General features: G+C 38.2%; 2 protein-coding genes across 4 annotated transcripts in view; both read left to right on the top strand.

The window, feature by feature from the left end:
* Positions 1-22,504: 22,504 nt before the first annotated feature.
* klhdc8a (kelch domain containing 8A) lies at positions 22,505-46,458 on the top strand. The gene is made up of 6 exons (XM_051913380.1): positions 22,505-22,843; positions 34,658-35,083; positions 36,533-36,697; positions 36,947-37,165; positions 42,404-42,505; positions 42,593-46,458. The coding sequence occupies exons 2-6, from the start codon at positions 34,708-34,710 to the stop codon at positions 42,793-42,795; spliced, it is 1,065 nt and encodes a 354-aa protein (XP_051769340.1). The 5' UTR covers positions 22,505-22,843; positions 34,658-34,707; the 3' UTR covers positions 42,796-46,458.
* Positions 46,459-65,012: 18,554 nt separating this feature from the next.
* Positions 65,013-72,089, top strand: part of slc41a1 (solute carrier family 41 member 1) — a 35,463-nt gene continuing 28,386 nt past the window's right edge. For 2 of the 3 annotated variants that reach the window (XM_051912119.1, XM_051912121.1), the window contains exons 1-3: positions 65,013-65,195; positions 66,830-66,995; positions 67,072-67,544. In XM_051912119.1, the coding sequence (XP_051768079.1) occupies positions 67,080-67,544 (465 nt within the window). In that variant the 5' untranslated portion in view covers positions 65,013-65,195; positions 66,830-66,995; positions 67,072-67,079. Of the gene's footprint in view, positions 65,209-66,829; positions 66,996-67,071; positions 67,545-72,089 lie in introns of all 3 variants that reach the window. The other variant, XM_051912120.1, reaches the window with a different exon arrangement.

Raw genomic sequence — 72,089 nt, 5'->3', positions numbered from 1 at the left:
ATAAACAGCTTGGGCTCCCCGCATCACCCAGGCTTTTTATTTCACTGGCTTTTTAATGAGAGTAAAATTGCATCCATTGCCGAATGTGCCTCTGTAATTTCAAGTGCATTAAAAAGGGGGGAAACACTCTTCGAATCTGTTCTGCAATGTTCTCTGCACGTAGGAATTATTTGATTATGAAAAGTTGCTCAAATGTTTACAGAATAAAATTAGATTTTGGATGGGCTGCTGACTCAGAAAGTTGTCTTTGATCAGCGAGGAGATGTTTACTGTTGGTTCAGCTGGTGTGCATCAAAGTCGAACTGCACTGGGATCAACGCGTACCTTGTAGCTATAATCAAATTATGGTCAACAAAACAGGGAATCTACATGCTATAATGTAGTTTAGTTTGCGTAAACGCAAATTAAATGAGTGGACCTCAGGTTTGTACAACCATTGGTATCTATATTTCAAATTGATTTGATAGTGACAATTATTGTAAGAATAATTGTACAAATTATTTAACCAAAAATCTACTCATGCTTCATGAATGAGGCTCAATTTTGCATTGCTTTTGAATATAAATTTGAGCATGTACATTTTTACATTGGGGTTCCAATGGAATGCAGTGTATAAGTATGCAAATGCATGAAATACCCACGTGCAATAAAAAGCAATATCAAGATTATCCCACAATGCAATGTGCTCAAATTGACCACTGAGGCAAAGAAACGGAAATAATATCAAATGTGATTTTTAGTATCTCTTTCATCACTCATTTTTTACCAAAAAGGTAAGACATTTTTACACAAAATTGAATTTTAAAATGCAAAATAATTTCAAAATTGATAAGACGCCACTTACGTGCAACATGAAGAGGTAATGTGTAGCATATTACTGTGTGAAACAGATATGAAAATGGATATGAAAATGTTGATATGTTTGGTCTTGGCGGCACAGATCTGCTACGCTGCTGCTGTTTGTTATTGCTGCTGCTGCAGAGCAAGTATGGGACTTGCTACTGCAAATACATACACAACACACTGCTGCTGTACAATATAGCATACTTGAATTACCCATAGCAGATCTATACAGGTGGAGCTGGGGAAGGTGGAGGGTTTCTGAAAGAGCGCTGCAACTGCTACAGCAAATGCTGACCAAGTATTTGAAGGTAGAGCAGTAAGTTCATTGGCTACTGATACTGATGCCCTATAGAGAATGATGTGATTGCAAGCAGATTGAGTTAAGGACCAACAGCCTGTGCCATCCAGAGTTTCATGACAGAACTTTGTATGCCTAAAAAAAAAAGAAGAAAATTGTTTTACTCACTGTTTTAAAAAAAAAAAAGGTTGTGTACAGTAAGTAGTAAGCTAGTATTCCATTCTGAACTTTTGTATGTTTGTACAGGCAGGTGTATTCTGAGAAGACATGTTGCCCAATCCCAAAACCATCTTAATCAAAGAATGTTTTCTTGGATGGAACTGCGTCCTGCTTGTCAGCTTGTCACTGTAGCTGCATAGCTTTTTATTACTCCATCGTTTGACGTCCTCCATGCAGAAGCAGAGTTAGCTGTTCAAAAGCTTGTTTGGGTGCTTTATTAAAAACAAATCTCTCCCTATTGACAGACCCCAGCAATAAAGCTCTACACGGCTTAGCAGAGTAACGCTACAGCATCCAGAAGCGAAGTGAGAGAGCAAACAGTAAACAAAAGTGACTGTTTGCTTGTGTATATTACAGAAATGCACTTCAGATAAAGGGTTAGATCACCTATGGGATGGGCATCTGTTATCATCGAACAAAAAGGGCTTTGGAATAAAATAAAACTGACATTTTCAAAACAAAGTCCTCTGCAAGAACTGAAAGATGTGCACTAATAGGATGGAAAGGCAATGCTTGTGTTTGTTGAATTAGTCATGTTTATTTTCAAAAGATTTTAAGATTTGTTCCATCTACTGTACACAGTTTAAAGTCAAAATGAAATAAAAAATGTGGGCTACCTAATTTATTTCTTAGTACACATGAAGAAATTGTCCACAATGTTATTCCAAAGAATAACACTGCAATCTCACATTCAGGTCTGTTTATAATGTGAACGCCTACATTTCACAATCCAAGTCAGTATTCTCTTGCATATCTTGTTTCAATCATAAATATGTCATATTACAGAAGTAAAATGGGTTGTGAATGCTGTTCATTGCAATATGAACCAATATTCAAGTTCCCAACTTTAGTTTTGCCCAATATATAGTGTTTTGTAAATACGTTTCTCAAAGATCTTGCATTTTGTGTGTGTCTTGATGTTTAGTGTAAAATCTGCAAGCAAACCAGTTATGAATAAGTGTCCTGGATACAAAATTTCTTTCAAACATTAAACAAGACTGTTCTGATGACTCAATTGTTTTCTCTCAAGCATGTTTAGCCTTAAAAAGATCGTCAAGTCTTTGTTGCAGTGTTCTATATATTGTGTAATATGCAAATTTTATACAGCCGTGCAAGTTCTTACCGCCCGTAACATCCTTAAATCAGTGGTTCATGTACTCAGATGGCAGCCAAGCGCTCAGTTACATTTTAGTTTGTAATCAAGCTGGTTTCATCCAAATAGAAACACTTATCTGAGCATCAAGATTCAGCAGCCCCAGCCCATCAGCCCTCACCACAAATGAGTTTAATCAGTGTTCTAATTATGTCATTTGGTACATTTAACTCAGTGTGAAACTTTGGGCTTTATTGTGTAACAATCTATTGTTCCTCTCTGTGATTTAAAAGTGGCGAGCTAATGTCATGCTTAGTACAAGATTCCTTTGTTTGGCATGCCTTCAAACGAGAGATCTGTCTCATTTTGTGTTATCTTAAGACACTTTCAAAAGCATCTTTGTGAGCTGAAATATGGGTATGAAGTGAGCAGTGAAACAGTGCCACCTTTTGACTAATGGCAGCATCACGGTCCTTCTTGAGGGTTTGAATGTCCAATTCCAGCTGTTCCATCTCAAAGAAAGCACTTGGCTTCAGGTCAGAATGGAACCACTGCCAGATACGAGATGAACAGCAGCCCCCCCGTCCCAATGGAAGACCGACTTTAGTTGCATGAAGATGTGTTTTATTACAATATTGACTGGCCTGGTTCTCATATGAATAAATAATAACCCAAGATGTTAAAAACCTCACAGAAGTGTTTGGTTAATTTTCTAAGCCAGATAATCCTCCTAGCCTTTCAGAACAGCCAATAATCAGGTGTTATGCAAAGGTTTATTTGCACATATATTATATTTTCATGTTTTACTTTCCTCAAGATAGACCATATATAAATGGGAAAATGATAGGTACTTACGTTTTTCATCCCAAAATGATTCCTCAGGCACTTTTCAGAGGGTTTGACAGTCCCTATACATGTAGTAATGATTTGGTACCATTGTATATTTTAAATTATCATACCAAATTATTGTTATGTTTATGGACCATGGTATTCCTAATGTACTTTTCCAATTTCCAAAAACCAACCCATTCCCTTGGTGCCATGTCCAAAAACCATGGTAATACTATGGTGATTTTTGATGAACTTATGACACTGAATACCAAAACGCTTCTTTTCTAATATCTTGTATAGTGCAAAAGAGCAGTGCAATTTGATGCTACAAAATTAGATTTTTCACATTATAATTGACTACTGCAAATGTAAATCAATGATTTGTTGAGTGATGTTGTAATTTTTCCGTCCACACTGAAAGCAGAAATGCTCATTATGACCAAATGATGTCTCATCATCCATACTGATGCTGTATATCAGACTGCTCAAACGGTATATGAAACCAGCACTACTTTTACACCAAAGACTCGATTTCTTTTGTTTCAAACGCAACTGCTGCCATCTTGTATTCCCAGTTAATATTGATTAGTGAAAATTACCTCAGAGGACTTTAGCGATGAAAAGGAAAATAGTGGCAGATCTTTCCTTCAATATTGTGACATAGGCCTACATCTGAGTGTAACAGATTATTGGAAAAGAAAATGGCAGGAACTTGGTTCTATGCCTCATTTGTTGACTGAATTTCAAAATGTGGCTGTTGCACGCAGAAATGGAGGCAGATTCCCCATTGAATCCCCCCTGCAATAAAGCTGTCTTCAAAATAAATACATAAATAAAGTAAAAAAGATAAACACAAGTGTGTAAGGAAATATTGTTTCAAAATTGTGATTAAAATCGAAATCATAATATTGATCAAAAATCGTGATAGTAGTCTATCGCGCAGCCATTGTGTTTGGTTTTCGAGGCTAATTGTCACTACACATGAACTTGGGATAGCAGTTATATAGAGTTTTACTTTATACAAATGAGCAAAGATAAAATTATGTAGGTCTATATGTAAATATCTTTTATATATTAAAAAAAAAGTATCAACGTCACTAGTCGGTGGTTAAAGGGTAAGTTCACCCAAAAATGAAAATAATGTCATTTATTACTCACCCTCATGCCGTTCCACACCCGTAAGACCTTCGTTCATCTTTGGAACACACATTAAGATATTTTTGTTGAAATCCGATGGCTCAGTGTGGTCTGCATAACCAGCAATGACATTTCCTCTCTCAAGATCCATTAATGTACTAAAAACATATTTAAATCAGTTCATGTGAGTACAGTGGTTCAATATTAATATTATAAAGCGAAGAGAATATTTTTGGTGCACCAAAAAAACAAAATAACGACTTACATAGTGATGGCTAATTTCAAAACAATGCTTTATGAAGCTTCAGAGCGTTATGAACCGTCAGCGTATCGAATCATTCGGATTGCGTGTCAAACCGCCAAAGTGCTGAAATCACGTGACTTTGGCGCTCCGAACCGCTGATTCAACACAAAAGATTCATAACGCTTCGAAGCGTCATGAAGCAGTGTTTTTAAATTGGCCATCACTATATAAGTCGTTTTTCTCGTCGCTTTATAATATTAATATTGAACCACTGTACTCACATGAACTGATTTAAATATGTTTTTAGCACATTAATGAATCTTGAGAGAGGAAATGTCATTGCTGGCGATGCAGGCCTCACTGAGCCATCGGATTTCAACAAAAATATCTTCATTTGCGTTCCAAAGATTAACGAAGGTCTTACGGGTGTGGAACGGCATGAGGGTGAGTAATAAATGACATTATTTTCATTTTTGTGTGAACTAACCCTTTAATAACCATCGTGAATTGTCCGTAATAGAAGCATTTTGGTCGAGTCACACGCTTGAAGAGTAACTTGGTTAATTGACCCTTCGCCGGGAGTTTGATTGACAAGCGATCTAACCAATCATAACGCCGAATCCGCCATTTTGTCCGACAAAGCAGTTAGGAGTTACAAGATTAACCTCGGTGGACTTGAACTTGAAAAATGGTGTGTACTGACGTCTTTCGGCATTTGAAACAACATTCCTTCTCATGTTCATTCATGTTTATTTGATGCTATGAATTAACTAGTAGGAAGAGATGCTCGGTTCACGAGTCGCATGAGCTGAGGCACTACAGCAATCTGTAACGATACATTAAAGAGCCACAAAACGTTTTTTATTGTTCAAATTTCTTAAAAAATTACACAATTTGAAAGCTGGGACTTTGTTTAATATCATAAGTAACCTGCTCTGTCTTGTCTGTCGACTGTCAGTGTCCTCTTTCTTTCACAATGCATTTTTCACTCTGTGTGGCGTGACAGAGCCATGGCTTGTCGGACAAAGCAATAGTAATTAAGGGGGGCGGGTCTTTGCGAAGGGTCAATTATAATGGGAGTGTTCTAGTTTTGTCACGTCACATTGTGCCACACACTTCCCGCGTCGACACGCAGTGTTTCGCTTGAGGGGAGATCGGAAGGTCTCTAGAGCCCCCCTGCATCTCCTCAACCTGGCTGCATTCAACCTGTTCCTCTCACCTCTTTCTGTAGCCTTTGGCATCACTCAAACACTGCTGAATAACTAACTCACTCTTCAACTTTATTCATGAGGCGTTTCATCTCTTCTCTTCATGTGTCAGTTTCTTCACAGCTGTCTGGACAGGTTTTATGGAAGTCCAGGGTCCCACAGACAGCTCTGGCTGAAATATTTCTCACTGTGTGTTGTTGGGAGCATTGTAATGAATGGTGCCATTCAAAATCAAAATGCCATAAAGGAAAGAGATGAGAGCTGGAGAGATTGAAATGGCCCAGGTGACCAACTCCAGACAGCACTGCCCTTGCAAAACTTTACAATGGTAAACATTGTTTCTGCTAAAAAAAACACATCACAAAAAGTCCTGTGGTGGCATGATGTATTAGATTTTGATACCTTGATACTTTGATGAATACCATATTTCTAAAGTATGGCCATGCTCATGTAGCCTACATGAATACAACAAAAACTTGGTGCTACCATGGTATTCCTAAAAGTACTTTGGAATACCATGTATCTGTACCACTGTACTGCGTTTTATGGTGTGTAATTTGACACACTTTACCTGTTTTTATTGTTCTCAGGTAAGGTAAATAAGTCAAATCTGACCTAAGCACTTTAAAATACTTGCAACTGGACAGAAGACTTCTTCGTGGTCAGTTCTGGCTCAACATCATAAATCAATGACCTGGGAGGCAGACCAGTTATAAAAATAGAAGTCAATTTATTGATTACAATTAGTTTCTCTAGTAGTATAAGTCTTCTACAAATGCTCTATATGAGTTAAAGTACAAATATCAAGAAGTTTTTCAATCAAGGCATCTTGATCGAATGCTCTTCAGGTGGTCACAAAGCAGCATCTGATGTCACTGTTATCATCACGGATATTTAAAGATAAATTAGTGACCTCCCCAAATGAAGTTACCCAGACTGTGAACGCCCCCTTTAAAAAGGCCTGTTTTATGTCTTCAAATATATAAGCAAATATTATGGACAGGGATCAGCACACTTTCTGAAACATTTGTCAGACATAGTAGAATGTTTCTTACCAGATTCGAAGCAATCGCCAAACAGACAGAACAGTCCCTGAAGACAAAAAGACACTGACTGGTTCTCTAGGCGCCCCTTATATACTTCCGGGTCGCGCTATGATGACGTCATAGGCTGTCGCCGGCTAATAGGATTGGTAGGATTTGACAATTGCTTTCAGACATCGATTCACGTGATGGCGTTCCCCATAGCGTATTCAAACGCAGTGTCTCGTTCCCTGTTCTCAGGGAACCATGGTTACATATGTAACCTGAGACGTTAACTGGCATACACACACACACATTGAGACAGCCAATACTACAGTTTTTCTTCTACATTCCTTCAACTGGTGGACCACTACAGTAAGAAAATTACCACCACACACATAGGTAAAATGGGAAATTGAAAATCATAATAAATCATATATAATAAACCAATATATAATAGCCTAATCAGCGCTCAAGCCCACGCATAAAACTTGCCACAGCGCACCGGCAAACGTAATTATTATGAATGTGTAGTGAAAAAACAGCAAGGAGACTTTCTAAACATTTTAATAATTTATTGATAATGTTTTCTGTTTTCGGCTGCAAAGATGAAGTCGACGATGTTGATTCGTCATTTCCGCAGTAGTGGATGCGCTCTCCACACAAGCGCGCTCTCCACACAAACAGATATGCGCCTAATAATAGCGCACATTTATCTAGGACTAGGCTAACATTAGCGGACTTGTAAAGTTCCTACTACTTACATGTTTCAAGTGATAAACCATATTTGAGGTCGATGAATGGTAGGCGAATGTTTGGATTTCCTGCCGTTAACGATCTCTCCCTCACGAACTGCGTGACTTCGCCGTCTTGATCTATCCATTGCCTTGAATCAATTTTGGGATTTTTTTTTTTTTTTTTTTTTGCAGTATATCTTGTTCACATTGTTCTTTTAACCTTTGTATTTTTCCGTTTTTTGTGCTCCACTATCGTAATTTCTTACGTAATTTCTTCAATAGCAGTGACGTAAATGAAAATGATTGACATGATTTCATCAGCAGCTGATTGGACAGATTTGGCCCAAATGTCACATCTATCCAATCACCTGCTTTTTTTTTTTTTTTTTTTGTATGTTTCTTATGGGCCAGTGAGGGTCTTTTTTATTCGCGCTGAAGTAAATGTAAAATAATAATTTTAAAAAAAGTCTGGCCAGTCGGGGCCCCTGCACACGTGGGGCCCCTAGGCAAGCCTGTGCGTTAATCCATGCCTGATAAAAAGATAAATATTTTTCATGTCATATTGACATTTTAATCAATCAATCAAGAGATAAAATCTAAATGTTGGTGCCGTTCATGTAAAAGCCACAACAACATGACTGAAGACATGAATTCACAAGATGAATTATTCCTAAAAAAAAAAGCTGCAAACCAGCTATAAATAAAACACAGTAATGCTGTTTTAATTACCCACAGATTATGTCAAATCTGGCTAATTTATAGTCTTGCAACAGGCGAAAAAAAAGGTGTTCTTTATTGCAAAAAGACCAAAAAAAACATCAAATCTAGGTCTTGTTGTTATTCTGTAACTGTGTCCCAGTTATGGCAAAATGGCCTATTTGTGTACGACAATATCTCACTCGAACATCCCACTCCTAATGGCTGTTTTATTTTAAACAATGCGTCTCGGTCCCTAGGCGTACTATTATCAGCGAGTGGAGTCTTCAAGGGGAACGCTCGACGTGACGGCGCGTGGGAGGCCAACTCCAGCTCCACTCATCTGTCACCTCATAAGGGTTTCCATGGGAACCAAAGAGCGCATAGCAAAGTAATGAGGCAGCCCATAATTGTTCACCGTGACCTTGCTGATCCCATCAAGGTTGTATCCCTTGCCTCGGCGCTACGTGTTTGCGCAAATGTTAATGCAAAATCATCTGAGACGGATAAGATGCAGCCCCATGTTTAGGCCGTTTGAGTGAGGCTGGACTTAATCGGTTTTACAATCTAGCCGATATATAGAGTATCATCCAGGGGATGAATCATCACGCTTATGTCCGCCATAACCCGATTAACACGAGGGCTCGAACGCTGCAATTTTGCAATTACGCACAGACGCCAACAGCCTCTTGGAAACTGCCCTTCCCTGTGTGTCTTATTTTTCCATATTCTCTCTTCTGATTGGCTTATTTTCTTCAGACTATTATCTCCTTCCCTCAAATCTGTCGCCGGATGCAGGACTTGTCACTGTCGCTGTCTGTGTTTACCTGTATCTCTTGAGATATGACAGGTGGCTGAAATACACTGTGGGATCAGCTATTAGTTACTTGCTAAACTGTCGTCATCTCTCTCCGGATTGAATTTGGAAAGACGATTTGAGGTGAAACAAGACACTGTGTTTTCTGTCAGAATTACACAGATTTCCTGCAGGTTGCGTCTAACACTTTAGCAACTAGTAGGATATTAGGAAGTCATCATTTTAGATAAGGTTCAAGTGTTTACATAATGCTTTTTGCATACTAAAAAGGGTCATCATCATCTTTTTTTCCCCTTCCTTTTCATATTTTTGGCCAAGAGCGGCTGTTCGTCAATAGTGCGTGAAACTCCAGCGCTAACCTAATTAGGGCGCATTTAAAATGATTGCAGTGTATTTGCCAAGACTTCGTATTTGTTTATCCGGAATAATTGGTTTTAATGGTGATGTTTCCACAGTTGTTGAAGCAACTGGAAGTTTTTGAAATGTAAATGAAATGCACATGAGTCATATGTTTTCAGGAGGAGCGTTTTCTCCGCGACTAACTAATATCTTCAAAGAGTCAGAATATACCTGCTGTTCAGAACATCTTATATAATAAGACACAAGGATACAAAATGAGCAAAAAAAGTTCTGCACCTACTTACAATTCTATTACTCGAGTGAATTGAACTTGTGAACTTGTAACCCAATTTAGATTTCGATTTAGATGTATAAATTTCCATATTCATATGGTTTTACTTAGGAATTTACAGTAAGTCCAACAGATAAAAGAAAAATTCATGAATCTCTTTGATATCTCACTTGTATTTCTTCATGCTGAGAAAAAGACCCTAGTAATCTCATGTGTCTCTAGAGTTTCAGAACAGATCTCACTGTCACATACTGTGCTCAGATTTGCAAGTATGCAGTCAGTAGCCAGAGGTTTCAGTACTCAAACTCAAATGTTTCTCATCAAAGTCTCCCAAGAGTATAATCAAAGTACATTCATTTTATAGCTCTATACTCTTACTGTACACTATTGTTCAAAAGATTTCGTGCTCAAGAAACATTTCTTATTATCAAACAGTTGTTGAAAACAGTTGTGCTGCTTAATATTTTGTTTTTTGAAAAAAAAAAATAGTAGGCTAAATTGTGTGTGCGATTTACTATTTCGTTCCCTCGATTTATAAATCATGCACACAATTTAGTAAAATGAGGGAACGGAATAGTAAATCGTGCACACGATTTAGTAAATCGAAGGAACAAAATAGTAAATCATGCGCACGAGTTAGTAAATCGAGGGAATGAAATAGTAAATCGTAAGCATGATTTAGTAAATCAAGGGAACGAAATAGTACATTGTATGCACGATTTAGTAAATCGAGGGAACGATTAGTATCGAGGGAACGAATTAGTAAATCATGCGCACGATTTAGTAAATCGAGGGAACAAAATAGTAAATCATGACACGATTTAGTAAACCGAGGGAACGAAATAGTAAATCATAAGCACGATTTAGTAAATCGAGGGAACAAAATAGTAAATCGTGCACACGATTTAGTAAGTCGAGGGAACGAAATAGTAAATCGTGCACACGATTTAGTAAATCGAAGGAACTAATTAGTACACTTGAAAAAAAAAAGAATTTTTGATGCTGTTCACTTTATTTAAACAACTTATTTTGATTCAACACCATTGTATTAGGTTTCTGATTCAAATTTAATTGCTTCATGTTAAATTGACTTGAAACGATTACTTTTTGACTTAACTTGATGTTTTCATATTCAAATAACATGTTTCAATCAAGTAAACTCAACCAGGACTCAATCAAACAGGATTTCACTTCCCATCATGCTTTGCAAAGGGGCTGATCTGGGAGAGTAAATGTTGAAATAAAGTGTTATTTTAAGCAGTTTTTAGCAACATGAGAAAATGGAGAGACTTTTTAATGTTTACTGTTCTATTATGTTGGTATTTAAAAGTTCCTGTTATGTTAATAGTTTTGGTATATAATAGTTTAGTTTTAATAATAAAAACAACTATTTTGGGCATGCCATAGATGGAATAAAACCATCCTCTGGCTAACATCTAACAATAAGAGTCTTTACAGAGTAAAGACTTTGTAAAAGTTGTGAAAATTGTTCTTGAACGCATCCACTAAATAAACTAATCAATTAAACTGGATTACTTATTTTAATTTCTGTTTGATATTAATTTTAGGATAATTAAACCTAATGGTTTTGGACAAAATTAAGAATGTTAACCTGATTCAACTAAATGGCATTGAGTTAACCTTATGTAATAAATTTAAGTTAACTGAAATAAATAATGTTAATTAAATGCAACATAACTAAGTTACGTGGAACCTGTTAACATAAAAAAAATAAGTAAATCCAGCATGTCATTTTTAAGGGAACAAAATAGTAAATCGTGCGCACGATTTAGTAAATCGAGGGAACGAAATAGTAAATCAAGCCCACGACTGAGTAAATTGAGGGAACGATTTAGTAAATCGTGCACAGAATTGACTTTTTTTTCATGCATGTCATGTGCGGGGCTCCGTATTGAAAATAATTTATTTGAAATATCTTTTTTTTTTTTTTTTTTTTTAATAATGAAAAAGCCTATCACTTTGGATCAATTTAATGCATCCTTGCCGAATAAAAATCTTACTGACTCCAAACTTTGAATGGTAGTTTGTCAACAATTGAATCTTTTAATTCTGCTGAGGATTTTTAGGAGAAACTCTTGAGACAATAATGGTAATGAGGACTCTATGTCTTTTACACTGTGAAAAAGCCACCTTTGAGAAATAAAACTTCCCTCTGGAGTAAAAATTACTACAGTGTCCTGCATTTTAAAAGGAAAGTCTGACAATGTCACTCTCCGTCCTTCACTTACAAAAGCATTGGATAAAGTCTTCTGAATGTCTATTTTTCTTCAAAAGCTAGATTACGAGGAAGGGTGTGATAAAGCCTCATAAGTTAAAGCTACAACAGAGATCTTCACAGATTGCTTAGAATGAATGTCAGAAATTGAAGGATTACTTTGTACTTCAAGGAAAGTACAAAGAAGTGTTCCTGTCAGAGTGTTTTGGGAATCAACAATCCTCACCTCCCTTTTGTTATGCTATTGTACTCTTGCTTGTGGAACAAAGACCTGTATTGGTTTAAATTGAACCTGAGATTGTTTTACATTTTCTCAAGAAAATGTGAGTCTCTAAATATATAAGTTTGGTTATGTAAAATGAAAGAATTAACAAGCTACACAAATTGAGACAGATCTAAAAAAAAAAGTATGTTCTAACAACATTTTGTTAATGTTTCCATTAAGCCATTATTTCTGAATGTTCTCTCAACTTTCAAAATGTCCAGTTTTTAAAATGTTTTAAAAATGTTTTTTCTTGGTTATGCACTATGCACATATTAAAGGATTAGTTCACCCAAAAATGAAAATTATCCCATAATTTACTCACCCTCAAGCCATCCTAGGTATATGACTTTCTTCTTTCAGTCAAACACAAAAAAAAAATCATGGCTCTTCTAAGCTTTATAATGGGAGTGAACAGTACCCTAGATTTTGAACCCCAAAAAAGCGCATCCATCCATCATAAAAGTAATCCATACGGCTCCTGGGGGTTAATAAAGGCCTTCCAAAGTGAAGCCATGCATTTTTGTAAGAAAAATATCCATATTTATAACTTTATATACTGTAATCACTAGCTTCTGGTAACGGCCGTCCGCGTGTTCACGAAAATTGAGCTCCGGCGTATGACATAGGCGTAACATAAGCTGTGAAATGACAAACACGGAACCGCAGAAGACAGAGCAAAACAAAATGCCGGTCACAAATTAGAAGTCAACCACAAGGATTTTTAAAGGAACATGTCGGAGGATTTCGATATAAGAGAAGAGAAGTTCGAGTTTGTTTCCCAGCCCTATTTGTTTGAACTGCGAGAGGCGTCTACTCTCACCTAAGCTTACGCTACTCCTCAGGTCAGAGATCACTCTTCTGCCGGAACTTGACTTGCGTATGGCCATTAAGTTTTGAGAATGTTCCCTGTTAGCTGGTTATGTAAGGGCTATACTAGCCCTTAAGCAACAGTAATAGTGACGCTTGGTTTGACAAAAAAAAAAACACTGGCTAACCTAATGGTTAAAGGTAAATACAATTAGCATGTGAACCGTTGCAACCTTTTACTAATGGAGACAGAAAATCATTGCTCAGTGATAAAGCGAAAGGCCAATATAAAAGAGAAAATTGCTAATGTGATGTTTCTTTGCTAGAATATCCAGGTAGCTTGCACCAGTTACAAGATACTGGATTTTACAGCAGAGTTAGCTTGACATAAATAGAAATTAAAGGCTTTTTGGAACCGTAGCCGTAGAGCTTAGTATGCATGCTACAACATTTCAAGTTCTCAATGAATGTTTACTGCTTTCTCTACATCAATATCAGTCACAAAAATGACAAAGAGGCCAAGAAATCTGCTTGGTTGTCTTGGTTTTTTGTGCTTAGCCACTTCACATGGCACAAATCAGTACTTTGTGTGACTGTGGGAGATATTGACAATAGTGTAGTATATACCTGTGTCATATCTATCAGTCTTGAAGCACTCTTGGGAGCCGTACACCCAGCGCTCATGAGGCCAGAGTCTATTTTCAGGTCTCATTTCATCTTGGTCCTGCAGCGGCTGAGATTTGTACCAATTAAGGTGATAAAGACAACAGGCTGCCATATTTCTCTCCGCACCAAGGCTGGAAAATTAGGGCGGAAAGATCGGGCCAGTGAGAATCCTTGAGAGACCGCTATGATGAATACTCTTCTTCCTTCACAGGGCAGTGCTGGGTAGCAATATGGTATGCTGACCTTTCTCATAAGATCGTTTTGCTGGTAAGATTCATTTACTAAAATCCCAGTTTACGCATTAATGCTGCATGGGGGCACATTTTCTCTTCTTATTGCCTGCTCTTTGAGTGGACTCAGCTGGTGAGCTTCTCCATCCACTCAGTTAGGGCTTAATTCGATGTGTTATCAGTGCTCCAGTAACCGGTTTGTGGCCAGAGATATGAAGCGGACACATGCTGTGATGGATGCGTCTTTGTGAATTTAAAGAGCTTGCAGTGCTGTCAATGGTTTGAAATCGCTCTTTCACGCTGCTGTCCTTGACCTGGCTTATATTTTCATTAGAAGCCTCTTGACAAAAGGCACTGTAAACGAAATAAAGCCTGAGCCACTGATCTGATACTGATGAAAGGTTGAATGAGTCATCGTCAGATCAGGCCTCTGTAGAAAGTCACCCAAGAACTGAGTGGTGTGATGCAGAAAATTCAATGATGTACTGAATGAGGATCATTTATTGAATGGTTAGAAATACTGTTCTGGGAATATTGTGTGATTTGCATGAAATACATTCAGCTTCACAGTAGATCATACAAGATATCTGTATACAGGAAATAACCCTTTTTCCAATTGGTTTTGAATGGCTTCAGTTCATCAAAACAGCAGCAAAACCATCTCAGCCAACTTACTGTACAATATAAGAAAAGGCATGGAAACATTTGAACGCATTGACCATTGACCTTTACTGGTCATAAATTTATTCATTTTGTGCTTTTGAACACCATTTGATCATTATTTAGGTGTTGTGTGTTAACTGTTAAAAAATGTAATTGTTTGTATAAACAGCCTAGTGTGGCGTATGTGCTAAAAATGGTCATATTTTGACCAATAGGTTCATATGAAACGCATTTATTTTGTTGTTTTTGTAAAAAAAATTGTAAGTCACAGCTAACTTACAACACTATATATATATATATATATATAGTTGCAAGAAGAAGTATGTGAAACACTTGCAGAATCTGTGAAAATGTGAATAATTTTAACAAAATAAAGGAGATAATACAAAATGTATGTTATTTTTTATTTAGTACTGTCCTGAGTAAGATATTTTACATAAAAGATGTTTACATATAATCCACAAGACAAAAAAATAGCTGTATTTATTAAAATAACCCCATTCATAAGTATGTGAACCACTGATTCTTAAAACTGTGTGTGGTTACCTGGATGATCTACGACTGTTTTTTTGTTTTGTGATGGTTCTTCATGAGTCTCTTGTTTGTCCTGAGCAGTTAAACTGAGCTCTGTTCTTCAGAAAAAATCTCCAGGTCCTGCAGATTCTTCAGTTTTCCACCATCTTTTGCATATTTGAACCCTTTACAGCAGTGACTGAATGATTTTGAGATCTGTCTTTTCACACTGAGGACAATTGAGGGACTCAAACACAACTATTAAAAAAAGGTTCAAACATTCACTGATGCTCCAGAAGGAAACACGATGCATTAAGAGTCGGGGGGTGAAAACATTTGGAATTTGAAGATCAAGGTAAATTGTATTTAATTTGTCTTCCAGGAAACATGAAAGTATCTTCTGTTGCTTCCAAAGGGCAGAACTAAATGAAAAAAATGTATATTTAAACAAAATAAGAAAAATTTGGACATCTTCATCCTGTTCAAAAGTTTTCACCCCCAACTCTCAATGCATCGTGTTTCCAGGTCAAAGATTTAACTAATTCTTATATACTTGCACTAGCATATTGTATATGACAATTTAGTTCAAACTTTGACCTGTGGAGGGCAGTAATACACTTAGCAGCATCTACACTGCCAGAATTCTACAAGAAGAAGAGGAAGAAGAGAGCTAGTGCAAGACGAGCGTTTGTGGTTAAAATGTATATAAAATTTTTTTTTTTTTAGAAAAAGACTGATCGTTTCACTAGATAAGACCCTTATTCCTCATCTGGGATCGTGTATAGTGCTTTGAAGCTGCACAGAAACTGCAATTTAGACCTTCAACCCAGTGAACCCAACTGAAGTCCACTATACAGAGAAAAACCCTGGAATGTTTTCCTCAAAAACCTTAATTTCTTTTCAACTGAAGAAAGACAGTCATGAACATCTTGGATGACATGGGGGTGAGTAAATTATCATGAAATTTGAATTCAGAAGTGAACTAATCCTTTAAAAAGCCACACATTTGTAGTACAAGTATAAAAAGTTACCATCTCTGAAAACAACCACAAGTAGTGAAGTTCACTTCATGTTTACTTCAAATTTCTTTACAGAGAAGTATTATTTTTCCTGTTTTTACCCAAAATAGGGTGTTGTGAGCATTAGTGAGTACACACATATAATGTAATGTCTGTTTCATTCATACTTGTAGCTGGGGGGCGCCCTTGCGCAGAAAGTCCACAAGTGAGACGCATAAACCTTATGACATTCCAGGAAATCCCTTATATGGACAAAGGCATCCAGCTATGGCTGTAGTGTAGCTGAATAAAATGCAGATAAAGACGTTTTGACTTATGAAATATGAAGACAATAAACATACGATTAAGACAATATATGGTTTATCTGTGTTCGTCTACACATCTCATGTATTTTCATAAGAATAAAGTATATTTATAATGCAATGCTAATCGAAATAGCCTTTATCACTCTATAGAATACTATAAAATAATATAATTTCGGCCTCATTCTATGATATGAAACAACGTCAGATCACAAAAGGAAGTTATTTCAAACACTCGACTCTTACATTATGAAGTGAGCATTATATAAGTATATAAGCTCTGCAATTGCAGGAGTAAATTACAATATATATATTACATTTTAATCACTGACTGACAAATTTCTTTCCAGTCCATGCGTTACTTTGTCACTGCATGTCGCCAGTCACTGTACTGCTCAGTTTCTAGTAGGTGTTTCTTGTTCTGGTTGCCCTAGTAACAGTTGTGAACCTCTCTGCTGCTAAGATGTCATTCCATGTTGAGACAGAATCAGTTTTTATTTCAGTTTATTTGTAGAGCTGATCACAAACAAGCATATATATGCCAACAAATTTTAGTACAGAAAGCATCTTAGCAACCACATAGCAACACCCTGGCAACCATCCACAACACTTATGCACAGGCAGGCACCACAATTTTTCTTCAGGAAATGTTAGTCCCATTTTCTTGCTCAGATGTCAACAAACTCATCATTCCAGGCTGAATTGCTCATCCATGGTGATCTCAAACCTGTATTTTCCAGGAAGTGTGGAGGATAAGTCATGGTCCCTCATCTTCCACTTTCACACCTGAGTTGCGCTCTGCCCCAGGCATCTTCAACCTCAACTATTAGATAAAAGTTAGAAAATCCCAAGCATCAGCAAGAGAGCTCGCCGGGCCATGTCTATCACTTGATAAAGCCACATATCCACTGCATGTGAGGTCAGCATGAAATTGCTTGAATAAAGTTGTTTAGAATGGAATGCATTAGGACTTGCATGACTACTCATTATTTGTTACTAGTCAACTTCATTATGTTCATTATGCATCAATTCTGGCTTGGTATGTGAACACCGAACTTTAGAGGAATTTTCCTGAAGTCATAAGATCCACGTTAAGTCAACACAAACTAGACGGTACAATCCCTAGTCTGTATTCTTATTATACCAGTTATGCTGTTCTGTTATTTGGCTTCATAATTCACTGAGACGCTGCAGCATGAAATACTTTCATCATCCCAAAGAGTGCATAAATCAGCGCTAAATTAGCAGGGTGTATTTATCAAGAGGCTGCGGCGAGACTCTCTGGATGAGGCAGACAGAAAATGATCACCAGGACGCTACAAATTTCTCACCCCATGCCCTCTCGTTTGCATTTCATCCCACGCATGCTAATTATGTGGTATGTTAATTTTTTGTGATTTTTTTAATTGGCAATCAAGTTCCACAAAATGTGTTTTTTGTCTTTACCAAGTACCATCTTTATAATTAACTCACAGTTGTCTTCTTCTTCTATGTGAAATCTTGCCCATGGACGGATATGAACTTCTTCTAGTGTATGATGTGAAGAGAGTAAGATTGGATTACGAAAACTATTATGCTGAGTTTTGGGTGATTTTTCATGGAAGATTTGATCTCTTTTCTAAATTTAGTTAATCAGGCCCAGATAGAATCTGCAGGCATTTTTCTTCACAGATTTTAGGAGACAAACTGCAGAATTCTCTGGAATGGACTTAAAGAAGTATGAATTTTGTCATTTTTTTATTTTAAAGGGGTGGCTGATTATGATTTCACTTTTTAAACTTTAATTGGTGTATAATGTTGATGTTAGAGCATAAACAACAAATGCAAAGGGAGATTTTTCTTTTACAGAAATAGTTTTTAAGGACTAAACAAATGGCTGGTAGGGACTACAATGAGCTTCTTCCCAGGTTAACCCTAAATTTTACACTAACCCTAAAATTTACATAAACCCTGCCCCAGAGAACACACAACAAAGGGGGTGAGGCCATGTTGGGCTGCTTTAGAGAAGAGGAAGAGTTGTTGTAGTAGAGTGTTGTTACCATGCCGTCATTTTACGCTGGACTGCTTCACAAACGAGGGTCAATTCAACGTGGATTTGCACAAAAGATTAACATGACAGCACATGCTAGTCCATGAGTTGAATCAACTCCACAGCAACTACATAAATTTATCCACTAACCATTCAGAAACGTCCAGTTTCATTCTAAAAGTTGTAACTTCTTCCTGAATCTCTCCATCAGTGTCCAACTCCAGTTTAAACAATGTAAGGCTAAACACCGTTACTGACAATCCTCATTTTGGCTGCGTGAGATTCTCCAGCTTTGTTGTTGTTGAGCAACCTCTTTTGGAAAGCAGGCCAGGAGCAGCAGCTCATTTGCATTTAAAGGAACACACACAAAAATGGCGTGTTTTTGCTCACACCCAAATAGGGGCAAATTTGACAAGCTATAATAAATGATCTGTGGGGTATTTTGAGCTGAAACTTCATAGACACTTTCTGGGGACACCAGAGACTTAGGGTGCATTCACACTTAGGGTGCGTTTGGTTCGATTAAAACGAACCCTGGTGCGATTGCTCTGTTAGTGCGGTTCATTTGAGCATGTGTGCACACTGCCATCCGAATCCTGGTGCGCACCAAACAAGCGGACCAAGACCGCTGAAAAGATGGGTCTCGGTCCGCTTCCAAACGAACTCTGGTGTGGTTCGAATGATATATGAACGCAACACAGACCAAAGACATGTAATCGAACCAAAAACAGAAAGATGATACCCTAAAAATGACAGAATCCTCACACATATCGGTTTTTCGTCATAGTCGCGAGTTTACCCATCACAGGCATCAGACGCGCATCTCCCAAGCAGTAGATCGTTTGTGTGTAAGACGGATGGATTTCCGCCGCTGTTTTGACTCCTTTATACATTTTATAAGCTCTTCACGGGTTCCCAGCTGGCCAAAATACCATCATATGCAGGCTACACACACACAACAAGCGCATTTACCTCAGCACACAGCATTGTTTTGGATGGTCGGTAAGTTCCGTCTCAGAATTGGCAATACGTCATAAAATCCCTATGCCTTTAGGTTCGGTATCTTTTGGTTCGGTAATAAAATTGCCAATCTGAACACTAATCGGACCAGGACTAAATGTTTTTTTTTCTTCTTTGGTCCGTACCAAACAAACCGAACTACAAGTGTGAACGCACCCTTATATTACATCTTGTGAAAAGGGGCATTATAGGTCCTCTTTAAAATACTCTTATTTAAAGCTAAATATTGGAGAGCCAAGCCATTCATCCAGAAGTATGTTCTTCATTAAAGGCAGTACAAACTGTGACAGTAAGCAAATTTGGATGCAAAATATTAAAATGAACAATAAACATGCCCGCATGTGTTACAGGCTGTATAGAACTTGACACTCTTGATTCCTATAACCACATATCACAAATGTATTAAAAATATAACGTTAAATACAATCTGCATTATCAGCATACGCAGTATATTTGGGACATTCTGTCTGCATAGTTTGCAGTCTATTATGTGTTATTGTCAGGGGGGAAGAACTATGAAGCTAACTAGTGTTTTGTAGCTGGAAATAATAACAAGGCAGACTTTTTCAAAGCCAACAGATTTCAAAACAATGATCAAGAAAACTATTGAAAATATAATGAGGTTAAACCTGCCGGCCTGTTTACTAATCTAGTTTGTCACTCTGATAGAGAAAACTATAGTTGTTAATACTAACAACATTATGAAAACTGAACGTTTTGAAATGAAACTGCAATGCCGCTGGAAAATGAAACAGTAGCAGTTGTTGCAATGCCCATGAGGGCATCACACTCTGTTAACATCCTGAGAAAAACTGCAGAAAGCTTACACAGTGTCTCGTGTGTGTGTGTTTAGTGTCACAAATTCAAAAAGTTTTAATAAGGTCTCCAATTTGACCTCCGTCACCTCAAGCATATAACTGCATCCCACATAAATCCCAAGATCAAAGGTTCTTTTAAAGTTATTGACACCCTACTTAGTTCACAAATGAGAGTCACACCATGGGTAAATGGAAAACATTCTGAATTCCCAAGCATCCCTTCAAATGGCGTGGAATCAGTCCTGATTGCAGCTTCTGATTCCTGGGTTTTCGTCTCAGACTTCAAACCGTACCCGAGGCACCTGCTGTTCTCTGTATTGTTAATGCGTTGTCCTCAATCCCAGCATGCTCAGGAAGCAACATCTATTGCAACAGAACAGTGCAACATAAAAGTGGCGTTTCTTTTGACATTATTCATTATTAACAGCACTTGGTGGACTGCGGAACACATAACATGTCTTTATTGTGTGCGTGGGTGTGCATCTTTCATGTTTTATCACAAAGACGCCCTTACCATCAGACTTTTCTCTGTAATTACTTCTCGTGGGTTATCAGCACAAGCGGGTCAAGTCTCCAGTGAATGGGCTACGGCAACACAAGTCTGGACGAGTGGCGGTGGGAATCTAGGGCAAGTTGGAGCTTGATGTTGTGACTGACATCGCCTGGTTCAAAAGAAGGACTCCGGGAGCTATATATAGATTAATTATTGTTGCACAAAGACGTCCTTCTGGAGTGTTTGCAGATAAGATGTTTACAGACTAAAGAAGAAAGGAGGATGACAGGACTGTGTGCCATTCAGAATTGAATTAAGAATGCCTTAAATTCCTGAATTGGAATTGAGGCAGCAAACAGGATTCGAATTTGAATCTGCATACTGTATGTTTTCTGCTTTAAGTTTAATGGTTGAAATGCTATAAAATCTATCTATCTATCTATCTATCTATCTATCTATCTATCTATCTATCTATCTTTTCACCGGTTTCATCACTCCGCTTGAAGCGACTGCCATGGCAGCCAACCAAATCCACTGTATTTTTTACAAATACTACACTTGTTGTACCACAGACTGTAGTTTTAAGATTTTTTTAGGCGAGAATGTAGTTGTTCAGACCTGAAATATGTGACTTATATTTAATCATAGCGCCTATTTTACAAATTGTTTAGACATTTTCTGAGATGTGAGCTCCAGGCCGTCAGCGGCCGCTCAATGCTCGTGTACCCACCGAGAACAACTTCATCTCGGCCAGTGATTCAGGGATTTACCGCTGGCTCTTATAGTGGTTAAACATGAAATATAATTAATTTTGGGTACAAAAAATGGGCAATCTTTGGTCTTATTAATCTATTGTTACTGAGCAAATCGAATTGGGCTATGTTAAATTTTAAAATTATATTATATATATATATATATATATATATATATATATATGAGCAATTATTAATTAAAATGATTAATTTTATTATTTAATAATTTTATAAATACTTTTCATTTTCGAATAATGATTCATTATTTCATTGCAATGTAATGTAGGCATATAATATATAACATTTATATGACATAAATATTGACAAATTTTGGTGTTATTTATATTTATAATATCTTATAAATATTAATTTTAATAATTAGAATTATTATGTATTGTATGTATTTAATTTTAAAATATATAATTATAAACTATTATATATATTATATATTATTTACCTACTTATAAAGTTCCATGAAAACGGATGTGGCGGATATTTTGTGGCATGTAACAACATTAACACAGGCATCAAATAAAATCATATTTTAATTTTGACAAAGGTGTATTCATTTTAGGCAACATTGAACTTGAATATCTAGTCAATATTGTATTCTATGTAGGCATAATTATATAATTAATAATGTAATTCATTATTTTTTGTCACGAAACGTCCTTGTTGAATTTGAAGTAAATAAAATGAGTAAACAAATTCCTTTTCCTGTCATTTCATCTCAACTTCCTGTGGGGCGTGGCCAATTCGGTCCAAACTCACAACACTCTTAAATAAAAGGATTCATTTCTTAATTTCCCCAAGTTTAAAGGTGATAAAAATCAACAACAACACAAAACCCAGAAGAAACGTCTCCTGCAACTTTTCATTTCTTCACAGGGTGGGAGCGTCATTTGCGTACATGTTACAGTGACATGGACTTATGTAGGTTATCAGACGCACTGGAGCCCCCTTGAGCATTTCTGAAATTAATGTCAGAATGACGAATATGATGAAGGGCTGCGATGAATATTTCATGTATGACCCATATGAGGGAAAGAGAGAGGGAGCGAGCAGGAGAGATGCTGAGAGACGCTGTGCTGGGTTCGGCGGATACTGAGCTGGTGGTGATGATGCGGGGAGGCTGACAGACAGACGGAGGGAGGGTCTATTCCACGCGTGGATTATTATTGCTCTGCGTCGCTCTCTATCCAGAAGGGAAGCACCCGAGGAAAATCGGAAGAAACCGAAGCCCAGACCCGAAAAGTAAGTGATTAATTTCCAAACCTCTGTGCTATGATGTTATGAACATGTGCATGTATGGAGAGATGATCTCTGTCTTCACTGTTTGCAGTAAATGACAGCCTTGAAACATTTGAGTCACACTTTATATCGCAGTGATCGGCGGCTACTGTATATTTACTGTACAAATCGAACTACTTTGTGTGATTATTTTGTGGAGCTGCTTGTAAATTGTTGTTAAATATGCGTGCATTGTGCAATTAATGCAGCTTGAACTGTTTACAGACTCCATTCAAACTTTACTATGTGGATCTTTTTTTTTAAAAAAAACTTTAGGCTTTTTAAAGAAATGTATCCTTTGACTTTGTTTGAATGTTCTCCCTTGTGATGGCGTCATCATTATATATATTTAAATACTAAAGTGCAATTGGTCGTCTGCCATGCATAAATGTGAAATTTGTCATTTCTGTGCCACCAATGACACCAAACAGAATCGCAAAAATAACGTCTGTGTCCGAAATCACATACTCTCTGAGTAGGTACTTCTTTTGTATAAGTATGTGCGACCATTAAAAAAGTAGGTTCTACACAGTATGGGAGCCTCTCAATACTCAAATTGATGCTTCCTCGTTTCCTCGTTCCTCCGCCCTCCAGCCCGTGACCCGGAAACCAATCGAACTCAGCCATCTTGAAGGGCATCTCTGTCAATTCTCTAATTGCACCGCGAGGAACAAGGACCGAGTAAGCTTCCTGAGGAGTCATGAGCGAGGATACACAGATATATCCTTCCCTCGCATACTAAGGGGGTGGAGCTAAGATGTGAGGAAAGGAAACAAGGATGCACAAATAAGAAATGAGAAGCACCCTATATGTGCGTATTATCAGTGAAGCGTCAGTTGCGTCGCTTCACTGACATTCACAACTCCTGTGGCCTCGTGGGATATTAAGGTGTCTATTGAATGCGCACTTCACCGGAAGTAGGTCAGGAAGTAGTACTGTTTTAAGAATACTGTGGCTGAATCCCAAAGGGCACCCTAAACCCTCACGGTCTTCCTCTGAGTCTGCACTTGCGTGATGTAAGGGCGCCTTGACTGCCGGGTAAAGTCCCCTGCGTAGCTCGCAAACTTGCAGGCTTAGCTGAAGTGTGCATCGAGGGTGCATAGTGGCCGCAAAGGTGGCGCTCGCGGGCACCCTTCTGAAACCTAAAATGATGAATGGGACACCCTACGGTCTCGTGGACTTAACAAACACGTGCACGTGGCAGCCATTGTAAGTCCACAAGGCCGAAAGTGCATAGAGGTGTGCCATTTGAGATTCATCCTTTGAATTTGGACATACTACTCTTTTCACATACTGAAGTGACGTATGCATTTTGGATGCCAATTACTTTTCAAACAGATAGTTTCGCCCCAAACTCAGACCATTGGTTGTGCTAACTTGATTATCTGGTGTCGTGGCAATGCATGCTATATGCAATATATGCAGGATGTGCTGCCAACAATATATTTGCATGGTTTTAAGGGTAAGTTTAGGCCTTTGGGGTAGGTTTGGAGCTTAGTAAAGCCTCACAGCACATGAACTTAATGCTGGTATACATTCTGACGAGTTATTATTTACCTTTTCACCTACATTTTCAACACATTTCACACTGTCCTACTACATCTGACTGCTTCTTTTGTGCACCACAAAGCATGCTACCAATGTTTTGGACTGTTTTGACTGAAAAAATGAAGGCGGGTGGCACAAATCATCAGAAAACTGGCCCAGTTGGGCCAATCAACTAAAAAGATTTCAATTCCAATCGGTGCCACTAGTGTTGCAGACATAACATACTTTGAACATTTATTTTTTTACATTTTAATATGAATATAACATCAGCAGAGGTTGATCAGAAGCTGCGTAAAGTTGATTTTCATTTATTGCATACCAACAGAGGGCTATGATGTGACATTTACTGTACATTTTGCACAGCATAAAACCAAAGCCTTAGCACTTTAACTCTATGGTTTTTACTGGTATTTTATAAATTATAGTAACATGAAATCATCTATTTGCAAGCGCAACAGGATATTCAATGAAAAGAGCTTTGGTTCATTCTGTTTCTGACTATCTGTTTGGAAATAGAAAGTCATTCGTTTTGCAATTCTGCCTGGTGCCGTTATTGGCAGAGAAATTGATCGGATTGTGAAAAGTGAACGATTCATATCAGAAGAGAGTCAGTTGGAGAGGGGCTGAAAAGTGAGAGGGATTTGTGACATCATTCAAAAATGAAAGTCGTTTCAGTAGTGGAGCATGTTATTACATTTAGAAAAAAAGATTACAAGGAAAACCTTTTTTTAATTGAAAATAACATGCACAGATGAATTGTGCACAATAAGACCAAGAACATGCATTCCGAAAGTAAATAGGGTTCTTTTTTTTATTTTATGTTGCCTTTAAGGTAACATACAGCGTACTTGTGAAAGTCAGATGGGCTATTTGATTTCGACGTTAGTTGGTCAAATGAAAAAATGTGTGCGTTCTGTTTTAACCAATATATCAGTACTAGTATTTTTGCACATATCCTGAGATCTCTCGCCCTTTAGTAAAGATGTCACACCTTGCTTCATCCATGACAAGTCTTTAAGTATGGATTGCATCCGTCTACCTGAAAGGTCAGCGGCATTGCAAGCAGTCAGTCAGCCTTCTCATTTGAATGCAGCTGATAATGTGTATTAAAGGTTAGCGGACTTTGACTTGCAGCTTTCTTGCAGGGCATTTTCAAAAGGGGGAATATTTGCTCTACAAGTTTTTCCCCCTAAGGCTCAGCCCAGCCAATATCTAAAGACTGTTTCAGCCTGCTTTAAACTGCAACTGCATAATGTCCACCCGCTCCAAATATTAACTGTCTGCAGCAGTGACAGCCTGCCAAGTTTTCCGAGTCGAGCTTCAGTGATTTCTCGCCGTACTGGTGTCTTTAAACACCGCGGGGGAATAGCCAGTCTGCTGATTAAGGATCCACGGCCTTGGACTCATTCATATTGTAGAAAGGTATTTCCATAGCAATTAGCTATGAGACCTTTTGGCTCAAGCTTTAGAGAAATACATCCCCAGCTCCCAATTGTAATCTTCCTGCCGAATCCTCATTCGGACCAGTCTCATCCACATTATTATCCTACTACATTTAAATTCAAATGGCACATGGAAGGCCTTCGTAATTGAATCTAATCCACTCCGTCTGATCAAAGGCCTTTTACAGGAGTCATAGTTTAATTTGTTGAATCAATAGAGCAGCTATGGTTTTGTCCATGGCTGACCTAGATTTCTCTGGGTTTTATTACACCGCCTAAGTTAGCCGGCTTTTTTTGGGAGAGCGTGTTGCAGGGAGGTTTGAATATAAAATCGTCACGGAAAGACAAACGCGTTTTATATAATCCTCCAGGGAATGGCGACGGCAGAATTGCATTATATTCTGTGCTCTCGTGCACTGAATTCATGGTTGCTATGGAAATGATCTGCTCTGCTACAGTTGACATTGGCCAGACAATGAACACAAAGGATTAAGGAAGCACCAGATGAATAAAGAAGAGGTCAGGTATAGTATTCTCCGATTTTGCTCTGTTATATCATGATTGTTTGATACTAGGTGTGGGAGGAAGTTATATTGCAGGATGAGCCATTTTCTATCATGATGATATGTATCACTATATATATATATATAGAGAGAGAGAGAGAGAGAGAGAAAATGGCTCATCCTGAAATATGGTCCTTTGGTCCTTCCTCCCACACCTATATATATTAACAAACAAACAAACAAAAATAAATAAATAAATAATAATAATAATAATACATTTAATAATAAATTAATATAAAATAATATATAAAAATAGGCAGATAGGTAAATCAATCTGCCTGCAATCACATCATTCTCTATAGTTCACAGCACTGGTTTTGCTGTCTCAGTAGCCAATGAGCTCGCTGCTCAGCCTTCAAATACTTGGTGTGCCTTTGCTGGAGCTGTTGGAGTGCGCTTTCAGAAACCCTCCACATTCCCCCAGCTCCACCTGTATAGATCTGCTACGGGTAATTCATGTATGCTGTACTGTACAGCAGCAGCATGTCTTACTTGCTCACAGCAGCGTGTCGTGTATGTATTGGCAGGAGCAAGTCCCGTATTTGCTCTGCAGCAGCAGCAGCAATAAACAACAGCAGCAGCAGCAATGACAACAGCGGTGGCAAAAACAGCAGCAGCAATGACAACAGCCGTGGCAATAACAGCAGCAGCAGCAATAACTAATAGCAGCAGCAGCAATAACCAGCAGCAATAACCAACAGCAGCAGCAATAAAAAACAGTAACAGCTATACTGAGCAGCAGCAATAAACAACGGCAGCAACAATGACAACAGCAGTGGCAATAACAGCAGCGGCAATGACAACAGCAGCAATGACAACAGCAGTGGCAATAACAGCAGCAGCAGCAATGACAACAGCCGTGGCAATAACAGCAGCAGCAGCAATAACTAATAGCAGCAGCAGCAGCAATAACCAGCAGCAATAACCAACAGCAGCAGCAATAAAAAACAGTAACAGCTATACTGAGCAACAGCAATAAACAACGGCAGCAGCAATGACAACAGCAGTGGCAAAAACAGCAGCAGCAGCAATAAACAACAGCAGCAGCAGCAGCAGCAATGACAACAGCAGTGGCAATAACAGCAGCAGCAATGACAACAGCAGTGGCAATAACCAACAGCAGCAGCAATAACCAACAGCAGCAGCAATAACCAACAGCAGCAGCAGCAGAAACTAACAGCAGCAGCAGCAGAAACTAACAGCAGCAATAACCACCAGCAGCAGCAGCAATAACTAACAACCGCAGCAGCAGAAACTAACAGCAGCAATAACCAACAGCAGCAGCAGCAGCAACTAACAGCAGCAGCAATAACCAACAGAAGCAGCTATAACAGCAGCAGCAGCAGCAATAACCAGCAGCAGCAGCAATATATATATATATATATATAATTATTTGCAAGAATTGAATGCAAGTAGATTGTTATTTAAAAGTTACTTAACCTGTTAGTGTTCCACTGTACCATCCACGGTACACATACCTTTCAAAAAAGATCAAACCATGCATATACTCCAAATGGTTCAAGAACAGCATGCAATTTACTTTGGGTATGCCTTTTTAGGCGTTTTAGGCAAATTTTACAGGAATGCTAAGGGGTTAATTTTTCTTTTTTTCTTGTATGCTGATAACATAATAAGGTTGTTCTGCTTATGTTTATTCCTTAGACTTACTAGTGGTCATGCAACATTAGCCAGTGTTAGTTGGGAATTCGGCCCACATTTGGAGCCCTTATTTTTGTATTACTCCTTGTTTCACTCTACGTCACTTTCATGTTTAAATTGCATTATGCAGTTCTATCCACTGATTGCCATGCAAATATATACTGCGATACATAGCAAATAGTCTTCCCGCTGAGACATTTCTACCATCGCACAGTACAGTATATTGTCAAAACGCTCAACCCTATTTGATACTGAAAGCAAATGTAAATTTAAATGAAGATGGTGCAGAGAATCCCCCGCAGAACTTTAACAACGCTTGGTAGATAAACCCTCCCAGGATCATTTTGTTCTGATTAAGAACCGCACTTCTGTGGACTTTAGAGTTGGCGCTGTTTGAATTCAGGGAGGCTAATTAAATAGAAGTCGATAAACGCTTACCTGCTGGGGCCTTATGGATTCACCGGAGGAGAGAATGACAAGAGGACCTTAAATAGATCATTTGCGTAAAGTCTATTGGATCATACTCGTAGCTAATAGCTCAGGTTTAGGATACAATGAGGCCCAGAATTAAGCCTAAGTTATGTATTGGGGATGGGAGACTAACTAATTAAAAGTTTGAAAAGGATGCACACTGATTGTAAATGACTTCAGTGGGCGCTCTTAGGCCTACTGTTGATCTCAAGCTGTTCGAGCAGTTAATTAACCAAAAGAAGAAGACGTGGCGGAGCAAATCATTACAGATTGCAATTAATGCGATTTGCAAGGCATGCATGCCAAGAGAACGTTAACAAGAGAACGTCAGCTCAGGTCAAAGGGGTAAGATCGCAGTGATTTTTGTTTGTTTGTTAATGCATCATTAAAAGCGAAGAAGCCTTCCGTTCAGAACCCCCGATTCCCAGATCTTGAGAAGGTCTCATTGTTTCTATGGCAACCCATCTCTGCATACCGAGTTGAGGGGGGGAGGGGGAAGAAAAACGGGACTTGAGAAATGTGTCTTTCCTTGAGCTTTCTTTTAAGTTTCTGTCTTCTCGTGGATGAAACTTATGACAGCTTGGCCTGTAAATGATGGTGAAGATAGTCGAAACCCCAGGTGAAAGACTGTGATTGGAATACAAAGGCTGAGAAAGAAAGGCAGAGGGGCGGACTCTGAGAAAAAAAGCTTCTCATCTCAGCTCGTCTTTGACAGTCAATTTACATCTGAGAATATCTCCCCAAGTTACGACTCGCCCCAGCTCGGCTTCGTGGCTCTTTGTAATTGATACGTGAAACATTTATTTAAATCTCAACTGATAATCTGCACTACAAACGCTCTTCAAAGAACAATGTTTTCCAGGTGACTGAGCATCAGAATGTCTAATTGGAAACAGATCCATTTCTTCACATTCCAAAGGGATTTTATCGTAGATTAGCTTGTCTTGTCATTTTTCAGATTCAAGGGTATTGACTTTTTTAAAAGCATAAAAAGGCTGTCTGACTAAGGGAGGCTTGCTGTTTAGACTAGTTAAAAAGCCTAGATCCTTATTTCTTAATGTGTTCCTTTCTTCTCTTGTGATAAGTTTCCATTGCCTGTCGTCTGTCTCTTAAAATTTTTTTTTTTTTTCAGTTGTGAAGCAAACTTGAGCTGTGGAAAGGGTACTTAATAAATAAAACTTAAATTTATATTTTTTTCTGAAGGATCATGTGATACTGAAGACTGGAGTAATGATGCTGAAAATTCAGCTTTGATCACTGGAATAAATTACATTTTAAGACAGTTATTTTAAATTGTAAAAATATTTTACAATATTACTATTTTTACTGTATTTTAGACTATTTTCAACAGGGTTTTTTGGAGCTTAAGGTATTTTTCATATAATATCACGTTTCTCAATCTCTTGCAATCGATTGCTCCTCGTCCATGTTTGATGTTTAATATACCTGAAACATGGTATTTTGCTCCTGTGAGCACCCTTAAGATGGCAATATGTTGAAAGAAAATGAGAAAGTCTGACAGAGATAGTTATATTTTGAACCTGTGTGAGAGCACAAGAGAAAGAGACACTGAATGATCACCTCATTTTACACCGTGATTGGACTTGATGAAGTGTTCACCACTCTCAGGGGTCCCTGTGTAGTTAACACAATCACTAGAGACCCAGAGCTCTCAACCTGTAATAACCCAGTTTAATCGTCATTAAAGTACTATCTGATGGCTTTCAATGAGTGCAGAGTGGCCAAACACTAGTCTGTGATCAACTTTTCAGAGAAGCCCATCAGGGACTCACCATCCACCTGATAAGCTGTAAATGGCATTGAGATGGGAATAATTATGAATGAAGGTCTTGTAAATTGAGACATGTCCTCTGGGATTTTTCTGATGACTAGCGTTGAGGACTAGCTAACTCCTAGTAGCAGTACTACTAACTTTACTAAAAAAAAAATTCAGTGGTGTAGTAACTGTTTTCATCAAAATGTAGCATCACCAGATCTCTTTTTCCTCTTTTAATGCCACATTGGTTTGGGCTTTCTCAAGCCAACATCAAAGTTTGTTCACAAACTTTAGCTTCTAGTTTTCAATGAGACTTGACCCAGAAACCAGCAGCACAAATACAGAGTTTTTTTCCGCCAGTTCATGTAAATTAAACATGTACAAAAAAACAACATATTTTGCATTTTAGGTCTGCTTTTTAATATTTTGTTAAATGCTGCTGTTTTTTTTTCACTAAAAGTCATTTTTAAGTCATAATATTTATTACATTAGGGTGTATTGTAGTTATATATATAAGGTTATAACTTTTGAACCATTTGCTCTAGAAAAATGTAATTTAGTACACCTGATTCATCTCTTCATTCTGATCACATTCAACATCTTACATTAAGACTCCGCCCATTTTGAAAAGTACAGTATTCAGTTTTTTCTCTAATCCTCCAAATTTTGTCCAATTTTGTCCAAAATTTGATCAGACCAAGCTGCACAGAAAGGACTGAACAGATTTTTCTTATTCATCTTTGTTCAAAAGTTATGATGTCGTGAACTTAATTTTTGTTTTTAGCAGGCTCTACAGTAGATCTATGTCACATTTAACTGACACTAAGTGTTCAAATACACAACAATGCTGGGTTAAAAATAACCCAAGTTAGATTAAATATGGACAAACCCAGCAATTGGGTTGTTTTTGACCCAGTAGATGGGTAGTTTTATTTAACTCAACTATTGATTAAAAATTACTATATTGCTCACTTAAGATGAACCCAAAATAGGTTGGAAATTAAAGTTTATTAATATGTTTGATAGACAATTAAATAATAAATATTTACTAATTTTATATTTATTAAATTTTCACCTTTTGATTATTATTGTTGCCTCTATAGTAATTACGTGTCTGATTTTACGTGTCCAATTTTACGTGTCCAATTTTGTCCAAAATTTGATCAGACCAAGCTGCACAGAAAGGACTGAACAGATTTTTCTTATTCATCTTTGTTCAAAAGTTATGATGTCGTGAACTTAATGAGGTCAACCCAAAATCAGTTCAGAGGCTGAATCTCAGACAAACTTTGAGCAATCGAAACGAAAATGGGTACGCTTCATCAGAACCATGATCTGAGGGTCCCTGATCTGAGGGAAATTCGGCATCTGGGTGAACAAACATCTACCCAGTGGCACAGCAAGATGAGTTACAGGCACCTTACCCAGAGACTGTGGGTTTGAATCCCGTGTGGGGCAACTTTAAAATTGTGTGTAATGTTCTGTCATTTCAATTCCTTTATTATCCGGGTAAGCGTTGTACTAATCTTTAATCCTCTTGGATTAGACATAAGTGTGTTTTTGTTCATTCTGTGTTTGTTCTCATTTGAACTTCTGCTCATTTTGAGTTCATTCTCACCTGTACTCCTGGACCAGCTGTTTTCATGTACGTTCAATTTCTGCTGTTTTTGCTCTTCCTGCTCCGCATTAGCTACAGCCCCTTCAGGGGCTTGGCCCCATATCGCTGCTTGCAGCTATATTCTGAAATATTTTTACAATTTAAAACAACTGTTTGTTTGTTTTTTTATTTGGATAAATTTAAAAATGCAATTTATTCCAGTGATGCATCATTACTCCAGTTTTCAGTGTCACATGATCCTTCAGAAATCAGTCTAATATGCAGATTTGCTGCTCAAGAAACATTTATTAATATTATCAATGTTAAAAACAGTTGAGTACAGTTTTTTTTTCTGGATTCTTTGATGAATAGAAAGTTCAAAAGAACAGCATTTATCTGAAACAGAAAGATTTTGTAACATTATAAATGTCTTTATTGTCACTTTTAATCAATTTAATGCATCCTTGCTGAATAAAAGTATTAATTTCTTTAATTTATATATATATATATATATATCTTACTGACCCCAAACTTTTGAACGGTAGTGTATAATGCTACAAAAGCTTTCTATTTCAGATAAATGCTGTTCTTTTGAACTTTCTATTCACGTTTGAAATGTATACAATGTATACATTTATTTACATATAGCCTACTCTGTTTCAGTGTATGTCTAAAGAACAAGTACTGGTTTCAAATGAGGGTCAAATTGAGATGTGTCCTTTCAGTAACGAAGCACCTTTGTTGTGTAGGTTAAGAAACAAACCGGATGTTCAATATTAATTGGATTTCATTTTGTAGCCAATGTGTGTTTTGTTGACATCTGCTTAAATGACAGCTGCAATACCTGTAATTTTCCACCATTATATTCATCAGTTGTGAAAGCACTCTGGGAAAGCCTGCATGCAAGGGTTGTAGGGGAAGTATGGGAATTGTTTCTTGAGGAAAGACAGGGACTGGGGTGAAGACCATGGTTGCCTGGATACTGCTGGATGCTAAGCCGCGGTACAACAGCCCACTTCAAGCTCATTGTGTACACAGCTGAGGAGAGAAGAACAGTTGTGTGAAATTGGCTGCATCAATTGAATCAAGTGATGATGCTATTCTGGGCCGTCTTCCATATCGCTGCCTCCACTTGGATGGAAATAGAACATAAAAAGTGTTTGCATAACTTAAGCCGTGGACTTCGCAGCCATAAATAAGACAAAATGTGCCTCTCTGTATGCCTGTTGGAACAACATTGAGCTTTTCTTTCCGAGTTCAAGTCTTTGATATGCATTAACCTTCTGTAATTAGTTCCCTTATTATTTATCTTTATATGATTACAGAATAATTGTAGACTGTTATCCAATTACCACTATGTATATAAGAGCGCTAAATGGAAAGACAACAAGCTTTCAATACATATTTTTGTTTTTAGCAGGCTCTACAGTAGATCTATGTCACATTTAACTGACACTAAGTGTTCAAATACACAACAATGCTGGGTTAAAAATAACCCAAGTTAGATTAAATATGGACAAACCCAGCAATTGGGTTGTTTTTGACCCAGTAGATGGGTAGTTTTATTTAACTCAACTATTGATTAAAAATTACTATATTGCTCACTTAAGATGAACCCAAAATAGGTTGGAAATTAAAGTTTATTAATATGTTTGATAGACAATTAAATAATAAATATTTACTAATTTTATATTTATTAAATTTTCACCTTTTGATTATTATTGTTGCCTCTATAGTAATTACGTGTCTGATTTTAAATTTCCAACCTATTTTGGGCCCATTTTAAGCCAGCCATATAGTAATTTTTAAGCAATAGTTGGGTTAAATAAAACTACCCAGCAGGTTGGTCAAACATTTAACCCATCTGCTGGGTCAAAAACAACCCAATCGCTGGGTTTGTCCATATTTATATATTAATCATATTTATATAATAATCAAAAGGTGAACATTTATTAATAAGCAATTTAGTAGATGTTTATTGTTTAATTATTATTCATTAAACTTGTTAATAAATGTTAATTTCCAACATATTTTGGGTTCATTTTAAGCAAGCAATACAGTAATTTTTAGGTTGGTTCAAACATTTAACCCATCTGCTGGGTCAAAAACAACCCAATTGCTGGGTTTGTCCATTTTCAACCCAACTTGGGTTGTTTTTAACCCAGCATTTTTTGGAGTGTAGCCTATATTGTAAATATTAGATTTGAAAAAAAAAAAATATATATATATATATAATGTATGCTCTATATATATATATATATATGATTCAATTTGCACATTTGGCTATTATCTGATAATCAAATAATCTGTCCATTATTTTATTAGATCTATCAAGACAGTTTGCCCTACTGAAAATTGCAAGTAAATACATGTAAATTCTGCTACTAAAATATTATGCTAAAAGCTTCTGGAAGAAGGATGGAACACACTGGAAAAGTGAGATGCACTCCAGTGATGCCTAATATATATTCAGAGGTGTTATGAAATGAGTCAAGCATCATATCCCAGTAGTCCGTCGTGGGAATAGTAGGCGACAGTATGAGAATATATGGACATTGTCATTGTTATTGCAAATGTTGTAATCACTGTACACAATGTCATAATTGCTGTATGAATTGCACACTGCGGTTACAGCAGTGACTACTAAACATTAATGCTATTATAGACGTGGGCTGAATGTAGAGTTAGCCGTGTAAACTAATTACTCTTGATGTTTCACAGGAGCTGACTCCAAAAGCCAAAGTGAGAAACCACAGCGATCGGACAGGGTGATGACGGTGCCCTCGGCCCATGAGTTCCATTGGCAGAGCCTGGCATGTCTTTCCAGTGCCCGCGTGTATCACTCATTGGCTGATGTCGGGGGGCAGCTTTACATGGTGGGGGGTTGCGATGCCTCTGGTCGACCCACCAGCGCTCTTGAGCTCTACTCGCCCGAGTTGGACCGCTGGCTCAGTCTTCCTTCGATGCCCACGCCAAGAGCAGGGGCTGCAGTGGCTGTTTTGGGTAAGCAGCTGTTGGTGGTCGGTGGGATGGGGAAGGACCAGCGCCCCCTGAAGGCCGTGGAGGCGTACAACACAGAAGAAGGCAAATGGAGGAAGAGGTGCTCACTCAGAGAGGCGTCCATGGGGCTTTCTGTCACTGTTAAAGGTAGAAAACTGTCTTGTGGCTTTAAAGTCAACATGGAATGGTGTTCACTACCAATAATATTTCCTTACTGTGATGTATTTACAAGTCAAATATATTTAATTATTGAGAGAGAAAAAGCACAGGGCCCTTGATTTTATTCATGGAAATTGATATTATATTATATTAAAACTATATAAAATTATATAAAACTATTTAAAAACTAAAAACTATATATATTAAAGTTAAATAAGATGAATTGTGTCTTTAATACAAGTGTATTAAAGAATTACGTTGACAAATATGAATTTTACAACAATATATTGTGTTTGTATAATATATATATATATATATATATATATATATATATATATATATATATTTATATATTTATTTAAATAAGGTCAATAAAACAACAACAAATAAACAATAAGACCAAGAAAATGTATTAAAGAAATAAATAAATTGTTTTAGATGTTGGGATAGTGAAAAATTTCTCTATACTACAAGTTGGAGGGATACAAATTTTTAATTTTTAATATGAAGATTAATGTTATATAATAGGAATGTGTATTAAAGAACGAAATAAATAGTTTTAAGGCTTGGATGGTAAAAAGTGTCTCTATATTACAAGTTGTTGAAAATGTTTAATTTTTGATAAAATATTACGTCGATAAATGAATTTTACAATGATGCATTATAACATTACATTATAATATATATATATATATATATATTATAACATTACATTATAATATATATATATATATATATATATACACACACACACTCTTTTTTTAATAATGTGTACTGATGAATTTGTTGTTGTTTTACTGACCTTATATATATATATATATATATATAAGGTCAATAAAACAGCAACAAATTAACAATAAAAGCAAGAAAATGTATTAAAGAATGAAATATATTGTTTTTAGATGTTGGGATATTGAAAAGTTAAAGGTGAATATATATATATATATATATATATATATATATATATATACACACACACACACACACACACACACTTTTTTTTAAAATAATGTGTACTGATGAATTGTGGACAAGCAATCAGGAACATGTATTAAAAAACAAAATAAATTATTTTTAGACTCGTTTGGATAGTGAAAAGTGTCTTAATTACAAGTTGTTAGAGGGAAAGAGTTTAAATTAATATTATAAAGATAAATATAAATATTACATATAAATAAAATATTTCTTTTTTTCTTCGGAATAGTATGATGATAAATAAATGTATGAAAGAACAAGTTAAATCGTTTTGTTTTATGTTGACTTTAGACAAAACCATGTCAATGTCACTTTAAATAATTCATTCACCTCTTTTCAGTTCTGTCAGAACATGGTATTTAAAGTATTTATTCATTGAGAATTTGACATTGTAAGGTGAAAGACTGTTTTGTTCAAGAGTTCTTTGTTCAAAATAAATACCTTCATTTGACCTCTGTTCAGACGGCAGAGCTCTTGCTGTTGGGGGAATGGCAGCAGACCTCCTGCCTAGAAGTGTTCTCCAGCAGTACGACCTTCGCAAGGACGTATGGGCGCTCCTTCCGCCCATGCCCACCCCGCGCTACGATACCAGTGTCTGCCTACTGGGCTCCAAGATCTACGTGGCAGGTTTGCTGAGCAGAGAGAGTCCTTGTGTATCTGTTATCTCCCCTCCACACTATGTGCGTGTGTATTTGTGTTCCTGACCTCGATGTAGTTTTGAGGACAAAATTGCTAAAAAATAGCCACTTAAGTTAGCTAAATCTGAAAAAATAACAAATAAAATGATGTAAAACGGATAACTGGTTTATAAAATCGATATTTACTTCTAAATGTGCAAAAATGACCAGTCACCACCAATTATCCCTGTCCCTTCAGGTGGACGTCAGTGTAAGCGTTTGGTGAAGGCGTTTGAAGTCTTTGACATGGAAAACCGCACTTGGTCCTCCCTACCCAGTCTGCTCTGCAAGAGATCTTATTCTGGAGTCATATGGGACAGCGCTGGGCGTCTCTGCTGGTTAGGAGGGCTCAGACAAGGAGGAATACACCAAAGTTCAAAGTTCACCAAGAATGTTAACATCTTTGACACCAACCAAGGTAAATTAGCTAGACATACCAACACTATAATAGTACATATCTCTGTATGTCTGTTTCCCACTGTAAACATGAGTAGTGAAGTGGAAAGAGCATTGAAAACTATTACAAAACCGCCATGATCGTCAGGTAATCTAATTTACATGAGCGGGCATCTCATTTAAATCCAAATGGCAATTAATCTACTGTACACAGAACAGAACCCAAACGTCAAATTGAAGCTAATAACAGTTTGCTAACGTTCCCATTAAGTTATGAAAATGTTATTTCTGAATGTTTTCTGAAAGCGTTTCTTGGTTATGCGAACATTAAAGAAACATTCCATTTTATCATTTTGCAAACATTAAGAGAACATTATTTTTGAATGTTTTCTAAACATTCAGAATCAAGTAGTAACATTTTAAAAATGTTAGACAAATGTCCAATAAAACGCTTCAGAAAAAAACATTCCATGAACGAAGTATAAATAATGTTTTTGTGCTAAAGTTTTGAGAACATTACCAGATAACTTTGAACGAATGTTCTATTAATGTTACTGGGAAAATGTTTGTTTGTAACTTTGAGAGAACCTTGCCAGAACATTGGTCAAAGTTCTGAGAACATTCCATTAGCTGGGTAGCTGGTTAATATGGAAGCTTGTTTTCACCACTAAATAAAAAAACAAAAAAGGTAATTGCAACTTTTTTATCTCACAATTTTTTTTTTCTCAGAATTTTGAGATTTTAACTTGCAAATTGCAAGTTATATAGTCAGAACTGCGTGATATAAAGTCATAATTGTGAGATATAAAGTCACAATTCTAACTTTTCTCACAATTGCAAGGTTTTAATCACGTAATAACTCACAATTCTGACTTTTTTCTCAGAATTGCGAGATATAAACTCAAAATTTTGAGTTATAAAGTCAGAATTGTATGATACAAACGCACAATTGTGTCTTTCTCAGAATTGTGAGTTTATATCTTGCAATTCTGACTTTATAACATGCAAGATATAAACTCACTATTCTGAGGAAAAAATGTCAAGTCTCGCAATTGCAAGAAAAAAGTCAGAATTGTGAGACATAAATTCAAAATTGCATGTTATAATGTCCTTTTATAAAGTTTATATCACACAATTCTGACTTTAAAACTCGCAATTGTGTTTATATCTCACAATTCTGAGAAAAAAAGTCCAAATTGTGACATATAAACTAGCAATTGTGAGAAAAAAGTCAGAATTGTGAGATAAAAAGTCGCAACTGTCTTTTCTATTTTTTATTTCATGGTGGAAACAAGCTTCCATAGGTTAAGCTAGTCTTCCCATCTGGCAAAGCTGGTCTTTAGCTGGTCTCCCAGACTGACCAGGTAAAAAGTGCCCAAAACCTCTATAAAATCAACAACCTTGACTAGCTTGAGCAGGCCTGGAGACTAACTAACTCCATTAAAAATCTTAGGCTCGTTTCAGAGGTTTTTTCCACATGGTTTTCAGCACACAATGCATTGCAAAAAATAGGCTTAGTGCTGAATCTCTCTGAATACTGTAACCTGTGAATATAGACACCAAATTAGATAAGTGCTGCTTGTGCATGCAGTATGACAGAGAATCAGTGAAATCTCCAAGAAATATAGTTTTTTGTTGAATGCGTACATAAAACACGCATACATCATCACGGGTACCTGTTCACTTTTTATTAGATTTTTTTGTTTTTGTTTTGGATTAACCCAAAAAAGGGGTGGAAAGATACAAGGTGTGACAAAATGTAAGACCTGCTGAAATGAGTTATTGATTTCTCTCCGGCTTCTCACGCTTTTTCTTCCCCTACATCGTTTCCGCTCAAATCTGATCTTTTCTAATCAGATTCAGCAGATGGGAAAATTGCACAGAGTTTTTTTTGGCCCCAAGGGCGACAAAAAAAAGTTCCTATCATAAGTGGGTAGCGAGGAGGTCAACTGAACTTTGCACGCTGGCGTATGAATCATTTCTCTCTTTTTTTAATTATTCCATTACTGGTGCATGTGTCAGTCAACAGGTGCGTGAGCCGCCGTTCACAGAGCAGCACGGGGGATTAAGCCTCGCTATCTAATTTCCTTCTGCCCGAATCCGCCACCGGCAATAAAAGCCCTCGCGTACAAGTCTCCCAATCTAATATAACTAGGCGATAAGATCGTGGGATTGGAAGGGGGCGTTAAATGATGCTATTCAGAAACACATTGTCATCCCTTATCCATAGCTCATCCTGATAGATAGTTGAGGCCATCTGCTCTTTTGTCTTAACGCAGGCTGCTGTGGAGAGGGTTATATCCCAGTTTGTTGGCAAGATGGATGTGCACTTTATTAAAGATCCAACTTGACAATGTATACTTGCTAATTGAGTGGTGATAGACCCAGAACAGCATGTTTTCTAACGTTATGCCAAATGAACAGCCAACAGGATGGACCCCGCCACCTGTTTAAAGGGAATATGGGTTTGCATCTGAATAAAAAGTATGCTTGGCATCAGGAAAAAATGTGAAAGGGCAACACCGTTCAACAGAAAAAGCGTCAGATTTTGGGCCAACAACAGAGCGAGCGTTGCACGCCAAGGGCTGAAATCAATATCCTGTCCAAAGTTGACAGACCCTTCATTACTCATTCAAGTCAGACACTTTGATCCTGATCCAAATTGCCAAATTTGCAGCAAAACATCAATAAATGATTTAACTAAAATCACCGGAGAAAAACAAACTCAGCGAGCAGCCTTGTTGTCCACTGGCTACATGGGCCACTACCTTTTAAAGCAACTTCCTGGCTGAATATTGCATAGCCTTTGATTGCATAAGGTCTTTGAAGTCCACACTGCTGTCTATTTTAGTCAAGAACCTTTTAGTTACTTTTAAAAGCAATGCATTACAATATTGCGTTATTCCCTGCGTTAGTTACTTTTTATGGAAAGTAATGCGTTACATTACTTTGCGTTACTTTTTTCACCTGTGCTGGGCTTGCTTGTTTGTTTTTTTAATGACAACAAAAGTTATATTTTTGTCAAATGTAAAGGCCCTTTCACACCAAAAGTTAAAGGATTAGTTCACTTTCAAATGAAAATTAGCCTAAGCTTTACTCTTTTACCCTCAAGCCATCCTAGGTGTATATGACGTTCTTATTTCTGATGAACATAATCTGAGAAATATTAATAAATATCCTGACGCATCCGAGCTTTATAATGGCAGTGAACGGGACCAATGAGTATGAGCTGAAGAAAGTGCTTCCATCCATCATAAACGTACTCCACACAGCTCCGGGGGGTTAATAAAGGCCTTCTGAAGTGAAGCGATGCGTTTTTGTAAAAAAAAAAAATCCATATTTAAACAAGCTATGATGTAAAATATCTAGCTTCTGCCAGACCGCCTTCCGTATTCAACGTACGAAGAAAGTGTAAAACTCTTGCAGTTCACAAAGCTTACGCTACGTCCTACGCCTTCCCTATTCAACTTACGTAAAAAGTTTAACTGACGCGACGCCAGTTTACACTTTCTACGTAACTTGAATACGGAAGGCGGTCTGGCAGAAGCTAGATATTTTACTTCATAATTTGTTAAAATATGGATATTTTTTTACACAAAAGCATTGCTTCGCTTCAGAAGGCCTTTATTAACCCCCCGGAGCCGTGTGGAGTACACATTTATGATGGATGGAAGCACTTTCTTCAGCTCATATTCGTTGATCCTGTTTACTGCCATTATAAAGCTCGGATGCGTCAGGATATTTATAAATATTTCTGCGATTATGTTCATCAGAAAGAAGACAGTCATATACACCTAGGATGGCTTGAGGGTGAGTAAAGCTTGGGCTAATTTTCATTTCAAAGTGAACTAATCCTTTAAATGAATAAGCCTCAGACTGAAAGAAATGCAAATTGACGCCTGTACAGTAGAGGGTGCAGTTAAGACATTGGTTAATAAAGTGAGATTAAGTACATAAAGTATATTTGTATAATATTCTGAGATTGCATTTCACTGTTTTTATTCATTTATATGTAAAAGTAATGTGTTACTTTACTAGCTACTTGAAAAAAGTAATCTGATTACATAACTCAAGTTACTTGTAAAGCTTTACCCCCAACACTGCTGACTGACATGTAAAGCTAATAATCCCAGTTTGTTTTGTTTTCACTTCTTCCTCAAAAGCAGTTATTGTATTGGCCTTTTTATATTGTGTAAAGTTTTTTAAAGCAACGTTAGCATGATGCTAAATAAATGATCTGAGAAGCATTGGGTAAAAAGTCAATTTGGTTATTACTGGGTCAGGTTAATTAGGCTGATCTATTTTTTATAGATACTTTCTGGTATTAAAAATACATAAATGCATATATATTTACAAATACACATGATATGAATGCATATAAAAGTATAATATAAATCCAGTATAATATATATACAGTATCTGGTATTATTTTTTTTTCCAAATCACTTGCATTCTAGGATTGCCTGATCTGTGAAAAATGCCTGCAATGACAATACTTAGGTGTTGCTCTTCCAGTCTGAAAAGGTTTTAATCATTTATATATACACAAGTGCTGTGAGCATCTGCATATGTGTCTTTGCAATCAAGCATGTAAACATGAATGGTGAAAGATGGTCAAACAACCATGATTATTCTAATGCCGTTTGTGTGTTATTGGCTATGATTGTGCTTTTTGGCAGATTAGGTTGACTGAGAAATGTAAATAATGTGCCAAATTAACATTCTACATCTGTGAAACACAGAAAGCCGCTCAAATCCAACTTCCTTTTCAAAGCAATTAAAGTGTTCTAGCTCAGTAATTTTTGAAGAAATGGTCCTTGCATTTATTACAGCAAGCTAGTGGCTTAGTTATTAGACATATATTAGATTCTGCAAATGGAAAACAGTCTGTCAAGTCTAATCGACAAGCACGCAGGCTCTAATCTGCAGGAAAGTCCTTTATTTCTATTTCCTCTTTAGATGCTTTAGGAAAAGCTGTCAAACAAAACCATTTCAAATAATATACTGCATAAGCCTGTTAATTTTCTTTCACTCATTGTATAAATCTGATTTATTATGTCAGATTTTAAATCACAGTGTTAATGGTGAATGGTGTGTAATTTATTCAAAGCTAAAATACCCAGTTTAATGTACAAACTATACGTAAGAGATTATTAGAATGACATCTTGCAAATTGCTGCTAGATGTGCTATTACACATTTCATCTTTAATATTTTGCACTTTATTATTGTTATTTGTTTGTGTCCGCTTTGTTTGAAAGGAATTTGGTTGAAATCAGAGGACACCGTACCCTTGAAGACCAAGCGAGCAGACTTTTCCGCAGCCATAGTGCGAGGCAGAATGATCGTGGCGGGAGGTCTAGGTATGGAAGTTGCACTATAATATATTTATCTACCGCACAGTTGCTGTCACGGTTGGTGTCGTCCAAACATCTGCTCTCCTCTTACAGGCCATCAGCCATCAGTGCTGGACACCGTTGAAGCCTTCCATCCTGAAAAAAGAAAATGGGAAAGGCTGTCGCCCATGTCGACGCCGCGTTGCTCTGCTTCAAGCATCGTGATCCGTGATCGCCTACTGGTGGTAGGAGGCGTCAATCAAGTCCCAAGCTCCGCCCACGAGATTCTATATGTAAAAGAGGAGGAGATTCTTTAACCGCAGAACCTTTACACTTCAGAAAAAGTTGCCTTCAATGATTAAGTAAAACACAAATTTTCACACTAAAGGCACGGTCACATTTACCAATGCTTGGCGAAATTTCATGGGCGAAATCCAGTCATTGCAATTTCGCTTATTTGCGTTAGTCAAGCGAATTTGCCATGCTGACCAACAGTGCTTCATACATCTCTACGCTATTGAAAATTTATGTTTTGTTAATGTGACCACACCTTAAAGGTATAGTTCACCCAAAACTAAACACAAAAGAAGATATTTTGAAAAATGTCAGTAACCAAACAGTTGATGGACCCCATTGACTTCCATAGTATAGAAAAAAAATATTATAGAAGTTAATGGGGTCCCATCAACTGTTTGGTTACCGACATTGTTCAAAATATCTTCTTTTGTACAGGTTTGGAACAGTTTTCATTTTTGGGTAAACTATACCTTTAAGTCCTGAAATATACTCTATGCCAGTGTTTCCCAACCCTGTTCCTGGAGGCACACCAACAGTGCACATTTTTGAACTCTTCCTATTCCAACACAACTGATTCAACTCATTAGCTCATTAGTAGAGACTCCAAGGCTGCATTTAAGTCCAAGGCTGCTTCTGAAATCGCATACTATATAGGTATAGGTACTTATTTTGAGGAAGTAATTACTTCACAACCACAAAAAAGTAGGTTCTATATAGTACGATGAGTATGTGTAGTATGAATATAATCCGGACATACTACATTCGCCATGTTGTCATTATCATGTGACCTACCAGCATCAGTTGCGTTGCTTCACTGCCATTCACAAATCCTCCCCCGTGGCCTCATGGGATAGTAAAGTGTCCATCGTATGCACACTTCAAACTCTCGCCGGAAGTATTAGGTACTTTTTGCTTACTCTTTTATGAGTACTGTGAATTCAGACATACTTCTTTTGTCACATACTGTTTTTCACCTACTATATATTTACGCCCTTCCCTCTATAACTTCCCTCCGTCTCATTCACTCGGATGTACATCATTGCTTACTTTGCATGAGTGCCCACTGCTGGCAGAACCCTTGCAATGTGTTTAAATGGAACGCCCAAAGCAGGGTTGCCAGGTTTTCACAACAAAAAATAGGATCCCCTAGTAAAAATCGTGTTCCGGGGGGTAAAATCCACGTTTTTGGTGGGGATCCCCTGGTAAAATTCGTATTTCAGGGGCTAAATATCATGTTATTTGGGGTCACTTCAACCCACGGACAATTCTGTGGGAAAACCACAGACTTGGCAACACTGGCCCTAAGCCCACTTAAGCTGATTTATTATTTACAGTTTTTTCCTTATGAATTTGTTTTACACACCATTCTATAGGCCTGTATGTATACTTGGGCTGTTGGAGAAAATATAAAAAAATTACACAAACAAAAATTATGATACAATGAATAAACTATAACAGTCAGCTTAAGGTAGCTACAGGTATTATGCAGTTAAATGTCAAAATAACTTCGATATCATACACTAGAGTTGTGTGGGGTGGGAGTAAATTAAGCTCGACCTGCTGTGACGTCACAATCATGTTGCATTGTGGTCGATGGATCTGTCTGAAGTGTACATATTGAGTAGAATCACTCTCTTGGTCAAAATCAAGGGGTCAAGGGTCTGTCCAAATACACTTCACCCACTTGACGAAATTGAACACACTTCAAAATGGTGGGGAGGGGAAGTGCTTAGGGAAGTTTGTGTATGTCTAAAAGTGGAGTTAAACGCATCCCAAGACCAGAAATAGATGGGTCAGATAATGGAGACATCCAAAATGTGTACTATTGGTGTGTCTCCAAGAAACAAGGTTGGGAAACACTGCTCTACGCAAATACGCGAATGTAAAATATTGGCCAATAGAAGAGGCCGTAGAGCAGGGGTTCTTAACTCTGGCCCTCGAGGTCCACTTTCCTGGAGAGTTTAGCTCCAACCTTGATCAAACTCACCTGCTTATATCTTTCTAGAATTCCTGAAGACCTTGATTAGGTGTGTTTGATTAGTTAAACAATGCAGGAAAGTGGACTTTGAGGGCCAGAGTTGAGAACCCCTGTCATAGAGTTTCCTTCAAACTTCTGTCTTAAACTACATTCAGGTTGCTAGCTATAAACATGTCAATGGTTTAAACGAAAAAATACGTGGAATTTTAGCACACCTAGCACAAGATTCTATTCAACGACTGTAGAAAATAGATGTTTACATTGATGCCTATAGTGCCCCTTGTGGCAATGCTGAGAATGCTGACATATTTCCTAATGCAATGATGCATGAAATCAAACTAGAGTTGGTGTTTACAGTACGTACTTATGTAGAGTGTGTTTCAGGCTTAATGTCAGCACAACAAGGTTCTTGGATGCTAGACTGTTCAAATGAATAAGCTACACTATCTGATGAGGAATAACTAAGCACATTTTCGGGAACAACATGTATTTTAGTTCCACAAAGCTCGCTGTTAATGCCATTTTTACAAGATGCACAGCAACGACAATCTGCCTCCTAAAGCCAACAGCGCCAAACACCCACCGAACGAGCTAAGCCAACAACATATGCACAAACACAGCCACACACTCTTTAGAAACAGAATAAATAAGTGTTTGAAATAGAAACAGATTTAGCAGTCTCCCTATAATGGTGTCTTGAGATATTTTTAGGGTATTTACAGGGTTGCTAATTAATCTACTGCTAATTTTAGCATGATCGGCTAGTAATACAGCAGAGGTCTTATTAATAAAGTGAAGTTTTAACTTTAGGATATTCATTGTGCATACCTCCCTGCATTAATTGTGTAGGAGGTGATTTTGGTGGTTTGTATGGTGAATATTGTTGGTTATTTTTCACTCATTCTGGTCAGTTTCATCCTTGTCTAAAGTAAATTGCACTGCTGTAGCACATACATGCAATCCTTTTTCTAAATGTTTACAGGGTCTTTAGCAATTTATAGTAGCGTCAAGTACTCTTTAAAAACCCCTGAAATCAAATTTTGGGAGTTTTGTGGCTTTTTAAAAATGTAAAGACAAGCCTTTTGAAGTGTTCTAGCCCAAATAACGTGCTTTCCAATGGGAAATGCATCAAAACAGGATAGAAAACTGCCCTCTACAAAGGATTTCATGGGGTTTTTAATGCTACACTAATAAGATATTGAGTGTGTTTACATGCACAACAATTCAGCTCATTCTGAAATCCCGGCAAAGCAAGAAACATTTATGTGAGATTTGAAATGTACATGTGCACACACAAAATAAACCGCCAGGATTGTGTCTTAAACAGTTTATGACCTTTGGCTGATAAAAGAAAACATTTACGTGTTTACACGACCTTACATGCTGCTGGGTTATTAAGCGTAATCAGCGTAAGATCGTGCATGTAAACACACTCATTGTCAGCACAGAGTTCAGAGATGCAGTATTTTGAATCGAAATAAAGTTGAAAAGCCTTTAGGGAAGTCATCATAGCTATGGCCAACATCATTAAATGATGTTTACTTTTTTCTATTATAATGTTTTCACTTGGCCATTTGCTCTCATTTTGTTAGGATAATGTGTCTTGGATGCACATTGCAATAAAATAAAGCACTGTAATAACATGGTTTTCTACAATTGCTTGTACGTTTGTGGTTTTGCCATTAAATGAACTTTGTCTCCAGTCTTTTTGCTTCCTTGTTTCTTGGTTCAAATTCACCATGGCACTCTTATCTGAGGGGGGAAAAAGAAACAGTGGATTTTCTTTTCTCTTTTTATTAAATAATGTCAAATAGTGACTCAATTACTCTAGTCTTGAGCAGCATGGTGGTTGACACAGAATGAGGAGCGACTCTAACCGTGTGGACTCCTGGCCTGAGGTTTATTTGTCTCTATTGATTTCTCTCACCTCTGCAGAGGTGAAATGTGTCTCGCGGTCCTGTCGGCCACGCTCAGACCTGCTGAAACACACTGCAGAGATGCAGTTAAAAAGTGCTGCAGTGGTTCGACACAGTTTATCTGCAAAATGAGGCTAGTGCTGATCTGTTATTGTGTTTTGGATTGCTTGGAAGTCTCTTGGCCTGCTTTCCAGGAAGTAGTAGCAGTCTTGGCTGTTAGTTTAAACAGGTATAATCTTAAATATTATGAACAAATAGCAAAATTAGTTACAGATCAGGTCTGAAATTTGTATTTCTCCATCCATAACCATTACATTTATCCTGTGCTGTCCGATTCGTGAGTCGTTCGTTTGAGTCGATTCTTTTTAATGATTTGGTCGAACCAATTTGTGTGCAAATTAGTGATGGGTCGATGGAAATATCGGATTATTTTAATGACTTGACCTTTGAGTCTCGTTCAGCAAAATGAACTAATTTTTCATAGCCTACATGTCATTTCGTTCATTTGAACAGAGTTAAATTGCCCATTTTCAATAACACGTCCACAGAGCAGCCCACATTGATCATATTTCAAATAGGAAATCATTATAATGCAGCCAGAGATAAATTATGAGAAACAAAAACGATTAGTCTACCTCTCGAGTCCCTATAGCCTTATTTGTCACGTGACAAACGCATAACGAACGAATCGTTCATCAACGAGCTATAGTGCAAAATACTGAAGGATATTGTGAGTAAAACTGTTAAGTATCTGCAAAATGAGGTGTTGTGTTAGCATTTATGGATCTGCATTTTTTAAATTATTTTGATCTTTTTGGAAGTCCTCAATGAAGTCCTGATTCCGTTTACGAATCAGTGGTGAACCCCGGAGGTGACGTCGGTGTATCACAAACAACGCGACATTTGTCGACATTTTTTAAAGAAAAAGTACATTTATCTGACACAAAACATGAGTTACAGCGTCATACAGGAACACATAATTCTTGCTCATACCATTTTAAAAGAGTCTGACCAGCAGGTTTTTAGCTGGGAAACCAACAAACTTGCCTGTTGAAAAGTGCCTAAACCCCTCTAAAAGCCAACAGGCCACCCTTAACGTTGTGGAAAGCCAACTAAGGCCATCTTCTTTTTATTTATTTTAGCAGACAGAGTGTGAACACTTTGAACGATGGAAAGAATCTTGAATTTGAATCAGTTCAACCGTCCGGAGCGACTCGCTCAAGTGAATCGGATTCTCAACGCTAGGTGACTGGCTGGTAAGGCTGCAATTATACTGTTTACCGCTTGGTGACACTGTTTATCAGTTTATGTATACTTACAATCACTGAACTTCCTTGCCATACATTATAATATAGTTTTGGATTATAATATATCCTAATTAGTGAAAGTTTTGACATTGAGTCTAAGAAGTCTCTAGAAGATCTAAAAATAGCATACACCATCCAGAATTCTTATTTCATAACCAAACTTGCATTATTCTTTAACAGGCACATGGTGTTTCTCTAAAGAGAACCACGTATTCTACACACTCATTTGTGAATCACTTCCTATTCTGGACATCAAGGCAACCTGAGGGCACACAAGGTGAAATGTTCTGGGGTTGAAGTACCTTTTTAAGATGTGATACATGCAGTCAGGCTACTCTGTAACCAACCCTTTCCTGTGCGAGGTGCCTCCTGGCTCCATCCACCTGGTCAGTATTCTGATCACGTGATCTCGCTGAGCTCAGGACCACTGGGTGACCCGTCGTGAGCGGCTTTTGCTCCCTGAGCCCGGCTTCAGTGGAGAATTTTCCACATTAGTTGTGTTAAGCTATCTGCGACACGGCTCTGAATGTATTAAAACAGAGCTTTAATGATGTTTAGGCATAAGAATAATGAGGTAACATCTAGCAAAGTCTGTCTAAAGTGGAAAATGCTTTCACTCTGCACTAAGCTAGCACGCTTGCGACTCAGAATGAGGAACACATTATATGATTTTCTGCTGTTTCGGAGAACATAATTTCAACAAGCAGGGTTTGAAATAACGTTCTATTTAATAATAAATCGAGGAGTGTGATATAACAATTTTCATTCCTCATATTGAAACAAATAGAACGCATGCTGCTACACGCTGAAGCTCAGTAAAGTCAGATAATAGGATTTGTGAGCCTGAATCAGATATGTAACTCATGCTGCGTTTGTGGGCGGAAGGAGTAGCAGGTAGAAAAATTCAAACGAATGTCTTTATCTACCAAGAAGGTGTTTGTCATAATCATGATGTAGGGCTACATTTGCGAGTGTTAACCTGGAATAATCTTTAAATCTGGACAGATATGAGATGTGTCTTAAAATAGCGTATAATAATATTATCATTAGTGACGCTTGTTATATTTAAGGTTCGTATTAAACTTAGCGCATAATTCATCCAGCACTTCATGAAGTGAGATGCCTCAAATTGCATGGATGGTTGAGGAGAGCTGTGCCAGATTTAAAAGTTAAGTCCAATGGTTTAGAAAATATTAGGCATTGGACTCTGGCAGATGATAAATTGGGGAAAATGGCATTAAATTCTACCACATATTGTAGTAACCACTCAGAACACCCTAGTAACCGCATAGTAACGTGCTAAAAATTACACTAAATACCTTAGACACTAATACCACTAAAGCGAATTTTGTACAGGCGTTCTGAAAAAAAGGGGTCATTCCGTGTCAGCTCAACCAGATTTTTGATTTTGATCATTTTTTTCTGGTGAAAGAAGTACATAAAGGAAGAAAAAAGCCAAAATATTAAATATCATGAATGTATATTTACGGACTAATTCACTGTTTTGTAGAGGGGGGCAAAATTACCATTTTCACATGAGATGTGGAACCAAATTACAGGGGGGTAAAAATGACTTTAGAAAGATGGCAGCATCTTTATTTTATTTTTACACAGAGATTGGTTAGTCTATTAGTTAAATCTGTTGACTTTAGCAATCTTTGTTGCATTATATGTCAATGGTGACAGTTCAAAAATGGGGAAAAAAGCACATCTTGTGTTTTTTGCCCCAAGTTTGCATGCTTGTAACTCAAGAAGTATTAAAAATATCTTAATATCCTTTTAGATTCTGGTTCTTAAACTTTTCTTTTGGTATCTTCATTTTAAAGGCCCTATATAGTTCAATCCCAGAGATATGGAGATCTTAATGCGGGTCCATGAGTAAATTGGTAAATTGTATGCATCATTAGTGTTCGAAAACCAAATGTGGGTCACTTTGCATACAGCTGATATTTTTTTAGTGGTTGCTAAGGTATTCTGTGTCGTTTTTAGCATGCTGCTATATAATTTAAATATATAAATCACGTTAACCTAGTAGTGAATACGTCAATTCATACATTTGTCCTGCTGGAATACTTGCTCTTGCAAAACTTTAAGGGCATTTATATTTGCTCAGCCTACACACTGGGGTAGATTTTTTTTTTTTCCTCTGGTGAAAGAAATACATAAAGGAAGATAAAAAGCCAAAATATTAAATGTCATGAATGTATATTTGTGGACTAATTCACTGTTTTGCAGAGGGGGGTCAAAATGACCATTTTCACATGAGATTTGAAGTCAAATTAGAGGGGGGTAAAAATGACTTTAGAAAGATGGCAGCATCTTTATTTTTACGCAGAGATTGGTTAGTCTATTAGTTAAATCTGTTGACTTTAGCAATCTTTGTTGCATTATATGCCAATGGTGACAGTTCAAAAATGGGGAAAAAGCACTTCTTGTGTTTTTTGCCCCAAGTTTGCATGCTTGTAACTCAAGAAGTATTAAAGATATCTTAATATCCTTTTAGATTCTGGCTTTTAACAATTTTTTTCTTTTGGTAAAGGCCCTATATGTTTCAATCCCAGAGATATGGAGATCTTAATGCGGCTCCACGAGTAAATTGTATGCATTTTTAGTGTTCGAAAACCAAATGTGGGTCACTTTGCATACAGCTGATACTTTTTTAGTGGTTGCTAAGGTATTTGGTGTCATTTTTAGCATGCTGCTATATAATTTAAATATATAAAGCCTAGTGAATACGTTAATTCGCACATTTGTCCTGCTGGAATATTTGCTCTTGCAAAACTTTAAGGGCATTTATATTTGCTCAGCCTACACACTGCGATAGATCCTTGAATGTTCTTGTCGACTGGGTAATGACCGTGGGTTTTATTCAAGCTGACATTGTTCTTATGCTGAACTTGATGACCATAAGGTGACCATGTGTGTCCTCAAGTTGCATAAATGTAAAATTTTACCTGGCACTTCATCAAATTTCAGTCAACAGAAACAAGAACATGTTAATTCAGCAGTTAGAACTGACCAGGCTCTCACATTACAAAAACATCTTAGTTTCTTTCTTTTTTTTCCCCTTTTTTGATTGTGATTAAAAGTGAGTTTAACTTCAGAATAAATGACCAGTATTCTAGCCCTCCCACTGTGATTATTCCAAATGGATAAACTGTTTTTTCATGTGTTCTTTTGAGGTAAACAAGGTCAGGAAGTATGTTTCTGCACAACTGTAGTGAGACACAGAGTTCCCCACGATCAGATAATGCCAGCAGAAATATGGGCAATGACACATTTTGTTGTCAGGTAAGCAAACCGAACTGTTCATGTTTCCAGTAAGACATGTCACTGAGGCTGAAAGCAGGGCATGTCAGGAAGGCCAATGGGTGTCTATTTTTAAGCCAAAGACTATTATTTATTTACAATAATCACCATGCAACTCATAGAGCTGCAAAAATGACAAACTAAGCTTCCTCCAGAAAGTACATAATAATAGTTAATATATGAGGTTTGTAGTTATAGATATTTCATGCTATATTCAGTTTTACACAGTCTCTATAGCTACAATTTTAATATTTATGTCATTCAAATGACATAGTAGCACTTTACAGTAAGGTCTCGTTTGTTAACATTTGTTAAAGGGATAGTTCACCTAAAAATGAAAATTCTGTCGTCATTTATTCACCCTCAAGTTGTTCCAAATCTGTATGAATTTAGTTGATTGAAAAATTAGTTGAAAACAAAATAACGACCTTATTCAACAATATCTAGTGATGGGCGATTTCAAAACACTGCTTCATGAAGCTTTGAAGCTTTACGGATCTTTAGTTTCAAATCAGTGGTTCGGAGCGCATATCAAACTGCCAAAGTCACGTGATTTCAGTAAACAAGGCTTTGTTATGTCATAAGTGTTCAATGGTTCACCACTGGGGGGGCGTATGTGCTTCGAACCACTGATTCGAAACAAAAGATTCATAAAGATTCGAAGCTTCATGAAGCAATGTTTTGAAATCGCCCATCACTAGATATTGTTGAATAAAGTCGTTATTTTGTTTTGTTGTTTTTTTTTTGGTGCAAAAAAAGTATTCTTATCGCTTCATAACATTAAGGTTGAACCACTGTAGTCACATGAACTGTCTTTAGTAGCTTTCTGGGCATCTGAAAGTGTTAATTGTCTTGCTGTCAATGCAGGCCTCACTGAGCCATAGGATTTTATCAAAAATATCTTAATTTGTGTTCCGAAGATGAACGAAGGTCTTACGGGTGTGGAACGACATGAGGGTGAGTAATTAATGACAGAACTTTCATTTTTGGGTGAACTAACCCTTTAACTAACATGAACTAACAATGAAAAATATATTTTTACAGTATTTATTACAGCATTAACTAATGTTAACAAATACAGCTTTTAATCTTAAAAATGTTGAGATCAACATTAGCTAAGATTAATAAATGCTGTAGAAGTGTTGTTAAGTTCAAGTTGTTAAGTAAAGTAGTTAAAGAATGTTAGCAACTGAAATCTTATTGAAAGTGTTACCAATGACACTATAATTTTCTCTCTCGTTTGATCGTAAGTTGGTGTGTGAACTACGACCCAGAATAAACAGATGTAATCTGTAAAATCAATTCTTTCTGTACTTTCGATTAAATTGAAATGTGTGCAATTGTGCAATTTGTGGCATTGGACCTTGTGCCAAATGTCATGTCAAATGTTAGGTGAGTTCTAAAATAGAGAAATCCCTTACGTAATCATAGTATTTACACATTTGGCAAACTCTTTTTTTTCCACCGTGCCTCCAAGGTAGTTGTGTTATATATTATGCCATTATATAAGGTATACACTGTTTAGCTGCTTTGGTTCTAGGTAAGCACACAATTATACACTTTAGTAACTGACTGTCCAAATCCAAGTGAACATTCCTAAGAGGAAGACAAAAAACAAGGCACAGTGGACCAATCTGGCAGAGATATCCGGAGAATTGCCAGGAGAGAGTGGTTGTCATGATGCTGTTGCTATGGATAGATTTGTTTTGCCGGCTCATCTGTACCTCAGCAAGGAATGAAAACACTCCAAGAAACACTCTGAGCATTTATAAAGATAAAAAGGTTTGCCGATTTTAGATTTAGATAGATAAGGTTATCACTTGACTAGCACAGTCAATGAGTAAAAATTCCAGGAGTTATGAACACTAAGTTGAACCAGGTCTTTCTGGATTGTGACTTCATTAAAATGAATGAAGCTGTTTAGAAGCTGATGTTACTTCAGTCTCAAACCAACAGTAGTTTCACCTTAAACATACAGCTGATATAACCATCCGTTTTGTGTTAGGGGATGCTATGGGTGTGAAAACAACAAGATAAGGTGTGATAATAATATTACACATCTAAGCATGGAGTTCTGGAAATATTTCAATCTGATTTGCAGAAATATAGTTTTTGTGCCAAATAAGAGTATATTTCTGCCAAATGGTTTGTGGCCAAACACACACACACACACAAACAGTTTTATACACCTAAAACTGAGAAATAAACAACAAAGATCTGAATGGATCATCCATGTGTGGGTCAGTACGTTTTTTTAATTTTTATTTTTTTTTTGAAAGAAATTAATACTTTTATTCAGCAAGGAATCATTAAATTGATCAAAAGTGTCAGAAAAGACATTGACATTGTTGCAAAATAATTAAAAAAGCTGTTCTTTTGAACTTTCTATTCATCAAAGAGTCCTGAAAGAAATATGTATCACAGTTTCCACAAAAATATTAAGCAGCACAACTGTTTTCAACATTGATGATGATAATAAAAGTTTCTTGAGCAGCAAATCATCATATTAGAATGATTTCTGATGGATCATGTGACACTGAAGACTGGAGTAATAATGCTGGAGTAAATTCAGCTTTGCATCACAGGAATGAATTACATTTTAAAATATATTCAAATAGAAAACAATCCTTTTAAATTGTAATAATATTTCATAATATTACGAATTTACTTTTTTGATCATTTAAATGCAGCCTTGGTAAGAGATTTCTTTAAATCTTACCAACCCCAAACCTTTGTACAGTAGTATATGTGCATTAAACTTATTAAATGAAATCTTTCTGTTGTAAGCCATATATCGAGATCTACCAGTTCACATTTTCAATCAGCATGTATGTTTTATTGTTTTGATATTGTGATTTTTGTGTTTTATGTACCATTTCTGGTCACCCCATAATTAAAATCTATAATTATAGGTATAATTATACTCTGTTTTTCACTGCCACATATACACTACTGGTCCCAGGCATACAGTATAATTAAGATTCTATTCTATTTATTGATATTCTCTTCTGTTCTCTTGTATTGGGAATGCATTGACAGTGCAGTTTAACAGTCTCTCGTCAGACGGTCCAGTCAGCTGTCTTTTCTTAAACTAGTCTTGTTCTAATTAAGCAGTGACCTTTACATTCCATTAATTTAGGGCAGTTCAACAAACTCTCACCTTCTATCAGCTGATGTGGACTTACTGAACTCCATGTGACTGAACCAATTCCAAACCTGCCTCATTCTTCTGACGTATTTACTTGTTTATCTGCATGCTTTGGTTGACTCTCATGAGAATGGCATGTGTAGCTGTCATCAGCACTCTGCTTTTTAATCATACAGCACGATTCCTGTTAAACAAATGGTGACAGATATAACCGCACTTCTAGTTAAAGGCACGATATGTACGATTTTTGGATTAAAATATTCACAAACCACTAGAACAATGTTATATATATACATATATATATATATATATATATATATATAGTTGACTTGTATATGTACTGTATAGTACGGACACACACTCGCACAGAAACTCTAACGAATTAATCAGTAAAATAGTTTAGCAACTTAAAAGATAGACTCACTAGCGGGGTAATAACTGTGCGGTTCTAGGTAAGCACACAATTATACACTTTAGTAACTGACTGTCCAAATCCAAGTGAACATTCCTAAGAGGAAGACAAAAAACAAGGCACAGTGGACCAATCTGGCAGAGATGTCCGGAGAATTGCCAGGAGAGAGTGGTTGTCATGATGCTGTTGCTATGGATAGATTTGTTTTGCCGGCTCATCTGTACCTCAGCAAGGAGTGAAAACACTCCAAGAAACACTCTGAGCATTTATAAAGATAAAAAGGTTTGCTGATTTTAGATTTAGATAGATAAGGTTATCACTTGACTAGCACAGTCAATGAGTAAAAATTCCAGGAGTTATGAACACTAAGTTGAACCAGGTCTTTCTGGATTGTGACTTCATTAAAATGAATGAAGCTGTTTAGAAGCTGATGTTACTTCAGTCTCAAACCAACAGTAGTTTCACCTTAAACATACAGCTGATATAACCATCCGTTTTGTGTTAGGGGATGCTATGGGTGTGAAAACAACAAGATATGGTGTGATAATAATATTACACATCTAAGCATGAAGTTCTGGAAATATTTCAATCTGATTTGCAGAAATATAGTTCCCTTTCAAGGGAACTCGCGCTGCGTAGTCGCTATGGGAACGCCTCTGCGTGATGTCGTCATGAAGCACGTATGAAATCTGTCCAATCAGGAGACGGAACGTCATAGGCGGGTGACGTCACTGACCAGGAACTATAAAGCCAGCCTGAACGTGTGATCTTGTCTGTCTTATTTATTGTTGTCTGTCTACCATCATTCATTTATTTGCAATTTAGAAAGTGTGTTCATCCCTGCCCTCGTTTTATTATGGGTGGGGATACACACGATCTTTGTGTTGTTTGTTTGGGAGCGCAGCATGCCCAGGCAGCTCTCGAGGGGGCTGCCTGTGTGCATTGTGAACAATTTCCTTTGAGGACGCTGCGCTCCCGCCGAGCCCTCTTTGAGGAGAGTGGCTCGGTTCGCGCGCCCCAGGGCTCGGGCCCCGCTTCTGCTGAGGCAGGACGGCGTCTCATGTCCTGGGGTTCGCAAATGGATGTAGCAGCGGGGTTAGAGACGGGCCCTGCCTTATCTCTGCCTTCACCTGCTGCATCCGGTGTGTCGATTCGGAGGCAGGAAGCACGTGTTGCGGTTTCTTCTGCTCCAGTCGACACAGTCACGTTAATGGCATCTAGTTCCGAGGAGCTGGACGTTGTTAGCGTGACAACGGGAGAGACTGAAGACTCGCCACTTCACTCTCCCGCAAGCGAGGAGCTCATGGAGGTGCTTACTCGCGCTGTTGCCAGGCTTAATATCGATTGGCCAGCCGAGAAGCAAGAGCAGAGAACGGGAAGTAAACTTGATGAACGCTTCCTACCATCAAGGTCCTCCGCGTCGGGCGCTACCATTTTTTCCCGATCTCCACACTGAGGTGTCGAGATCGTGGAAGAGACCGGTGTCATCCCGTGTTTACTCGCCTCAAACCTCCACATACAGTAATGTGGTGGGTATGAGGAAACACGGGTATGGGGCGATGCCGAGAGCGGAAGAGACGCTCGCGAGCCATCTCTCTCCACAGGCGGCATCGTCCCTCAAAGCCCCGACGTTGCCCACTAAACCGCTAAAAACTACATCAGCATTAGTGGGCAAAGCGTACTCGGCAGCAGGTCAGGCTGCGGCATGCTTACACACTATGGCCATCATTCAAGCATACCAAGCTGACCTGCTGAAAGACTTGGGCGATAGTGAGGAAGTGGGGGCTGATTTCATCCATGAGTTGCGTCAGTCAGCAGATTTAGCGCTCCGTGCCACCAAGGAGACAGCCAAGTCAATCGGCCGCTCTGTGGCAGCCCTGGTGGCCACAGAGCGCCATCTCTGGCTAAATTTGTCTGATATTAAAGATCGCGACAAGACGTTTCTCTTGGATGCCCCACTGAATCCGTCTGGCCTCTTTGGTGACGCTATAACGTCTGTCACCGAGAGGTTTCAGGAGGCGAGGAAGCAGGCTGCTGCGATGCAGAAGTTTCTTCCTCGTCGTGCCCAAGTCCCTTCGGCTGCTGGGCGGGAGCAGCCGAAGCCGAGTACGAGCTCCTCGCAACAGTACAGACAACACCAGAAGCAGAGCGTTGCTACCCGTACTCCCCCTCCGAGGAGCTGGGAGTCGGGGCAACGCTCGCAGCCGAAGTCCTACAAGGGCAAGACAGATCTGAGGGCTGTCATTGCTGCTAAGAGGGCTTCGGCAAAGAAATCCTGACGCCAGAAGCGTCAGGATCCTGAGGGTGGTCCCCTCCGGAGTCAAACAGTGTTCACCTCTCTCAACGGTGCCTGTTTGTCTTCGGTGCCCTCAGGGGGGAGCTCTGCCAACCCCGCTATCATACCGGGGCGCAGTAGCTCCTCGCGGGTCACCCGAGGGTGGCGCGCTTTCTCTGCAGTCAGTTCAGTTGTTCCCTGCCGGGGTTCCGCTTCAGGGCACTGTGCTGGCTGCCCATATTCCACCAGAGGCCAGCCTCGAGAGGCTGGTTCCCTTAGTAGATTTTTTGTCAGAGTGGGAAAATCTGTCAAAAGTATCTCAGTGGGTCCTGCACACGATAGAGAGGGGGTATGCGATTCAGTTCAGAACACGCCCACCCCGATTCAACGGGGTCCTGCCCACTATGGTGGGCCCCGAGCAGGCTCTGGTAATGGCACAAGAAGTACAGACTCTCTTGCAAAAGGAGGCTATAGAAAGGGTTCCTTTTCCCAGCAGGGAGTCAGGGTTTTACAGCCGCTATTTCATTGTGCCAAAGAAAGACGGGGGATTGCGTCCAATTTTAGATCTACGGCAGTTGAATCGAACAGTAGCAAAGCTCAAGTTCAAAATGCTGACAGTCAAACACATCGTGTCACAAATCAGGTCCGAGGACTGGTTTGTCACGATAGATCTAAAAGACGCATACTTTCATGTATCAATCCTCCCGCAACACAGGAAGTTCCTAAGGTTTGCTTTCGGGGGCGAAGCATACCAATATCGGGTTCTTCCCTTCGGCCTAGCATTGTCACCTCGCACCTTCACCAAGTGTGTAGACGCAGCTCTGACGCCCTTGCGTATGCAGGGCATCCGCATCTTAAACTACATAGACGATTGGTTGATTCTGGCTCAATCAGAGCAGATGGCTGTCCAACATCGAGATGTTGTTCTCGCTTACATGAGAAGGTTGGGGTTGAGATTAAACGCAAAGAAAAGTGTGCTTTCTCCTGCGCAGAGGACCACTTATCTAGGCGTGGTGTGGGATTCGGTGATTATGCGCGCCCGTCTATCTCCGGTTCGCATAACATCGATTCTCTCAACTGTCTCAGACATAAAGCTAGGCCAGTCACTCACTGTCAAACAGTTCCAGAGATTGTTAGGTCTTATGGCAGCAGCGTCCAACGTGATACCTTTTGGCCTGCTGAACATGAGACCATTGCAGTGGTGGCTCAAAATCAAGGGGTTCTCACCGAGGGGGAATCTTTTTCGTATGATCAGAGTCACGCGGCGATGCTTACGTGCTCTAGTCATATGGAAGCAACCTTGGTTTCTGTCCCAGGGACCTGTGCTGGGGGCTCTCAGTCGTCGCGTCACGCTAACGACAGATGCGTCCCTCATGGGCTGGGGGGCGATCATGAGTGGTCGCTCGACTCAAGGTCTTTGGCAGGACCATCATCTTTCGTGGCACATAAATTGCCTGGAGATGCTGGCGGTATTTCTAGCACTGAAATATTTCCTTCCAGACCTCAGGGACCATCATGTGTTAGTACGATCAGACAACACTTCGGTGGTCTCTTACTTGAATCATCAGGGGGGTCTGAGATCACGCCCATTGTACAAGCTGGCGAATCAGATCCTCCTGTGGTCCCAAGGGAAACTGCTCTCCCTCAGAGCAGTATATATCCCGGGGTACCTGAATGTGGGAGCAGACATCCTGTCGAGGCAGGGGCCGAGGCCCGGGGAATGGAGACTTCACCCAGAGATAGTGAAGCTTTTATGGGAGAACTACGGCGAAGCCCAAGTGGATCTGTTTGCATCTCGAGAGACGACTCACTGTCCACTGTGGTTCTCAATGTCAAACCCAGCACCTCTTGGGCTGGATGCTTTGGTACAGCCGTGGCCGAGGCTGCCACTGTACGCCTTTCCCCCGATTGCGCTGCTCCCGGGAGTTCTGGAGAGAGTGCGCCGGGGCGGGGCCCGTCTATTGTTAGTAGCCCCATTTTGGCCGGCTCGAGTATGGTTCTCGGACCTGGTATCCCTTCTCGACGGGTCTCCGATGGAGATTCCGATCAGGAGGGACCTTCTCTCTCAGGCGGGCGGTCTGATTTTGCACCCCCGTCCGGAGCTATGGAAGCTGTGGGCATGGCCTCTGAGGGGGCACAGCTCAGAGGTTCCGGTCTCTCAACCGAGGTTGTAGAGACCATTCTCCAATCCAGAGCTCCACGAGGAAACTCTACTCTTTGAAGTGGAGATTATTCACTTCTTGGTGTGAAAATCACCAGTGGGATCCTGTTAGCTGCCCGGTTAGCGCAGTACTGGATTTCCTACAGGATAGATTTTCTTTAGGGTTATCCCCCTCCACACTGAAGGTGTACGTGGCGGCCTTAGCTGCTTACCACGCTCCTTTGAGTGGGGTATCTTTGGGGAGACACCCACTTATCACTCGTTTCCTCCGTGGCACTTTGAGGTTGAGACCCGCAGCTCGCACGAGAGTACCGGCTTGGGATTTGGCCATTGTGTTGCAAGGCCTTTCTATGGCCCCCTTCGAACCCATTGAGGAGGTGCCAGAAAAATTCCTTACGCTCAAAACTGTGTTTCTGCTTTCTATTACGTCTCTCAAGAGAATTGGAGACATTCAGGCCCTGTCGGTGTCTCCATCGTGCCTTGAATTTGCACCTGGTAATGTTAAGGCTTTCCTTCATCCCAGACCAGGATACATACCTAAGGTTCTCACTAACCCTGTGAGACCTATTGTGCTGCAGGCCTTCTGTCCTCCTCCTTTTACGTCCTCGGACCAGGAAAAGCTAAATCTGCTGTGCCCGGTGAGGGCACTGGATGCTTATGTCCACAGAGCTGCCATGTGGAGAAAAGCTGATCAGCTATTTGTATGTTTTGGAGCACCTAGGAAGGGTCTCCCTGCATCCAAGCAGAGAATGAGCAAGTGGGTGGTCGAGGCCATCTCACTTGCTTATGAGTCAGTTGGACAGCCTTCACCATTGGCCGTCCGGGCTCATTCAACCAGGAGTATGGCTGCCTCTAAGGCTTTAATCTCTGGGGTTTCCCTAAATGATGTTTGTGATGCAGCAGGCTGGTCCTCACCGCATACATTTGTAAGGTTTTGTGAATTAGACCTCGGCTTCACTCCGGGGGCGCAGGTGTTACTGTGAGTTGAGCGCTGAGGCCTTACACAAACGGTCACTTGCTCGTATGGCGACGTTGGGATTTCGTTCCCATAGCGACTACGCAGCGCGAGTTCCCTTGAAAGGGAACGTCTCGGTTATGTATATAACCTTAGTTCCCTGAATAGGGAACGAGACGCTGCGTTGCCCTGCCATACTCCCGTAAGTGACTTGCTTCAGTATTTCAGAAGCTGAATGAGAGTGTTTTCGGGCTGGCTTTATAGTTCCTGGTCAGTGACGTCACCCGCCTATGACGTTCCGTCTCCTGATTGGACAGATTTCATACGTGCTTCATGACGACATCACGCAGAGGCGTTCCCATAGCGACTACGCAACGTCTCGTTCCCTATTCAGGGAACTAAGGTTATATACATAACCGAGACGTTTTTGTGCCAAATAAGAGTATATTTCTGCCAAATGGTTTGTGGCCAAACACACACACACACACACACACACAAACAGTTTTATACACCTAAAACTGAGAAATAAACAACAAAGATCTGAATGGATCATCCATGTGTGGGTCAGTACTTTTTTTTAATTTTAATTTTTTTTTTTTTGAAAGAAATTAATACTTTTTTTCAGCAAGGAATCATTAAATTGATCAAAAGTGTCAGAAAAGACATTGACATTGTTGCAAAATAATTAAAAAAGCTGTTCTTTTGAACTTTCTATTCATCAAAGAATCCTGAAAGAAATATGTATCACAGTTTCCACAAAAATATTAAGCAGCACAACTGTTTTCAACATTGATGATGATAATAAAAGTTTCTTGAGCAGCAAATCATCATATTAGAATGATTTCTGATGGATCATGTGACACTGAAGACTGGAGTAATAATGCTGGAGTAAATTCAGCTTTGCATCACAGGAATGAATTACATTTTAAAATATATTCAAATAGAAAACAATCCTTTTAAATTGTAATAATATTTCATAATATTACGAATTTACTTTTTTGATCATATAAATGCAGCCTTGGTAAGAGATTTCTTTAAATCTCACCAACCCCAAACCTTTGAACAGTAGTATATGTGCATTAAACTTCATATTAAATGAAATCTTTCTGTTGTAAGCCATATATCGAGATCTACCAGTTCACATTTTCAATCAGCATGTATGTTTTATTGTTTTGATATTGTGATTTTTGTGTTTTATGTACCATTTCTGGTCACCCCATAATTAAAATCTATAATTATAGGTATAATTATACTCTGTTTTTCACTGCCACATATACACTACTGGTCCCAGGCATTCAGTATAATTAAGATTCTATTCTATTTATTGATATTCTCTTCTGTTCTCTTGTATTGGGAATGCATTGACAGTGCAGTTTAACAGTCTCTCGTCAGACGGTCCAGTCAGCTGTCTTTTCTTAAACTAGTCTTGTTCTAATTAAGCAGTGACCTTTACATTTCATTAATTTAGGGCAGTTCAACAAACTCTCACCTTCTATCAGCTGATGTGGACTTACTGAACTCCATGTGACTGAACCAATTCCAAACCTGCCTCATTCTTCTGACGTATTTACTTGTTTATCTGCATGCTTTGGTTGACTCTCATGAGAATGGCATGTGTAGCTGTCATCAGCACTCTGCTTTTTAATCATACAGCACGATTCCTGTTAAACAAATGGTGACAGATATAACCGCACTTCTAGTTAAAGGCACGATATGTAAGATTTTTGGATTAAAATATCCACAAACCACTAGAACAATGTTATATATATACATATATATATATATATATATGTGTGTGTATATATATATATATATATAGAGTTGACTTGTATACTTACAATATCCCAAATGCTTCCAAGAATGTTTAAATCCAGAGAAATAAGCTATTTTAACTAGGACACGGACCGTGTTCATGTGTCGCCTATCAATGACATCATACCTGCGCTACCCTTGGTTTCCAGTTTTATTTTGTAGAAACCATGGAAACACCAAAGATGCTTTAATATGTTATATGTTTTTATTAGACAGGTGAGCAACTGTTTGGATACATTCATCGACAGAAAACTAATCATGTTATATAGCTCAACACAGTAAATCTTATTGTTTAAATTTCATTTTCTTGATTTACTGCGAGTACCATGTTTTACCATGCCTAATATCAATCTAGCTTACTGCAGTGTGCAACAAGTGTCTCATAGTAGCCACCAAGTGAATGCAGAGTAGCATTATAACAACTTTCAACACACAAATACATCTAATATGATAAAACAGCACATGCGATTGACCGGAAGAAGCGGAAGCGGCGACTGCGGCATAATAAAAGTTTATTAACTGCGTTAATAACTGTATCAACTGTATTATTCTGCTATCAAGGCTCAAGCCTCCGTTACTAGTTCTGAAATGACGTTTTGAAATTAGCAACAGAGGCTTGGGATGAGATGCATAAGAAATTAGTCCCACACACAAGAGTGTTTTAAGGACAAAAACCTGACAAATGTCTTGAAATACAACATCGGAACAGTGTCTTGAGGTGTGGTAACTGTAGTATAAGCGGAATAATTGACTCCAGGCCGTTGAATTCTTCCGCTTTGCGTCGTGGCCTCATTATACCTCGGTTGTGCATTATTTTCTAAGAATTCAAAGGCCCGTCGTCAATTATTAATTACTCAATACATTACCTCATCCATAAACATGATTTCTGCCCGAGTCCCGTCCCGATTCTTTTCCACCGGCTGTAGACATGAAGAGAACACCTCTCATGATTCCCCGAAATCAAGGCGTCATCAAGCTATGCCTTTGTTTTGAATAAGCGACCGCTAGTGGCGAAAAACTACATATTGTGCCTTTAAAGGGATAGTTCACCCAAAAATGAAAATTTTGTCATTAATTACTCACCCTTATGTCATTTCAAACCCATCAGACTTCCATTTATCTTTGGAACACAAATTAAGATCTTTTTTAAGAAATCTAAGCAATTTTCGTCCCTCCAGTGACAGCTATGCAACTGACAATTTGACGTTTCAAAAAGTTCATAAAGAGATCATAAAACTAAATTAAGAGGTTCAGTCCAAAATTTCTAAAGAGACTCAATCACTTTATATGATAAACAGATTGAATTTAGGCTTTTATTCACATATAAACTTTAATCAACTCACACATTGGTTGTGGTAAACAATGCTGTACACGTCTGTGAATGTGTCATTCACTACAACCACCAACAATAAATGACATCACAAGTCAGATAACACTGTCTGACAACACAAATAAATAGGTTATCTCTGACTGCATGGCAGCCCTTTGAAAGTGTCTTATAAACAAATACATGCTTCAAAATACAGGTCCATAAGGTCACTAAAGACAACAGGCCTGCGTTAAGTGGGCAGTAAACATGTTCACTTTTGTAATGTGTTTGTCCCTTATCAGAAAGAGACAAGGATTTCCAATTCAAAATACAAAGGCCTCACTTTTGATTTCTTATAAACACATTAGATTCCACCCAAGGCTAGAAATTTACAAGTTCAGGTTTTGGGTTTTCAGAACCAGCTACTTTGGAAACATTCTTAGACCTCTTATTCTTAGACATTCTTGTTGGCAAGCAGAATAATAACTCTCAAAGCAACTTTTTTGTCCCCTGAGAAGCACTACTGAGCACAGAGCGCCAGGGGATCTTGTTAGGGGTCAGTTTGTGGATCGTGTTGATGCCTTGGGGTGTAAGCATGTTGTGGTGTCCCGGTTGGCCAGCTGAGAGCAGCTTCCCGACATCCTGATAGATTTCAGACTAAAGCCATGCCTTGTGACTTCTCAGTGCTGAGGCTTATACTGCGTGTACTAGGAGAAAAAAAAAAAAGCTATTTTTGTAGTTGTTTTCTTTATGCAGGTATTCTACCATAGAAAAAGTTTTCAGAATTGCACATTTAATCATATAGGTTCTTCTTTGGAGCTCTTATTATTTTGGCTGTATAGGGATCTTGAGTTGGTTACAGGTTTTAATGTTCGATTGTAGGTTGTTTTTGTTTCTGCATATTTAAAACACCATATTTTACCATATAGCTAGTATATGTATATAGTATAGTACTAGTATATAATATATATATATATATATATATATATATATATATATATGCATATAGGCTAATATAAATATATTTTCAAATATAAATTCTATTAGAAATCTGTTAGCATTCTCTCTCTCTTTTTTTTTTTTTTTTTTTTTTTTGCATTAACTGAATAGAAAAAAATCAGTAGTTTAGTTAAATTCATTTTATTTGTCGCTGCATGTAACTCAATTTATTTCTGGCAATTTAATCTTAATAGTTTCCTCTTGTATGAAGATTAATTCATATTTATTCATTTTCTATGGGTGCATTGGGTGCAGTGAATGTATTACAGCCTTCGGAAACAGATTCAGGAAGACAAACATATTTAGTTTCAATGATTATCCAGGGTGTTGTTAAATTAAAATCAACTGCGCTTCCTGATGCTTGTAAATGAACACATGTTAACACACACGCGAGCCCTTCTTGGCCTACTATGGCGATGGCTTGTCTCATGAATATTAATTATATACCGTGACGCCCCGCTTTCTGATTGGCTGAAAATTAGACTCTGCTCTAGTCAGTTCGCGAAGGAACGAATCCTACTAGGGCGAAGGCTTGGCTTCATGAATATTAATTACGTTGCGTGACTGGGCGCTATATTTACATATTCATGAGTTAAGCGTTTTCCATAGTAGGATTCGTAATTCTCGTCAGCGTCGCCCGCCTAGCGACTTCCTCCTGTCATATAGATGCGCAGGATCGAGCGCGTGTCAAATGGAACAATGTAACGGATCGGAGTTGACAGCCTCAGTCGAGAGGTTACTGATTAATCTCAGTCCGGCTCCATAACCATAGATAAGGGCACGAGATCCGCCTGGATGACAGGAGAATGACAGCAGGTCCGCATCGTCTTCATTTCAAGGTAGGGACCTGAGGTGACTAATTTACCGGCGTCTGTTAATACTATATTGTTATGACAAATAAATCTGTTTAGTTGTAATTTGGTATTAATTTTTCACACTGCAAAAGCTCTATTCTAATAATGTCCTTGAAAACCATAAATTACACGTGATTAACTTGTGGCTTAATATACACTTGGTGTGTAAAATATGTAGAACTATCCAATTTTACATTTTAAACCATTAAAATTCTAAATGTAAAGATTCCAATCAGAAATTAAAAAGATTTTATATACTAGCAGAATCTTTGACAGTTTATTCTAACTTTATTCTATAGTTTATCATCAGAAAGACATCTATAAACCATCCATAGTATGATGTAAAGTATTTTTTAGAGAACTTAAACTTTTTTTATTTTAATCGAAACCGCATTGTAGCTCAAGAACCTTATACACCCAAAATGGGGGTTTATTTGGGGTTCTTGCTGAACTTTCAAGTGCTCGACAGAACCACTTTAGAAACCTTTATAAGTGCCAGATAGGCTACTGTTACACAAGTTTGTACTGTTTTGCTGTTTTCGCCACTTTGTTCCTAATTGGTATAAAGTTTAGAATAAGCCTTAAACAAATGAAATGAACTTTCTTTACTGAAGGATATACGAACGAGGTGTTGATGCGAAGTACCACCGAGCCGTGTTAATTTACGTCGTCCCATGCTGCGCTGGATTTGATCGGACTACTAAGTAGGGATTTTGTTTCAGTGCGGAGGTAATGAGCAAATTGTTGTTGGCTCGTATACTCTCTGCTTTCTACCGTGCCGAAAAGACGTTTCTGGGTGCTTTCTCTCAAGAATCGCCCAGAAAGTTTCGTCATGTTTAAAAGTAGCCTATATCACGTCATAGGCAGTTTATGAAGTTTTTACGTCATGCAGAAAATGTGTGCTGTCATACTTGCCGTAACGTGTTTTTCAGTGAAACTTCATAGCGAAGCCGGTTTTTAAATGTTTTCTAATGTCGCTATCGTTTTTGATATCTATCTATCTGTCTATCTATCTGTCTATCTATCTATCTATCTATCTAGTCTGTCTCTGTCTGTCTTTCTAATTTCTTTAGGGGGTTTCAGAATTTTAGCTTGATTTTCTCATTAATTAGTCATAAAAAAGATCTTCACTCATTCAATTTAAAATTAAGGCAGCAATTAATCTTACATTTATGATTTAATAGGTTGACATAGATGCAGAAATTGTACAGGGATTCCTGAACCAAACTGAAGAAAGTAGAACTTTTAAGAGCTTAAATTATATAAGATGTTATATGTAATTATGTAATTCCCTTTGGCAGGTGACAAGTCAACCTTATCGGACTTAGGCTTTTCAGTGAGTTGTAACAGTATCCTGACTCCAGAGACCTTTAAATACATTTCAAAAACCAATTTACCACGTGGTGTAAAGTGAGACACATCCAGCCCTCCAACTGCCCAGAGCTGGTTGGAAAGTTTTAGCCAAGTGCCTTCAAGAGACGCAAGCATTGGACGTTCATTTTTGTGACATTTTGCACTTACAGGACATCCGCTTTGTCTCTTTTGTGAAGAATATTTCACTTGGATTCTTTTTTTTGCACACAGACTAACATGTGGCTTTTTGTTGTTATGTCTTAAAGGAAAATTTGCTTTGAATGGGGAACATAATTTGCATGCTACCCAAGTTCAGGCAGGATCTTACACAAGCCTGGAGACGGGGAACGCACCTGCCTCTCTTCCTCGACCTGTAGACTCATTCATCAGCACCAGCCATCTTTAATGGGATAAACTATCTCCAGAGATCAGGTGAACGGCTGATCTAAACTCAAGTAAGACCTTCAAGCTTCTTAATTTCTTCTTATTTGACACTTTTCATCCTAAGGCCTCCGCATGGTACTCTGGTCGAAAGATCAAGACAAACTGTCCGACATGTCCACTGGGACGGAAAGGATAGAGATGAAGAAGGAGGGAGCGCCGCCGGCGTACCACCATTCCAATGGGTCTGTCCATCCGGTAATACTACCGGACAACCCTGAGGAGGTGCCCCAGACTCCCGGGGAGTACGAACTCACAGAGGTGACCTCCTTACCGGACCGCGGCGATCAGGAGAACGAGCGGCCGGACATGGTGGTCCTCGACTGTCGGGCCAACGCGAAAGGCCAGAGGGAAGAGGACGCGCTCCTGGAGAACGCCAGCCAAAGCAATGAGAGCGATGACACTAGTACGGACCAAAGCCCGGTGCCGCCGGCTCCACTGAAGGAAACGTCCTTTTCTATTGGACTCCAGGTTTTGTTCCCTTTCCTGCTGGCAGGGTTTGGGACAGTTGCAGCTGGCATGGTTCTGGACATTGTTCAAGTGAGTAAAACACAATTTTCTTGCATTTAATGTACGTTTTGGAGATAAATAAGGCTGTTTAACCATTAATCACGACTAATAATCGCATCCAAAATAAAAGTTTGTTTTTACATAATATGTGACCTTGGACCACAAAACCAGTCATAAGGGTCAATATTTTGAAATTGAGATTTATACATCACCTGAAAGCTGAATAAATTAGCTTTCCATTGATGTATGGATTGTTTGGATAGGACAATATTTGACAAAATCTGGAATCTGAGGGTGCAAAAACGTCAAAATATTGAGTATATCGCCTTTAAAGTTGTCCAAATGAAGTCCTTAGCAATGCATATCCACTCACAAAAATACATTTTTGATATATTTTCAGTAGGAAATTTACAAAATATCTCCATGGAACATGATCTTTACTTAATATCCTAATGATTTTTGGCATAAAAGAAAAATCGATAATTTTGACCCATACATTGTATTGTCAGCTATTGCTACAAATATACCTGTGCGACTTATGACTGGTTTTGTGGTCCAGGGTCACATATATGCGTGTGTATATTATGTAAACACAAACTTTTATTCTGGATACGATTCATCACAATTAATTGTTAAACAGCCCTAAAAACAATAAATTAAAAAATTTCAAAGGATTAAAAAAGATTCTGGTGAAAAATGTAGGGGAAAAAAGTATGAGAATATTCTGTTCTGGAATACATTTATTTTTATCCAGAAAGACTTAAAATTCAGTATGGCTTATCTTATTCATTGAAGAGAAGCAGTATGTCAAAGCCTGACATTTACAAATATCAAAAGTAAAAGTAATTGTAACTCATTCTGAGGTCTTGCATGCTTGTAATGCCTTTGACAGATAGCCATCAATCAGAGTTTTCCAAGTGAGCATATCCGACGCTCTTCAGATGCTGGTTGCTTGCAACAGGTTTTTTTCCAAATAAGCAGTGAACATGGGCTGCTCCATGCTAAGGGTTTCCCTTGTCCCTAACAGCACGTGGAAGGGTGTATTGGTGTTGATTATCACGTGAAGGATGTGTAAGGTGTATAAATAATTGAAATCTACAGAGTTGAGAACTAATATCTATTTTCAGCAGTGATACTCTAATGATAGATAGATAGATAGATAGATAGATAGATTTTTTACAGGTAACATAAGACATTTGGCATTATCAGGACCCACAAATATTCCCTATTTATTATTAGCATTATTATACATTATATTCAACATTATATTTAGTAGTTTATCTATCTTAACTATCCATGATACATGTTGTTGCATTTTTGTATTGCGATATATTGTTACACCCCTAATAGATAGATAGAATGACTGATTGATTTGCAGTTGACTTTTGAAAACAGTTGTGTTTTTATGGTTGCTCTGTTTAAAAATAAAAAGCACATCCCTGCTGACAGGATGTATATTTTTTAAGGTCAATCTAATAAAGGATAAAGTCAGCTGTCACCTTTTTGAAACCGTATAGGTCGCTCTGTGCGATTCCAGTGTATTTTTATTCAAAGTACAAAAACAGGTTTTAAAGAAGAATGTTGATCCCGTGATGCCATTTAAGTAATTGTTTCTTTGGTGGACAGATGTTCTCTCCCAAGACCTTAATCTACATTAGTTCAGTAAGCAATAAGTTAAGTGTCTTAGTGGCAGTCAGATCACTTTGCATGTTTTTTGAACCTTGTTTACTAAAATAACTTTTGGCTGCTCTAAATTCACAGTGCTCTTTAGGCAGGTAATCTGTATTACTACTGAAAATGCACTACTCTACAGATGGTCATATGAATTTCCGTTTTACCCCGGGTAGGTGCAAGAATGGTTAACCATGTGGGATTTTTCAGAACCATTGTGGGTACTACAGAATCTCTGAAGAGGCGTGTTGTTCCATGTAATACTTACCTCACTTCCTCAGTTTCCTCAGTGAAAGATAGAAATCACATATTTGAAATCCAAAGAGCGATTGTTTATTACTTATTGTTGTTTTCTGAGGAAAGGGTGTTGACCTGTGGATTGGCATAAGACATTTTATAACCAATTGTGTGGAAGAGAGTTCACTAGTTGTTGTTCACATACAGCATTGTAGAAGCCATGAGGTTTTAGTTCACTACATTATACAGACCACAGCTCCACACCCTCTGTAGTCTAGCGTGGAAACTTGTTTTTCAGCCGACTTGGTGATTTCGCCTCTTAGCCTGCTGATGTGGAATGTATTGTGCTAGAAAACCTCTAGTCAGACCTGTTTGTGCTGAAGTTTGAATGTATGAAAAACTATTTTTACCACAAGTGCGACAGACTAAACATTAAGGCCTGACAGGAAGCCAGTTAAGGTTTACCACATTCACCCTCATCTCATTTTGACATAATTCAGTGCCAGACAGACAAGCATAACCTGTCCTAACCTTCTGTGAGCTGAGATCATATAATAGATTTTAATTTAATGTTTGATCAGTGCAGTTCACTGGTTTCAGGTGCAAACAGCAAGTTAAGCACCAGACGTCCAGTGGAGTAACTGTGGTCAGAAAAAGGTGCCGAAATTTTGCCTCCTTTCTCTCCTAGTGTCTCAAAGATCAAAATAATGACTTGTCCTGTTTGCCAAACACACATAAATCATTGCATTTGCTTATACAATTAACATGTAAGATTTCATGTGATTATTTAGTGGCGTTGCCAAGTCTAGTGTCAATATTACTTAGGATTTAGGGTAGGGATGCCCAATCCTGTTCCTGGAGATCTACCGTCCTAGTTCCGAATGGACATCCCTGGTTTAGGTGTGGTTTCAAATCCCTTAAATATTTATTTATCTTTATTTATCTTTGATGTGTAGTTCGTCCCAAATTGTTTGCAGTGTTATTAATTGATAGGTATTTATTAATATTTTTGTAATTTTGTTATGTGCTTTTGTCATTTGTATTATTATTTTTTAATATTTCTATTTACCTTTATTTTTACTTCAGTTACTTTAGTTTCAGCGTTTTTCATATATATATGTGGTTTCATAAAGATTGATTAACATCCATGGAACCTTTTCATAACACAAAAGGTTCTTTATAGTGGAAAAAGGTTCTTTAGATGTTTAAAAAATGGTTCTTTTAAGAACTGTCCACTGTAAGGTTCATTGGGAACCAAAATTGTTGTGAAAAACCACTTTTTGGAATGTTTATTTGAAACAACATGTAGGTTTTGAACATGATTTTTTGGGTAAACTATTGATGAGTTTATATTGAAAATCTTAGCATACTCAGATCACTGCAGGTTCACCAGTGTTAAACACAACCCAGGTTGGTAGTGCGTCTTCAGAATTCCTCTGTGACCTTATACGCTGAGCCTTGGAGACTAAGGTGCTGGAACCGAGGAGCGTTGCCAGCCAACATTACACAATCCTGCAATCCGAGCCCCCCCTCCGGTTGCATGCCTGCACTGCTGTGCGTCAAGTTCGCAGAACCCTTGGAGGCACATGGAGGCATTGGCCAGGACTGCTCTGTTCCCTGAAGACAACACCGTACTGGGGGAGGGAGATAGACAGAGTAGAGGAGGTTCAGTCAAAGGGAACCGAAGACAAAGTGGCTGGGCGCCAGCTCCCAATTGATGTTCGTCCTTTTTTAAAAGTGGCCCCTGCACTGCCAAAGACTCAAGGAAAAAGAAACGGCCATTAAAACCCACCCACTGGAAGCTGCACTGCTCAAACTCCTCAACTACTTCTTTTTGCTGCTATTTGTGGAAGATTTTGTGTTGTTGTGTTATGTTTACCATTCGCTTTTTCTCAAACGTTACGTTAGCAGTGCCCACCGCACTTTCTCACTCTCTCCATGTGCTGACGAGATGCTGCTAGAATTGATTTAGCTAGTCAGTGTCAGGCCTGTAATTGCTGTGCACCAGTGGGAATGGGTCTAAAGATAAGCACTCCTTCTATGTATTGATCTATACTGCCTGCTGCTGCATTGCATCTAAGTCACTGCAGCCTAATGGAAAAAAAAACAGCCTGCCAGTTACCAGAGTCATCAACTTCAGACGTCTCAAGTTGGGCGTTTGGAAGAGATTCAAATAGACGAAGACGTCAATAGACCTGAAATTGGCCTGAATTTCACATTGGCAGATGATAAGTTCAGTTTTATCAGAGCTTTTCCCCCTGGAAACTTTGTTATAAATGGAACAGTGTTTGTTTTTTAGGGTCTAATCTCACATCACAAGGATTCCACAGAGGATGATTTCATGGTCGCTCTTTCATATCTCAGGAGATATGTTTGAGTTTTCTGTATAAACTTTCTCAAAACTTTTTCCTAAAATTCCTTAGAAAAATACAAATGGACACAAACAAGTCAATTGTTGACACAGTTAGAATGCAGAGCTATAACATGTGAATTAGGTCTTATTATGCAAAAATATCATAACTATTTTTTTCAGGCAGGATCACGTTACACACAAATCTTATCACAAATGTTTTTCACATTCGTTTTTAAGATTATTTTGCAGGTTCTTATTTCCCTATTTAAAAATGATATCCCTTCAATTTAATAAAACATAAAACAAGAAAGACC

Source organism: Ctenopharyngodon idella, chromosome 11 (assembly GCF_019924925.1).
Source record: "Ctenopharyngodon idella isolate HZGC_01 chromosome 11, HZGC01, whole genome shotgun sequence".
Classification (NCBI taxonomy): domain Eukaryota; kingdom Metazoa; phylum Chordata; class Actinopteri; order Cypriniformes; family Xenocyprididae; genus Ctenopharyngodon; species Ctenopharyngodon idella.
This window is presented reverse-complemented; position numbering and strand designations above follow the sequence as displayed.

Bases quoted from the DNA above. Each gene is read 5' to 3' on its own strand.
- klhdc8a (XM_051913380.1), top strand. From the start codon at position 34,708: ATGACGGTGCCCTCGGCCCATGAGTTCCATTGGCAGAGCCTGGCATGT. The intron at 37,166-42,403 runs GTAAATTAGCTA...TTTGTTTGAAAG, and splicing joins CATCTTTGACACCAACCAAG to GAATTTGGTTGAAATCAGAG. The intron at 42,506-42,592 runs GTATGGAAGTTG...CTCCTCTTACAG, and splicing joins GATCGTGGCGGGAGGTCTAG to GCCATCAGCCATCAGTGCTG.